General features: G+C 36.8%; 1 long non-coding RNA gene and 1 pseudogene across 1 annotated transcript; one reads left to right on the top strand and one right to left on the bottom strand.

The window, feature by feature from the left end:
• Positions 1 to 34,321: 34,321 nt before the first annotated feature.
• Positions 34,322 to 56,803, bottom strand: LOC140531624 (uncharacterized). The gene is made up of 4 exons (XR_011976390.1): positions 56,632 to 56,803; positions 37,901 to 38,123; positions 35,410 to 35,458; positions 34,322 to 35,248 (listed from the first exon to the last, which is right to left on the bottom strand). It is a non-coding gene; the product is annotated as an uncharacterized lncRNA (long non-coding RNA).
• Positions 56,804 to 61,873: 5,070 nt separating this feature from the next.
• Positions 61,874 to 62,902, top strand: LOC140531623 (protein FAM118A pseudogene; annotated as a pseudogene).
• The last annotated feature ends 9,187 nt before the right edge of the window (positions 62,903 to 72,089 follow it).

Below are 72,089 nucleotides of genomic sequence, written 5' to 3'. Positions count from 1 at the left end.
ATCTACTTTTCTATAACTCAGAGAAATCAAAGGCATATTGATGGTGTTGTTGCTACCATGTCTAGCTGTGAATAACTGAGTCATTTTCCTGGTATAAGACAACTTTGTGGCCTGAAATGTTAGGCCAAAATCCTCCATGGACAATGTCATATTTAAACGCCAATCATTTCTTAGAACATTTCAAGTTCATTTACTTGATGTTCTACAATAAACATCTTTGTAGAGCAATCTAGCATGAAATTTGTGGAAAGGATGTGTCATACTATAAGCTGAGTATCAAAATAAGTTTCCCTTGGAGTTATTAGGTTGCTAATTCCCCTTAGATAATTAGTTACTGTACATGGTTTAGACTTCTTGAAAATGGTGAGGTGACTCAAATGACCTTGACAGATCCCATTTACCTATAACTGGTTAAAAGAGAGACAGTGACTTGGTTTCTACTCAGAAGTGTTTATTATTTTATTTTACAAAAATATTGCCAAGAGACTATCGCTTATTTTCTAAAAAAGAAAAAAAAACCTATCATTATTATGGTCAAATTTAAGGTAACTAGCTAGTAAATGGTACCTGATGTTTTTTTTAACTACTTAGGTCACGAACAGAAATGAATGCAAGAGTTCTTACTTATTTACAAATCAATGAACATATTGTGTAACCCAGCAAACTTCTTGAGGGCAAGAGCTGTCTTTTTTTATTTCATATCACCAGGACGTAACACAATGCCTAGAACACAGTAGGTGTGTAGCAAGTGCTTGTTGATGAATGCTTTCATTCATTACTTAAAACATAGAGTCAAGATAACAAGGAAGAGTAAAAAAGTAGAGAGAATTTGCATGAAGGGGGACACAATGCTGCCTTCTTGACAAAGAAAAAGGATAAGAAAACTCTCCTTTCAGAAAGATAAGAAAACTATACTGTTTCCATCAGGTGGATTTTGTTTAATTTCAATACCTCAAGGTTATGATTTCTTTTCTATTTTCATTTTTCAGTTGCTTCACTGCTGCATATCACACTCCTATTACTTAATAGATAGTTTTTTGACAGCAACTACGACTGAAGACTTGGTCAACTATGACCAATGTGATGACAAACGTCTCCAAATTTAATTGGATTGGTCTTTAAATAACAGACATACTGTCTATTACTGGATAATTCAAAACCTTTGTTTTTGGTATATATGGTAAGACCATCCAACACTTGCACTCCAGTGCCACAGCAATCCTAAATTTAGCATCACCTCCATATCAAAATGAAGCCCCTTTAGTGCAGGTTCAATTAAAAACATGTGAAAAATATATCTACAGTTCTAAGGTACATTGCAGCATTGGATAACATTCACAACTGACACAGTAGTCTAACATATGACTGTAAACAGTCCAGAAATTTTTTATTGCTCTTTTTGTTTTAGCAAAGGCATTTGGTCAACCTAGTGTCCAAGATTCAGGATCAGAAAACAATGTTTAGATATTCAAATAACTATACATACTAGCCAAGTCAAAAAATCACTTATTAAATACCTACTCTGTATGCTAAGTAAGCACTGGTGATATAAACCAGTAAGCACTGGTTCTTTAGGAGCTCATTGTCTAATGGAAATATACAAGCAACCGACTATAGACAAAATATACATGGGATCAACTAGAGAAGAGACAGGAAACAAGCATTTATTAAATGCCTGCTATGTGCCAGGCATTGCTAAATGTCTTACAAACATCACTTTATTTAATAATGATCAAATAATAATAAATGGGAAAAGCTCTTTTGAGAAAGTGAAACTTGAAGGAAACTAGGAAAGTCAGAAGTTAGAGATAAGGAGGCTGAAAATTCCAGACATGAGGAAAAGCCAGTGTAAATGCCCAGAGCAAAGGATGGAGTATTACAGGTGAAGAACAGCCAAAAAGAAAGCTAATAATTGCCATTGGTATAGTACTTTAAAAATTGTAAAGTATGGGGTGGAGCCAAGATGGTGGAGTAAAAAGACACACATACGCTAGCTCCGAACCCACAGCCCATAAAATATCTGTGAAAAAAGAACTCCCAACAAATTCTGGAGCAGCAGAAGCCACAGAACGGCAGAGCAGATGAGATTTCTCTTCCAGAGACGCTGAAAACCTCTTGCAAAAGTCCCTTCATGCTGTGGACCAGGAGCCAAGCCCAGCTCCGAGAGGAGCAGATCCAAGTAGGCTTCAGGGAAAGAATCTCCAGCAGCCGTGCAGGTCCCTCCACCCACGGGTGAAAAGGGTGAGTGAGAGGGTCTCTTTGGCGGGTCAAGAGGGGAGTGGGGTGCCCCCCTAACTCAGGGCTCCTTGGGAGGCAGTAGTGGAGGTGGGAGCACACTGGGGCTCCCCAAGCAGGCAGGAGCCTGGATCCATTGTTGAAGGTCTCTGCATAAACCCCCTGAGGGAACTGAGTCCCGTGAGGAGGCCTGCCCCCACCTGAGCACCTGAACTTAATCTCACACTGAACAGCAGCCCCACCCCCACCGAAGCCCTGAGGCTGGGAAGCAGCATTTGAATCTCAGACCCCAAGCACTGGCTGGGTGGATCTGGAGGCAAAGTGGGTGTGAAGAGAATACTCAGATATCAAGTCACTGGCTGGAAAAATGCCCAGAAAAGGGAAAAAAATAAGACTATAGAAGGTTACTTTCTTGGTGAACAGGCATTTCCTCCCTTCCTTTCTGATGAGGAAGAACAATGCTTACCATCAGGGAAAGACACAGAAGTCAAGGCTTCTGTATCCCAGTCCACCCAATGGGCTCAGGCCATGGAAGAGCTCAAAAAGGATTCTGAAAATCAAGTTAGAGAGGTGGAGGAAAAACTGGGAAGAGAAATGAGAGACATGCAAGCAAAGTATGAAAAACAAATAAACACCCTGCTAAAGGAGACCCAAAAAAATGCTGAAGAAAATAACACCTTGAAAAATAGGCTAACTCAATTGGCAAAAGAGGTTCAAAAAGCCAATGAGGAGAAGAATGCTTTCAAAAGCAGAATTAGCCAAATAGAAAAGGAGGTTCAAAAGCTCACTGAAGAAAATAGTTCTTTCAAAATTAGAATGGAACAGATAGAGGCTAATGACTTTACAAGAAACCAAGAAATCACAAAACAAAACCAAAAGAATGAAAAAATGTAAGATAATGTGAAATATCTCATTGGAAAAACAACTGACCTGGAGAATAGATCCAGGAGAGACAATTTAAAAATTATGGGACTACCTGAAAGCCATGATGAGAAAAAGAGCCTAGACATCATCTTTCATGAAATATCAAGGAAAACTGCCCTGAGATTCTAGAACCAGAGGGCAAAATATGTATTCAGGGAATCCACAGATCACCACCTGAAAGACATCCAAAAAGAGAAACTCCTAGGAACATTGTGGCCAAATTCCAGAGTTCCCAGGTCAAGGAGAAAATATTGCAAGCAGCTAGAAAGAAACAATTCAAGTATTGTGGAAATACAATCAGGATAACACAAGATCTAGCAGCTTCTACATTAAGGGATCAAAGGGCATGGAATAGGATATTCCAGAAGTCAAAGGAACTAGGACTAAAACCAAGAATCACCTACCCAGCAAAACTGAGTATAATACTTCAGAGGAAAAATTGGTCCTTCAATGAAATAGAGGATTTTCAAGCATTCTTGATGAAAAGACCAGAGCTGAAAAGAAAATTTGACTTTCAAACACAAGAATGAAGAGAAGCATGAAAAGGTAAACAGCAAGGAGAAGTCATAAGGAACTTATAAAAGGTGAACTGTTTACATTCCTACATGGAAAGACAATATTTGTAACTCTTGAAACATTTCAGTATCTGGGAACTGGGTGGGATTACACACACACACACATGCACATGCACACGCACACACACATAGAGACAGAGTGCGCAGAGTGAATTGAAGGGGATGGAATCATATCTTAAAAAAATGAAATCAAGCAGTGAGAGAGAAATATATGGGAGGAGAAAGGGAGAAATGGAGTGGGGCAAATTATCTCTCATAAAAGAAGCAAGCAAAAGACTTATTAGAGGAGGAATAAAGAGGGGAGGTGAGAGTAAAACATGAAGTTTACTCTCATCACATTCCACTAAAGGAAGGAATAAAATGCACACTCATTTTGGTATGAAAACCTATCTTACAACACAGGAAAGTGGGGGAGAAGGGGATAAACAGGGTAGGGGGGATGATGGAAGGGAGGGCATGGGAAGGAGGGAGCAATTTGAGGTCAACACTCATGGGGAGGGACAGGATCAAAAGAGAGAATAGAAGTAATTGGGGGCAGGATAGGATGGAGGGAAATATAGTTAGTCTTACACAATAGGACTATTATGGAAGTCATTTGCAAAACTACACAGATTTGGCCTATATTGAATTGCTTGCCTTCCAAAGGGAGGGGCTGGGGAGGGAGGGAGGAAAAGAAGTTGGAACTCTAAGTTGTAGGAACAACTGTCGAGTATTGTTCTTGCCACTAGGAAATAAGAAATACAGGTAAAGGGGTATAGAAAGTTATTTGGCCCTACAGGACAGAGGAGAGGATGGAGACAAGGGCAGAGAGGGATGATAGAGAAGAGAGCAGATTGGTGATGGGGGCAATTAGAATGCTCGGTGTTTTGGGGTGGGGGAGGGGACAAGGAGGGAGAAAATTTGGAACCAAAAATTCTGTGAAAATGAATGCTAAAAGTTAAATAAATAAATTTTAAAAATTGTAAAGTGTAATACATGATCGTCCTCAAATCTAATAAGGATCCTCTTTACTTAGAGAGATGCAAGATTCTTGGCTCAGCAAGAAAGCAGATAAGATTCAGTTTTATTCAGATGACAACAATCCAAAGAGCTTCTACAATGCCCTGAAGACTATTTATGGGCCAGAGATTTGGGGTACATCTCAACTACTCCATTGCTAATGGAGTCACACTGATCAGTGATAAGGATATGACTCTGGAGAGATGGGCTGAACACTTCCAAAGCATTTTCAACAGACTGTCATCAATCAATGTTGAATCAATTGATCATTTACTTTTGGTTGGAGTCTATTCATCTCTAGTTGAAGTTTCAACAGAAGAAGAGACTTTTGTGGCAAAGCACCTGAGGCTGATTCCATTCCAGCAGAGATCTGCAAGGAGGGAGCAGGCAGGGGTGGGAGGGAGTCCACTAGTCACACAAAAGCTGACTTAAATCTTCTGTATTATATGACAAGAGGAGGTTTTTCCCCAGGAGATCAAGGATGCCTCGAATTTTCCTTTTCAATAAAGGAAATAGATTGTCCTCTGACAATCACAGGGAAGTGTCTCTCTCTAAGCATTGCTGGTAAGATTCTTACCAGAATCCTCCTTAATTAGCTGATGTTTCACCTGAAAGATGATCATCTACCCAAAAACCAATGAGGCATCAATAAGGATTGAGGAACAATCAACATGATGTTTGCTGAATGACAACTCCAAAGGAAATTCCAGGAGCAGAACAGATCTGTATACAACATTCATCAATCTGATCAAAACCTTTGATACTGTCAGTCACAAGGACTTATGGAAGATCATGGCACAATTTAGTTGCCTGGAGATGTTCATCAGCATAGTACATCAGTGTCAGGGGCAACTAGGTGGTGCAGTGGATAGAGCACCAGTACAGAAGTCAGGAGTACCTGAGGTCAAATCTCACCTCAGACACTTGACACTCATTAGCTGTGTGACCTTGGGCAAGTCACTTAACCCCAACTGCCTCATCCTGGTTCATCTCCAGTTATCCTGATGAATATCTGGTCACTGGATTCAGATGGCTCTGGAGGAGAAGTGAGGCTGGTGACCTACACAGCCCTCCCTCACTCAAAAAAAAAAAAGCAAAGTCAAGTGAAAGTCATGTCATTATTTCTCTGATGGTATGGTCTTCTTCAGCAATGAAGGACCAAAACACACACACACACACACACACACACACACACACATCAGTGTCAAGAGGGTATGTTTGCATGGGTTCTGGATAATGGATGATGTTCTCACACTTTCCCAGTCACCAACGGAGTGAAACAAGGCTGTGTGCTTGCTCCCATGCTTTTTAACACGATGTTTACAACCATGTTGTCAAATATCTTCGATGAAGATGAAAACAGCATCAAAGTCTGTCAGCTACCACACTGATGATAAAGTTTTTAACTTGATAAAGCTACAAGTCTAGACTAGAGTAAAAAGAGAGCTGGTACATGACTTTTTGTTCACAGAGAATTGCGCACTAAAATGTAGCCTCTGAGGCTGACATAAAACAAAGTATGGATCTATTCTCTGGTGCTTGTGCTAATTTGGGCCTGATAACTAACACCAAATAAAAACAGGTTCTCTACCAGTCAGCACTACACTGTCAATACATGGAACCATTGGTTAGAGCAAATGGAGAAATTCTGAATGCTGTGGATATGTTCACTTACCTTGACAGTATACTTGCCAGGGATGTACAGACAGATGATGAGTTTGGTGCAAACACTGCCAGAGATAGCTCAGCATTTGGGAGGCTCCAAAGTAAAGTGTAGGAGAGAAGAGGTATTAGGCTGCCTATCAAACTGAAGGTCTACAGAACTGTTGAGTTGACTTCATTGTTGTATCGTTGAAACATGGACATGTATACCAGTGACATGCCAGGAAACTGAATCACTCGCATTTGAATTGTCTTAGGAAGATTCTGAAAATCACCTGGCAAGATAAGGTACCTAACATGGCTGTCCTTCCTCAAGATGAACTGCCAAACTTTGAAATGGTATTGTAGAGAGCACAACTCTGATGGCCACATTACTTGAATGGCAAATGTACATTTGCCTAAAAGACTATTTTACAGAGAACTCACACAGAGGTCATTAGAAGCCACACAAGGATATCTTCAAGTTACCTCTGAAGAACTTTGGTATCAATTGTGAGATATGTGAGGCACAGAGATCATCCAGTATGGCATGCCCTCATCAGAGAAGGTGCTGTATTCTATTAGCAAAGCAGAAATTCAGTCGCTCAAAAGAGATGTGAGATGGGCATATCTAGATCTCTCCACTCCAAATGTCCATATGGACTATTTGTCAGCAGGGCAGGGTGTGATGTCTTGGGACATCAAGGCTAAAGGGACAGTACTACATGTTGTGTGGGCCTTTTCTCACACTCTTAGGCAACCAGGAAGCCACATCAATAGACCAGTCTACCAGGCAATTTGCATCTAAGAAGGCATAGTTTGATCCTTAGCCTCTTTAGTCAATCAAGTCTCAGAGAAAATTTTGTCATATTTCAGGTGAAAATTGGCCTAGTTAAAGATGTAGAATGAGAGGGGAACTACAGTCAGTTGTCCACACACTCTCTAAAAGGGTTACTGTTAAGACATCACACAAATGTGAGTAATGATTATTTAAACACACAATGAACAAGAAAGGATGTTGAAATACATGATTACACAATATTATTTCCTCACAGGACAGGATGATGAAAGGTTTGTTTAATTGTATTTGGAATATTTCTCTAATCCTCAGAAAAAAGTCCCTACTTGAAGTGTTCCTGGGCAAGTCTCCAATGTTCTTTTTTCTTCTTGCCTCTATCTTAAGTTTATTTGCTTTTCTCTATTATCATTTTCTGGTTTAATATGCAGGGAATTTAGGGCTGCAAGGCTCATAAAAGATGCTTCCCACAGTCAATGTATGCTTATAAATAATATTAAGGCAGCAGAAAATTGGAAACTATTGTCATTTATGCCCCGTTTTTCTTTACATGAAGCTTCTATCTGTGTCTCTTCACAGATGTCATTTCAATTTTAACTTCTCCAAATAAATTCAAATTTTAATTTTCCATGAGTATTGATCCCAAGTGACATTAGTCCAGCATCTTCTGCATGCCAGATGCTCAATCTATTGCAGCAGCTCTCACTGAGTGAAGTCAGAGCCACAGAAGATGAAAGGAAGTCTCTGCAGCTAGTCAAACAATTGAAAATTTCCAAAGAAAAGCACAATTGCACAGGCAGGAGCTCTGTTCATTCTTTGAACTAATGATGGCAGTTCCTTTTTCAAGCTGGACAAAATACTGTTGATTATACTTTCATAACTGGTGTCTTTGAGGGCTTGGAACATTTTTGTCCTAAAATGTAGTTTGATTTTTGGTCCCAGACATTGGAAAAATATTACTGGGTCACCCTGGGGCCTTCCCAAATTGCCCCATTGCTACTGTCGTGCTTTTTTTTAATGTGTTTTCTATCTTAAAGCAATTTCCTACCGCCATAAATACTAATACACCTGAGGCTGAGTATCACTTTCATAATCTCACACAACACAGAACTCATCTCACTGAGGCAGGCCTGATTGCCCTGGAGCAATCAGAATGGTTTGACATGTCATTTGGGGAGGGTGAAGTAAAAAAAAGAAAAAAAACCCAGAGTCCTGATCACTGATTAAAGAGTCCCCAGCATTCTTTCCCTGAGTGGCTTGGCCCCAGGAGGGAAAAACTTTACTTTACGAGTCCAAAATGAAAAAGGTGAAAAAAATGTAAATGACAAACAATTTATCCTACTATTTTTTGCTGTATTCCCCACTACATTTGTTCCTCTTGGACATTCTGAACCAGAGTCTAAGAAATTGGCATCTATTTAGAATAACAGAGGTAAAAAGCCATTTCTTTCAACTTTAAATAGACCTTGTAAAAATGTTAGGTCTAATAATTAATGAAAATATCTTGTTTCCTTCTCAAGTAGAAGCATATCCAGTAATTCTCATATAGATAACACATTTTTAGACATTTGAGTACAGTGTTCGGGGAAGAATAATCAGTCTGGAGTCAGAATATCTAGATTCAGATATTAATCATGGTACTAATTAGCTGTGTGATGTTGAGCAAATCAGATGGATATTTTCATCTATTAAGTGGTAATAGTAAAAACTCTTGACTTGTGAGGAACCAATGAGATTTTCCATGTACTCCATGATTCTCATTACTATGTAGCACAAAGGGAGATCATGAAAATATTTAAAATGATCTGTTAATAATAACAAATTAATAAATAAAATATATTGTGTTTTAAGTTTTCAAAGCTCTTTACAAGTGTTATCTCATTTTGTCCCCACAATACCCTGAAAGGTAGGTACTATTTTTATCTCCATTTTAAAAGTGAGGAAAATGAGGCAGACGTAGGTTAAGTGATTTGTGAATGTTTCCAAATGAAATTCAAATTATTGTCTTCTTCCTGCTCAGTTCTTAGACCACTCCTTCTTCAATGCTTTTCTTAAATAGATCCAATGATAGAATAGCTCAATGAACTAGCCATACAAATAAATGTCATAATCTGAATAATATTCATCTGCTTGTTTTTTTCTATGTGGATTACTAAGTCTATCTCCTTTGAGTAGCTAGAGTTCCTTTATTGTCTTAAGACTTATGAACCATAATAGCTAGTATTTATAACTACTTTAAGATCTATAAAACATTTAACATATATTAATTCATTTGATCATCACAGCACTCCTATGAAGTATTTTATAGATGAGAAAACTGAAGCTCAGAACGTTTCAAGTGACTTGCCTATAGTCATATAACTATTAAAAAATGCAACTTTGATCCCTGACCCTCCTGATTCCAAATCCATTCCTCACCAACTTAACTCACATGAAGCAAACACAGGTACTTGCAGCAGAAACAGCTGGAGAACTTCACTATGAACAGTGATTTTTCTTTCATTTAGACTTCATATTTGGTCATATTCCATGATAGCTACATGCAACTTTAGCTTAAGTCTCAGCCTCTTGAACCACTCAAGTCCTAGGAAAAGTTTCATTACCTTTAAGGAAAAGTTAGGCATGTCCATGTTGCAGGATGAAAAGGGAACACTGGTTAATAATCGTCCATTCATACTATCTAAAGGTTAATGTAAGAAAAATGCTTTGTCAACCATAATACATCATACAAATGTATCATACAAAAGTCCATCTAATTTACGATGAGCAAGACAGTTTGTTGAAATAAATAATTATGCAATACTACTTACTCCCAGGGAAGTATGCCTCACTTAATATTGACAAGCAAAAGATAACTGGAAAAAGAAAGAAAAGTAAACTCATTGATTCTGGTTATTGACATTTTTCAAGAAGTTTAATAGACGTAATTGCCACAATAAGTACAAAAGAGTCTAGAATGTGCCTGCATCAGAAAACATTTTATTTTCTTGACAAGGGAAGAAACATGAGAACCAAAGGTAATATCCTTTATATTGTATAGTTCTTCATACAAACTCATTCACTGAAGAGAAAGATAATGAAAGGTTACAAACAATACTATCTCTCCAAAATATGAAAGTCAATAAAGAGGAGGATGACACTGTGGAAAAATTTGGAATGATAAACTTGGATGTCAGATTATCACAGAAGCTATTATAATCAATCAATCCACAAAAAAAATATTATTAAGCATTTGCTAAGTGCTAGACATTCTTCTTGGTGCTAGCAATACAAAGATAAAAATGAAACATCCCCTGCTTTCCAGGATATTACACTCATAAGAATAAAACTATGCAAATTGAATTGAATTATAATATATCAGCCAGAGTTTCTATCATTATCAAATGAAATTAAATAGAAAACTAATTATTGCAGGTTTCTAAGGCATCTGCTAAGGATTTCCAGTCTTAAAACAGCTAAATTTTATACAATTCATACAATATACATTATACAATTCATGATAAGTAGGGGAATTTTATAAACACACAAATCTATCAGTTTTTGCACCAGTTTTTACCAGTAATGGTCATAAAATTGAGAGACCATTTGAAGTTTCAGACTTTGTTTGAAAGTAATGCTATGAAGAGTTACCAGCTGCTTCACCTCCTGCACCCTGTCATAGTAAGACCATATCTGGAGCATTGTATGCAGTTATAGGTATGTGTATGTATACACATGTCTATACGTATATACTTTGTCTATACATATGTGTATATATACATATATAATTTGATTGTAATCTTAGCCAAGTTAAAGTCATTATCTTGGTTTGATCAGACCAGATATTAAAAGGGGAAGGGGAATCTTCTTATCTCGGATTGACTTTTGCTGATATAACTTTGTAAATATAATTTAGCTGTAGTCAATTTTAAAAGTAATCAAAAATTTTTGTTATAAGATTTTTTAGTAAGAAGGTATCCTAAACTTTCCAAATAGTTATGTTTTAGCCTCTTTGAGATATTTGTTAATCACATCTTTTCATTCTCAATTTGACCATTGATAGAAACAGAAGAATCAAAAAAAGTGGGACCACCGCTCCCTCTTTCTTTTGAGATATTATTGCTTTGAAAAGTAAAGAGAAAATAAGAAATATTTTATATGATAATGTTTGCTTTAAGAGAAAACAGTTCCAAGAAAATTTCAATAGTTGGAATCAGTTTTAGAAGATATTTACAATATTTAGTAGTATACATATGTTTGTATTGGGTATATGTATGTGTGTATAAGTAGACTTTTATTTGGAGAAGAGTGTAAATAAAGTTTTGTACTCAGATCATTTAAGCACTTCTTTTTTCACATTCTTTTTTTAACATGACTCTCAAAGAAGCAAAAATTATATAAAGCAGGGCTTTTGCTACTTAGCTATTTCCTTTGTGATACATAATATAAAACCTTCTTTTTCTTTTGTTTCCCTAGTATATTGTTCAGAGGATGACTGTTGAATATTTTTTAATTATTTTAAGCCAGCTCTAAAAATAGAAGGCAATAACTTTGGGTTATCTTGTCATGTCCAAATGATTATCTATAGCAAGTTAATCTCTTTCGCTCTCTCTTTCGTTTTGCTGATGCAATGATCTGTGTGTTTTCCCTTGAGTTAACCTTCCTCTAATGTGACTAACATATGATTTACTGCTAGAGATAATTATAAATATTAAGAGAGTTATTGTATATAATGTCCTAAAGATGAATACTGCGTGTTATTTCAACTGTGTTTGAAACAGAAGACAAATCAATCTGAGCCTGTTTTTTTTTTTTATATTTGAAAGTGTAATTTTAATATCAAACAATGGAACAAAGGAGTTTAGAAAAAAGAATTACCAAAAAATGCCCTCCAAATTAAGAATAAAACTATAGAAGAGACAAGCACTCCACACTTTGAAAGAATGTTTTTAGTCATAAGAATTTAGTATCCTTAAAAGATATCCTTACCAAGTAATTAAAGCAGTTGACAGTTTCAGAAATGCAAATTATTAATTTTTTTATCCCTTATTATTTTCCACTGTTGTCTCCAAAGTTACGACCTTTTTAGCATCAAATCCAATAGCTTTCTTTTTCAGCCTCATTTTCCTCATCCTCTCTGAAGACTTTGACCCTGTCGTTCATTCTCTCCTCATCGATACTCTCTTTTCTCTGGGTTTTCAGGACACCGCTTTCTCTTACTTCTCCTTTTCTGATCTAACTCCATCTCCTTTGCTGGATCTTCATCTAGATCATGATTTCTAATTACAAGTGCTCCTCAAAGTTCTGTCCTGGGCCTTCTTCTTGTCTCCCTTTGTACCACTTCACTTGGTGATCTTACCAACTCCCATGGATTTAATATCCTCTCCATACTGATACTTTTCCAATCTACCTATTCTGCCCCAAACTCTGTGCTAATCTCCAATCTCTAATTGCCTTTTAGACATGTCAACCTGGATGTCCAGCAGACATTTTAAACTCAATGTGTCCAAAACAGAACTCATTATCTTCCCCCCCACCCTAAATACTCCCCATATCCTACCTTCCCATTACTATAAAGGGCAAATATAAAGGGTTCAAAACCCAAATGTCATCCTAGACTCCTCACTGTCTCACTCTCCATATACAAACCGTTGCCAAGACCTATCAATGTCACCAGTATTTCTAGAATACTACTTCTTCACTGCCCCTATTGTGGTACAAGTCTTCATCACCTCACACTTCATCCTCTACAATAGCCTGTTAATGGCCTTATATCTCTGTCAACTTCAATCTATCCTCCATTCAGCCAACTAAGTTATTTTGCTATAGCACAATTCTAACCATATCCTCTCAACCCCCACTCACTCAATTAAAGTGGTTTCCTATTGCCTCCAAGATCAAATACAAAATTTTCTGGCATTCATGGCCCTTCCTAACCTCTCACCCTTCAACCTTTCAAGTCTTCTTACACTTTATTTCCTGCCGTTGTCTCTTTGATCCAGTGACATTGGTCTCCTTGCAGCTCAATAGACAAGACTTCATCCATCTTTTGACTACAGACATTTTCTCTGTCTGTCTCTTATGTCTGGAATGTTCTCTCTCCCTCCTCATCTCTGTCTACTAGCTTACCTGACTTCATTTAAATTCCAAATATAATCCCATCTTCTACAGGAACTCTTTCAATTCATCTTAATTTTAGTCCCTTCTCTTTCAACCATTTGTTATTTATCTGGTATACAGCTTATTTGTTCATAGTTGTTTGCTTGTTGTCTCTCTCATTAGATTGCAAGCTCCTTGAAAGCAGAGCTATCTTTTGCTTCATTTTGTATTACAATACTTAACATAAATACTTAACATAGTGCCTGGAACATAGTAGGTGGTTGATAAATATTTTTTGACTGACAAACTAAAAGACCAGTACAATAAATATAACCTATGTCTTTAAAACAGTCAGCAGGCAATTTTCAAAGTGAAATCAAAGGCCCTTTCCTATGGTTGCTTATAGACCTTAAATTACATATACTATCTATTAGGCAGTTTCAAAAACATTTTCTATGGGAACAATAAAAATTAAAGGACTGTCAGGTGAAAATCAAATGACATTCAAAAAATATCTTTATGCTGAACAGAAATTCTTGATCCTAATAATATAACAATTAGAAAATTGGTTTTGGATTTTAGAGTGTCAGATTAATTTGAAAGGTATGTGGATTTTATAAATTTATGAAAAATTTCCCTCTATTTGCAAAAGGTAATCTTGGTCATTTAGACTAAAGCTTAAATTAAAAAGTTGTGTGAATGAGTGTCAGGCCTAGAGGCCTGTGTGGGCTACCCGAGTCTTCTTACCTCACCTCCGAGGTCTTCGGTTGGCCAAAACCGGATGCTCATATGAGAGAAAGGACGTTCCAGAGTCGAAACAGGGTTGAGCTTTATTTCAGGGTCTAGTTACAAGTGCAGGGGGGTCTTCCTTAGGAGGAAGAGGGGGAGATTTCCTAAGGAGGCTAAGATCTTAAGGGATTGGAAGTAGAAGTACAAGTGGGGAGAGAGGGGGAGGGGAGAGAGGAAAGAAGAGAAGCGGAGCCTACTGTCCTCTTGGCTCCTCACATGCTAAGAGAGCTTTCAGGCTTCCTCAATCCTACTTAACCTTCAGCCGCACAGTTTGCATCTCAATACTGTGCTGTTAGATAACTAGGTGTGCTCCAATCCGGGACAATCTCGAGGGCGGGGAGATCTCTCTCCCATCACGTTTCTCACGGGAAGAGGCGGAATTACTCGAGATAGCTCGGTTCACCTCGATTCCCTGCCATTTCCTGGGAGGGTCTCGTGAGAGCTCTAAGATTTAGAAGCTCCCACCTTTACCCGCCCAAGACTGTCCACACGGAATTGAGCTTCCAATCCCAACAAATGAGGACTTAGAATACCACTATTTGTAAAGAGGTTACTTACAACATATATCAGTATTCAATTTAGTGATTTGCCCCCTGTAAACCAGAATACTCTTAAAATTATTACGCTTTTATCACTGTCTTTCTTATTTTCTTGTGATAATTTTTCAAGTTATGTTTCCTTCTCCCTTTTATTTCCCCCTTTCTTCCCCTTCTCCCAGACCCCACTAACAACAGTCTTAATATACCTAGCTTTCAGAAGTATTTCAGACAAAATCCCAGGTACATAATCACTAGGTTATATCTGTCTAGAGTCTGAAATACAAACATTTCTGTACATTTATATAATACATACAATCTAATGTGAGGATTGTATTGCATTCAACTCAGCATATATCTAGAATAAAAAAATGTGTATTCAATTACTGTGATACATTAATGTGGAAAAAAATGAAGCAAACCATTTTATCCAATACAAATTAAGCACAGTCCATTATATATGACTGAAAGACATTATTGACTTTAATTTTTACTTCCTTAATAGGCTGCCTTGAACTTTAAACAGAGAAAAGTTGTCTATATTAAATGTTCATCTAAAACATTAAGATGTGAGAACCTTAATATTAACATGTAACCCTTTAATAGTTCAAAACACCTCCATATTTCTGACTTTGAGAATTACTCAATTTGTATTAAAGAAATATTATGTTACTTAATATCAAATTAAATGGTATTATTACATATAAAATATAGAGAGCCCTTACTGAAATTTTTTCTCTATTTCTGACTGATCCAGAACTTTCCATAATTTGACAAAGTAAATTAGAAAAAAAATAGCATAACCTAACTGTATGAAGATTTTTAGAGCTTGTTTTAATTCTATTTCAGTGTAATTTGGTTCTTTGGGAGATTTTTAATTTAAAATAACTATTTTTTATTTGCTGTATTTTTTGGAATTAGATTAAGAAAACAGATAAAAGAAACATGTTGCATATTGTAGTTTGAAATAAAGTATCGCTATCATACCCTTAACCCTCATTCTATTTCTAATATCAGAAATACATCAACAGAGGATAGTAAGTGATAGTGTTGAGGTCTTGTGGATCTTTGGAGTAACTTAAACCTGAGGTAATTTCTGGAGCTTCCACATGTGAGAAGGGGTACCTGTTGATGTGTTTATGATATTCTCTGAAAGATCCCCTGGGCTTTGGAGGTAAATTGTCTTATAGAGATCTACTCATGGGAAGGAGGCTTAGCTTAAGCCCTTGTAAGAACTGTTATGAAGGAATGAATTGAGAAGGTGGTGCTGGTAAGGTATGAAAATATTGTAATTGCTTTGTCAAATTTTGTTCTCCTGAAGACAGAAGCTAGGGGCAGGAGCCCCTGGAGCCTGTCAGGCAGGAGCAGGGTGAGCTTGGAATGGAGCAGTCCCCTCTCCCATGAGGAATAATGGCGATGAGGAGCAGGAGTGGAGAGCTACCTGCCTCTGTGTGAACTCAGGAGGAAGCCAGGTGCTGCCCATGGGACTTGGAAGTCAGCCTCATGTCAAGAAGAAAGGACCTTACCTGGACACTTTGGATTGAGAAGATTGTAACTTACTGTGACCCAAGGGTGGATGGTGTGATATTTTCTGCTACCCCCTAAAGATGTGTTGTGCTAAGGAAGAACCTGGCCTGGGACCCCCTGATTTGGGGAATGCAATGATATATGCTGTGTTTATAAGGTTTATTTCTGAATAAGTAGAGTGTTCATTATACATTGTGGTTAGATCCTTAAAATTATTCGGAGCAGCAGCCCTCAGGTGTGCTGCCATGATTGAAGTTACAACACTACACCCTAGTAAATTAGAGCTAAGATGACTCAGGTGTCCTGAAGAGAAAACCCTAACAGTGAGTAGCCTGAAGCAGTGCCCAGCAAAAACTATATGTCCAGAAGCCAACAAAGCAACAATTGGGAGTGACTATGTACTCAACAGTCACTATGAGACCAATGGGACTCAGCAGAGCAATGTACCTGATGGAAACTAAAAAAGACCAATACACTAACATGTTAGGGAATACTAACCATAAAACCAGCAAGGCCAAGAGAGCTATATGCTGAAGTACTTTCGTTGTTGTTCAGTCATTTTCAGTCATGTCTGACTCTTCATGACACCATTTGGAGTTTTCTGGGCAAAGATAGTGGAGAGGTTTGTCATTTCCTTCAACTTACTTTACAGATAAGGAAATTGAGGTAAAAAGAGTTAAGGGACTTGCCCAGGGTCACACAACTAGTGTGTGGGGTCAGATTTGAACTCAGAAAGAGAAGTCTTCTCAACTCCAGGTTCATCACTCTGTCTACTGCACTACCTAGGTGCTAATAGTCACTAATAAATTAGTTGGAATCACTGGCCACATGATAGAAACCATATATAATGGAATCAATTTAGTATCACTAAAAGACTCCAGTAGAGGTACATATTGCCCCCTCCTTATATGTGTACTAGCCATGAATGTTACTTGTGACTGATTTTCATGCATGATCCCTACAAGTATTTATCAGGCATATTGATGGTAGGTGTGCTGATGGGCACTTGTGCCCTTGATTTATTGAGGCAGTGGTCTTTTGTAAATTTCCTTACTATTCTATTTCATTATATCTCTTTTGAACTAATTAAATCCACAAGATCACTAGAGAAAAAAAAGGAAACACATCAACAGAGAATGGTAAGTGATGGTGTTGAGATCTTGTGGATCTGTGCAGTAACTTAAAGCTAAGATAGTTTCTGGAGTCTCCACATGTGAGAGGGGGTACCTAGCTGCCCCCAAAGAGTTCTTTGATGGCAATCATGAGTTAGGTCTTTGACCATAGAAGAGAAACTTGTTTGAAAATTGATTGAAACTTTATAACATAAAGCTGACCATTTCTCCTTGCTATCTCCTTAAAATCCTACCTTTTCACCTAGAAACATATGGAAGTACTTATTTTCAAGTATTCCAATATAAAATTATTAATGCAGTCTTGATAGGGATAAACCCCAGCAAAAATTCACCAGCTGAAAACATTTGAAAAGTCTGTCTGACTATACCAAATACAAAGTCATATTCAGAATAGTAAATATTATTTGGCATTTGGGGCAGGGCAGGAAAGAACGACAAAAACAGGAGAGAAATAGGATGACTTTGCTGATACCCTTTGATTCTTTATTGTTTCAAATTTATTTTACATATCACCTGATTTTGCATAGTTATTTGAGAATAAGGTTCTATTTGTCTTCTTTATATCCCCAGGGCTTAGTACAATACTTGAAGCATAGTAGAAACTGAATAAATGTTAATTGACTGCCTAAATGAGAATTATGGGTGGGCTTTATCACATCAAGGAGTCAGCCCTAATTACAAATACATGGATGCTTTTGAAACTACAGTTTAATGATTCAAGCCACAATGATTCATGGAACAATAATTTTCAGAATCCAGCTCCATCTACCAGCTATACTTTTATCTGATTACTTTAAAAAAAGGCAATATTTTTGGAAGGGTGATGGATCATAGCATTCACAAAACCAAAAGACCTTAGCTAAAGCAGCTTCTGATAAAATATACTTAAGCCCTATGATAGGATTCTTTTATTAATAGAACCATTTGTACACAAAGCTTTACACACTAGGTAAACACCCAACAGAGACTCATAAATCCCACTTAATGTTTTTACACGTTAAAGTTTGATTTCATCGCTCAGAAAATGATAGTCATCTATCTATAACCTCTGTGTATGTATCTAATGTCACTACTAAATAGTATTAAATGACAGTCTAACTAACTTGCCCATGGTCATGCTACATGGAATCATTTCAGCATACACACAAACTTATTACAAAAAAAAAAATGAGGTGCTTATTTTAGAATTATTGAGGTAACTTGATCAGCATAGATAAGTAAAGAATTCACCAATATGTATTCAGTGACTCAGGTTCACAGCTTCCGAGTCATCCTTGACTCATCCTGCTCTATCTTAATATCTGCTCAGCTGCCAAGTTGTGTTCCTTCAACTTCCACAATGTTTCTGACACCTGTCTCTTTCTCTCTCTTCATATAGTCAATGCCCTAGTTTGGCCCTCAGCACCTTTTAACTGGACCACTGAAATAACCCCTAATTGGTCTCCCTGCTTCTAAGGTCTCCCCTCTTTCAATCTATCTTCCTCCCAGCTGCCAAAATAATTTTCCTAAAGAACAGACCTAACTATTTTATGTCCTTACACTTTGAATCTTCAGCGGCTTCCTATTGCTTCTACAATAAAATATCGACTCATCAGTATGGCCGGGGTCACACAGGTAGTAAGTGTCTGAGGCCAAATTTGAAAACTCTTTTCAGTCTAACTAGCCTACTTTTCTAGGTATTTTATATTCCTCCATTCACATACTCTTAACTGGCTCACTTTCCACTCCCGGAACTCAATATTCCTTTTGATACCATGCTTTCACAATGGCAACCTTGTATGCCCAGAAAGAGAAAGGGAAGAAGACATGCTCATGCTCTGTGCCAGTCAGAGTGCTAAGTGCTTTATCTCATTATCTCCTTTCATTCTCCTAACAATCCTGAGACAGAGGTGTTATTTCATCCCTGGTTTACAGTTAAGGAAACTGAGGCATGCAGAAGTGACTTGAATAGGGTAACACAGCTAATAAAGTGTCAGGCTGCATTTGAACTCAAGTATTCCTGATGCCATGTCCAGTGCTCTATCTACTGCTTCACGTAGCCACCAGAATGCACTATCTCCTTATTTCTGCCTCTTAAAATTCCCAGTTTTCTTTAAGGGTCTGTTCAGATACTTTCTTTGGGAAGATTTTTCTGTCTCTCTAGTTCAGGGATTTTTAACCTGGAGCGTGTGAATTTGTTTTTGTTTTGTTTTGTTTTTGGTTTGTTTTTGGTTTTTTTTGTCAATTAGGGTTAAGGGATTTGACCAGGGTCACACAGCTAGTAAGTGTCTGAGGTTAAATTTGAATGCAGGTCTTCCTGACTTCAAGGCTGGTGCTTTATCCACTGCATGACCCAGTTGCCCCAAATTTGTTTTTTTTAATATTTTGATAAGTGAATTTCAATATAATTCTTTGTGAGTCTGTATGTTTTATTTAATACCCTTAGAAACTTTATTCTGAGAAGGGCACCATAAGTTTGCCAAGACTACAAAGATGGCCATGACACATTCAAAAAAGCCTTAAACATCCCTGAATTAGCTACAAATGCTCTTTCCTTCCTCAAGTTAATATTGGGGAGGGAGTGAGGAACCAGGGATGTAAAAGTTTGACTATTGTATCCCACGAGAGAATTGAAGCTTTTGAGGACAATGAATATTTTTGTTTCATGTCACAAAGACCTAACACAAAGCTTTATACACAGCAGTTATTTAAGAATTACTCATTGATTTAAATTTAACTGAATTTCATCAAATAAGACATAGGATAGAAAAGGGAGAAGGACTGGCTCTGGTTCAGATACACTTCCCTTCGCTGACCTGAACTTGTTTTCTTTAAATTACATTCTTATCTCTCCAGCCACTTCTCACTTTCCTTTGCTAGATCCATCTCCCACACAATAACAGTGTGCTCTACTCCAAAGCTCTATCCTGGTCTCTTTTATCCTTTCTCCAAACTGTCATTCTACCACCTCTATGCAAATCACTTCCAAATCTATTTATCTAGCACTAATGTATTTCCAGAACTCCTGTTCTGTATCACCAAGAGCTTATTGCATGTCAACACCTGGATGTGCCATGCATACCTCAAATTTAACATGACCCAAATGTTAATTTGCTCAATGTATTCCTTTTTAAACCCTTCCCACTTCAAACTAATAAATACATATTTATCCATTATCCTCCCCTTTCCTTCAGGCTCGTTTAGCCACTGAGTTGACAAATACTGCTGCATCAGTTCAGATAGATCTTTACCTGTTTCTTTGTATTCATCATGTTTGTCATTTCTTAAGCATAAAAATAATACACTACACTCATATGCCATAATTTAGCCTTTCTTCAATATAAGATCATCCCCTTTCTATGTCTTTGGTACCATAAAAAGTGATTCTATAAATATCTTGGTGCATTGGAAGTCACTTTCTTTCAATGACATTCTAGTACTAGAATTTCTAAGTTGAAGTGTATAGGACATTTTAACTACTTTATTTGTGTTATTGCAAATTACTTTGGAGAATGGTTGCACTAATTCACAGTATTAATTGTGATCATGCAAAACCTTTTCAATTTCATATGGTCAAAATCTCCACCACTTAAATCCATCCATTTCTCTTCATTAACATAAGTAATTTCCCAGTTCAGGCTCTCATCCTCTTCTCCAATGGCTTTCCAATTTGTCTTCTGGATTCCATTCTCTCCCCTCTCCAATAAACTCTTCCCACAGCTACCAAATTAGTGTTCTCAAAATGCAAGTTAGACCACGTTAATATCATGCTCAAAAATATTCATTGACTCCCTATTAACTCCAGGACAAAATAGTGAAATAGTCAGTATAGTATATAAAACTTTTCATAAGATGAAAATCTTTTACATTGCTTCATGTTCTCTCCTTTCTCAATCATATGTTCCAGCCAAACTGGCCCCTACCTAACCATGGAACATGATATTCTGTCTTTTCTCCATCTCTTTTCCCAAGTAACTCTCCATATCTGGGACATACCATCTTCTCACTTCTAACTTTTCAAATTAAAAATTGCATTCATCAACTCAAGAATCACCCTATTATGACTCAAGAATCAGTCCTATATGAATCTCCCAGTTTTAGATGTTATCTCTTCTAATTATCTTGTATTTATTCACTTATCAGTATACATGATGTATCTGCCCCAAATAGTTAAGCCCATTGAATACAGAGACTGTTTCATTTCTATATTTGTATACCTACTGAATATTATAGTGGCTTTCACATAGCATTTTAAATATTTTTCTTTAACCGCATTGAACTAAATTTTTTAGTCCTATTCATTTCAAATGTTACTCATCCTCACATGTCCTGAATTGAGAAACCCATAAATTACTTTATCATAAGGAAGTAAGCATGTCAGTTCAGAGCACTTCAAGTTTTCCCAACCTTGGTTGACCAAAATTCAGCAAGTACAAAGTTAACTGAACCTAAATTCTGAAAGAAGGCATTTTCCTGATTCAAAGGGTCTTTTGAAACCGACTTCTCAAGATGGGTGATCTTGTGGATCTAACACAAGGAAGCAAATTTTATTTCAGTTTCCCATTAAGACTTGGTGAGATGGAGCTCCTGACTAGAATATGATTCCAGCAGGGTAAATCTAGCATAAGTGAGAAAGAAGTTGAACATTTAATGTTATGTGTGTGTGCATGTATATACATGTGTATGTGTGTGTGTGTGTGTGTGTGTGTATATATATAATGGGTGTGCATATATATGTATGTATATATATATATGTATATATAAGCACGTTTACCTATATAAATACCCACACTCACATACAAAGATATGAGGAAATCTAGGAACCTGAGGGAGGAAATATACAGGAGAATATCAGAGTGAGAAGAAAAGTACAAACGAAAAAAATTACATTGTTTGGGATACCGAAGATGAAAGGTACATATTCTGATGTGCACCCTAAATGTAAGGACAGCAGATTTCAAGGAGGGACATAAAATTATGCTAATCTAGCATCCTGCAGGGGAAATCATACCAAGAGCAATGGGAAACTCTCCAAGATGAAATTTTGAAAGCAAAAGTAAAAATTATTCCATATAGGAAGAAAAGAGAGCTTCCTCAAAAAATCAAAGTGACCACACAAGGAACTCATTAATCAACTCAAATTTTTATAAGACATATATAGAAGATAACAATAGTGGCAGAAGTAGCAGGTAAATGAGAAAAAGCCTTCATCTTCTAAGAGAATCAGGATTGCCAAAGGTTAAAATGACCTGAAAACAACAATGAATGTAAAAGATAACACAGAGTCTTTATCCTATTACTAGTTGGGTGACAATCAAAAAAAAAATCACTTAACTTTTCTGAATGTCTATTTTCCAATGTGTGTGTGTGTGTGTGTGTGTGTGTGTGTGTGTGTGTGTGTGTGCATGCGTGCGTGAGAGAGAGAGAGAGAGAGAGAGAGAGATTATAAAAATGATGATGACACAGTGGAGGACAGCTAGGTGGTACAGTGGATAGAGCTCTGGCCCTGGAGTCTGGAGGACCTGAGTACAAATCTAGCCTCAAACTAGCTGTGTGACTAGTGTCCTGGGCAAGTCACTTAACCGTATTTCCCTCAGTTCCCTTATCTTCATGAGTAAAGTAAGCTGGAGAAGGCAATGGCAAGCCACTGCAGTATCTTCGCTAAGAAAACCCCAAATGGGATCACAAAGAGTCAGAGACAACTGAAATGACTCAACAACAACAAATAATAGAGTGGTCTACTGGTAGATGTTTAACAATTGACTCTCAAGAAAGAATAAAAGATATATGTGTGTATATATATATATATATATATATATACACATATATATATATATACATATGCACAACACAAACAAATAGTAAATCAAGACCAATTTCTGAGATGCAAATGCTGACGCTGAAAATTTAGCAATAAACTCTAGCAAGTGAGTGCAAGCTGGCCCTAGCAAACTTCTACTACTTTATTATATTATATATAATAGTTTATATATTATATTATATATTATCGTAAGGATCAAAATAGATTTACTGAAGAGAATCAGTCACAGTCTGACAAAAAAATAATACTTCAGTTTGAATTCCACCATTCCAATGTGTGGCCAACACAAAGTAGAAAGCAATTGCAGACCCACCTCTGAGAGAGAATCTCTTTTTTTTTTTTTTTGAGAGGAGAGAGGGAGAAGGGAGGTAGAGAAGAACTTATCTTTCCTGTCCTACCTTTACTGTATGAGGATCTTGTCAACTTGTAGAGATCAAAATATTTGAATTTCTTATCTGTATCTTTGCCAGGTCTCTTTATGGCACTTATATTGAGAAATGAGGAAAAAGTATACACACTGAAGAAAGATACCTTCAGGACTCTATAAGTAACCTAGTAGAAAGATATATCATTCCTGAGGGGAGTTTTCTAAGGGTTCCATGAAGGGGAAAAGAAAAATTTCATCAAAAGGAATTTCAGGAACTATGAGTCATCCCCTTGCCATATACTCTAACCCTGAGTCATCTTACACCTAAATACTTATAGGAGAGTGTGCTGTCCCAAGTTCAGGGGAGTGGATGTTTTGTACCAACTAGCCTTACTGTACCAGATTAGCAAATATCCTTTTATAAAAGCTCATTAAGTCTAGTTGGCTTATTTATGTGATCTAATAATCCCTAAAAGGAGCATATTGATCTTGGGAGCTAGAGAACTGAAAAAATATTCTCAACCCTTCAGGGTTCACCGTATAAAATCCTGAGGCAAAGGCATATCAGATGTCTTCTGAAGGCCCAAATTTAGGTTGAGTGATTGTTGAGATAGTGGCTCCAGGACCTGGGCTACACAAAGAATAAAATTCCTGAAGAAACTGATTTATTATCCCAATTTAATAATGTTTTTTGGTTAGTTCATTTGATAAGTCTAGTAGAAAATTTACAAATCACTAACCAGGGGGCAAACATTATTAGCTTTCTAGAAACAATCATTCATTACTTGTCTCCATCCAGGGTTGGGAATTTTATACTAGATTAGAAGCAATAATTTACTTCCCAAGCTTAATTTGTCTTTCCATATCACTCAACATGAATCTTATCATACATATGATCCAAACAGAGGTATTTTTTTTTACAAGAAGGTTAATAAGGAGTAAGGGTAGCTCCAATTTAATGACTAACCATCTGAAGTTTAAAAAAATTTATTGAATAGTTAACATTATCTTGTGGGAGTCATTTTTACTTCTAACTATGTATCAACATATTTTAGACAGGATTAAACCTATCTTGGGAGTCTTTACTATCTTGGGACTGACTACCCTCTCTCTTGATTTGATATATTATGGAAAAACACATAAGCAATCCAGGTAAAGTAATTAAGACATTTCACATAGAAAGCAAATGAAATCTCCCAAAGATCTAGTAAGTTTAAAAATTTGTATAAGCAATTTATTTTCTCAATACAGGAAAGAAAGAGATTGGGAAGGGTAATAATAGATCTCAATGGGAAGTGTGGGGCTCTCCTGTTAGGAATAACTTACACGGATTTCGAGAAACGCTAACCAGCTATATGACTTCAGCAAAGGGTTTCATATAAGCGCAAACCTTTAATGAGAACTGATGAGTTGTTTCATTCAACTTTTATTAATATAGTTCATATTTCTATGGCACATCATATTTTTTTTCTAAAGTGGTCTCCTCACAAATATAGCATGAGGTAAATAATGTAATTTTACAAGTGAGGAAACTAAGACTCCAAAAACATAAAACATAGGCAAATTTTCTAAGATTCCATGTGTCATGTCAAAACTGGACTCAAACTTTAGGCTACTGACTTCAAGTGTAGTGGTCTCTTATACCACAGTCTCTCTAAAACATTGCATTCAGTTTCCAAAGGCCTGAGCACTTAACAGATGTATAGTCACCAACAAGTCATTTGACCACTTTGGACCTCTGCTTTCTTATTCCATATTCATACTATGCAGTTCTCCAGGCTATCCTGAAGAAGTCACAAATTGCGGGTTCAGATCTTGCCTTTGCTTTCTGTGTGGTCTTGGATAAATCTTGTTTTCCTCAGTTTACTCATTTACAAAATGGGGGAGGGGAGGGGATTAAATTGTGTCTAAGGTACCTTCTGGTTCTCAATTCTATGATCCTATGATGTTATCGTAGCCGCTTCCTCTGTTATTTAGGGAACTGACATGTATTAGGGAAGGGATCCTGATGGGCAGGATAAAAATCATTATTGTTGGAGGTTGCAACTGCTTTGGGAAATGAGAATTTCTGTCTCTTTCATTCCTGGAGGAGGGAGACAGTGGAAATATCTCAAGAAGGGAGGAATGAAAAACATCCTTAGAAGACTGATTCAGTGTGGTTTGACTGAGGTGGGCAAAGGTCCTGGGGATAAGCATCACCACTACCACTGCTTTCGGTGCCAAGAACGGGACATGGGGGAGAGAGGAGAGGGCAAAGGATCAAGCTAAAGCATGCAGAAGTCTCATGGACGAAGTGCAGGAAAGACGACAGCTGTTTCTGTTTGTCAAAACTAATAATGTTTATTATTGCCTTTGACCCTTTCTGTCCTCCCACTTCCCAGGAAGATCAAGTATTCCAAAGCTTATCTCTGTTTCTGTAAAGTTTATATTTTATACTGTGGTTGTTCACCGAATTTCCATATGTTTGTGTTAAGATAAAATTGTGATTAACCAAAGCACTAATGGCTTGTATGTACTTTGTTTGTATAAAGGCAGTAGAGTGAGGAGTTTTGAGTGGAAAGAGAAAAAATCTCTTTTCTAAATTGTTGGTTGAACTGTCTGGAGTTGGTTGAACCAAAGATATTGTATTAATAAGTATTATTATAACTTACCACAAGCAGGGAATATATTAAGGCACATGAATCCGGACCAACATGGATTTCTCTTGACACAATTAAGCTAAACCATAGTGTTAAGGCAAAGAGAGTTATTAAGTACAATGTGAAAGTCTCCGTCCTTAACGTGCTCTCATTCCACAAATTTACTTCTTTTTGTCATGGACCTCTTTGGTAGTCTAGTGAAGCCTACAGAAATTTCTCAGAAAAAAAAAAGTGCTTTTAAGTGCATAATATGATTACAAAAATAGCAATGATATTGGTACAGTCATTAAAATATTTAAAAAAAAAAAGTTCATGAACTCCAGGCTAAGAACCCCTATACTAGGGGAATAAAATATGTTCACAGATAAGTTATTGCAATTTATATACAAAATAAATGAATGTTCTTTCTGGGGGAATCAGGAAAGGGCTCTTGAAGGAACTTTTGAATTTAGCTTGGATTTTGCCCATGCAGACTGATTGGGAATTTGAAACCACACAGCTGCTAGAGAGGATGGCTGATAGACTTACGTGATTTATTTTCCAGAGAGAATGAAAGAAGATTTTTTGTAAGAAACTACAAAAATAAGTGAGCAAGTTAAGATGGACAACCATTTTTTCCTCTCTCTTGGAAAGTAGCACATTACGGGTTTGAAAGAAAAGTCATGCCCCAGAAGTTGAGTGATTTGCCCAGGAAGTTCTATTCACATTAGTTGTTCAAGCATGGGCAGAAGATTAGTCCCTAGCCTCAGGAGTTATTGACAACATAGTCTGCCTTGCTTGACAATAGCACCTGGTGGCTATACTATATAAAAAGAAATAATAGCTAGAGGGTCTTGCCTTTTTACAGCTTCTACAATAAGACAGATAAATCTGATGCTGTTAGAGAAAAACTATTATCACCCCAAAAAGAGTATATGAGTTTGAAAGTGAAAAGCGCCAACGTTATATACAAGCATCCCATATATAACATGGGGGAGTGAAGGCAGGTAATGAAAGATGCAAGTTTTAAAAGCTTAGAAACATTTAGAAGAGATCATTTAGTCCAGGGAACAGCAAACTACACCCCAGCTGCCAAATCCATTTGCCTAGTTTTGTTCTCCTAGAGCTAGGAATATTTTCTAATTTTTAAATATAATAAAACAACTTTAAAATGTAAAATCCATTCTAAGCTGAGGTTCCACAAAAACAGTCTACTGGACAGCTATCATCTGACCATCTTAGAAATGATGAGAATGAGATGCTCAGTGAGTTGTACAAGATCACGCAACATTTGAATCTAGGCCAAATCCAGTATGCTTCCCACTATCCATAGTATCTCCTTTTTTCTACAACCTAAGTAGATCTTTCTTTTTAAAAATCTGAAGGTTAAGCAGTACAGTAAGGAATGATCTTTGTCATATCAAGTGTATGCAAAAATTCCCAGAGCTGTATTAAGTAAGTAAATCTCAAGAAAGAACTAACCTGCTGCTTTAAAAAAAAAAAAAAACTTTTTCCTACCTGTTAATAGCACTCATTTCATTCATATGTTCAGGAAAAATTCTTGGGAAAAGGAGATCCTTATAAAACAAGAAAAAGAATATTTCTTGAAATGTCATATTCAAATTATAAAGCTCCAAAAAAAACCCACTCCCATTTTCAAACTTAGAATTTTGCCTCTGCCCTTCTAAGTCATAAATTGAAAAGAATCGTATTGAAAATACAGTTTTACTTAAACTATGCCAAATCATGAGTATTCAAAACTCTAAAAGTAATCTTTCTTTTACAGATGCTGGTAATAATGTAAGCAAATAGAGTAATTGTGTTTGCATTCTGTGTCCTTTCCCCAATCATTACTGAATAATGTCACCACACTCAAGGCATTTGGTTTAAGATTGTGCTCCACTTTCATCTCAAAAGGTAATGTGAAAAACAGTGAAGAATTTTGTACTGAAGTACGCAACATACCACTTTGTCTCCTATTCATACTAAATCCTTAAAGGAGACAGAATAGGGACTAACCCTGTGATTTTGCTAGTCATATAAGAAGATCACAATGAATAATTCTTCTACCACAGTAGAGGATGGCATTTCTGCAGCTTATAGGCTTGAAGAGCTGTCTGAGGGTTAAAGTTAAATGATTTGCCTAATGTCACACAGTCAGTGATATTAAAGGCAAGACATTAATGCACATTTCTACTGCCATTATTATTGTCATTACAAAAAAAGGCACAAAAAGTAAAGTCCAATTTCTTGTATTTACCCTTGCCCCTACCATGAGCTATTTGATTTTTGCTATTATGAGCCCTGATGTCTATATCTACCTTTCTTTCCTCAAGCAATTTTAAAAGGGTCAGAAATAAACATCTAATGCAAAGCAGTTCCACACGGTCTGACAAACAGTCTGTAGAAATCTACTAAATGTAAGCAGCTTGCTTTCCATAATGAGGATGATGATAATATAAAGCAAAAGGTCTATATGAGTCAAGCTTAGATTCTTTGAGAATTCATGGCAGTAAAATATGCACAAAATTCATTTATAAGCATCTAGATATTTATAACCTAAGAATAGCCACAAATATTTTCCCAATACTCATTATTAACCATTAGTCATATCTAAGAACATACAGTTATATAAAACAGGCTTTAAAAAGCCATTACTGTAAACATATTGACGTCCCCAGAGGTACACATGGGACTTTTTTACTTTCCTCTACAGACTTCCAATATTGCCCCTAGCATTAGACACAAAAACTCATACACCATTTCCTAGGCTTTCTTATTCACAGAGAAGAATAAATGGAAGAAAATGTTCCTTTCTTAAATGGAAAAAAAGAACAGGAAATTGAACATTATTTTCATTAAATGTAATAGTCACATAGATCACAGCACTGAATTTCCTTGAACTGAATTGCCTTCTTTTTCATAATGGACTTTCTCTTATTTCTATGATATTCACGTAAAATATACTTTCTTGTGGCTGAAATAGCTACCACCGTGATTACTAACATTATGAATGGCAGGCAATGAAGTGGTCTTCATTTTTCAATAATCTACTGGGTGATAGAATAAAATGATAGTGCTAGATACATACTAGGCATTTAAATGCTTGTTGAATGAAATGGGATCGTAGAATCCCATAGTTGAGAAAGGCTTGAGAAATCATTGAGTCCAAACTTAAACCGATATGTGTATCCTACCATGACATCTCTGACAGGTCACCATTAATTCTCTACTTGAATAGATCTAGTAATCAAGAAATCGCTCCTTCAGAAGGCAAACTTGTTGCATTTTCAACAAATTCAATTCTTACCTCCCTGTGATTTCTAAACATCAGAACTATTCTGCCATGGAGGAAACCTAATCCATTTTCAATATGACAACCCTCAAAAGAGCATATTTCTTGATACAGACACAACTGAACCATGCCCTCTAAAAAAATCCACTGCACGACATAAAACATGGTTAGTTGGGGCAGAAGTGCTTATCTTTCCTCCCTAAAACCAACTTCAAAAAGAATTACATACTAGTTTAGATTTATACGTTAAAATAGTACACAAGTTCCTACTATTTCAAAAAAGTGACTCCCAGAGGCAAAGGCAGGCTCTTTGAGAAACAGGCACTTCAGGTGACTATGATACTATTAAATACGTTAACAATTTTCTCCCTTTCTCTCAACAGATGATCCTACCTACTGTTTTACTAAAAATACAGAAACAATAAGGCATAAACTTTATTATCTTCTCTCCACTTCTAACAATCTCTATTTTAACATGTATTTTCTCTCTCATCTCTCTTGCCTCTTATGAAAAGGCAGCCCTTCCCTTTCCAGGGTTAACCCATCCACCTAGTTCTTTAATCTCATAGCTTCCTATCCCTTTGAGGATTGTGCTTGATCATTTATCCTCATGTATTTTTCTCCAATAATTTTAATTGATTGATTGATTCTTTACATTTTATCTACAACTGATTGATTCCCACTGATTGATTACTAATATTTTATCTACAAATATTCTCAGACTTCCCATTTCTTTAAAAACAAACATCTTTACTGAACTCTGCAATCTTCTCTATCTAGTAACATCTGTGTTTTCCTCTTTTCACTCCAAACATCAGGATAAATAGTGTACACATACTACCTCAACTTTCTCACTACTTACCCTCCCTTTAAAACCATGGAATTTGTCTCTTGTCCTTTCCATTCTACTGAAACTGCTCTTTTAGTGGTCACCACTGACCACTCAAAGTCCTACCATATTCATTTTTTTTCAGTAGTTTTTTGATTGTGCTCAAATTGTGACCCCATTTTGAGTTTTCTTGGCAAAAATATTGGAGTGGTTTGTCATTTCCTTCTCCAGATCATTTTCCTTCTCCTGGAACTGAGGCAAACTGGATTAAATGACTTGTCCGGGGTCACACAGCTAATAAGTGTCTCAAGCCATTTAACTCAAGAAGATGAGTCTTCCTGATTTAGGCCCAGAACTCTATGTACTATACCACCTAGCTTCCCCACCACATTCACTGCCCAAATTCATTTGTTTTTCAATCTCCCCACTTTACACGAGTTGTTTGTAATCCCTAGAATGCATTTCCATCTTAACTCTGGCTCTTAGAATCACTAATTTGGCCAAGTTCAATAGTATGTGTCAAAGACAGAACATGAACCTAGGGCTTCCTGTCTGGTCAGCTATTATACCACACTGCCTGTGTGGACTCTGTTAATCTATAGAATTGTACACTGTTCCAGTATTTAACCTTTGTACTAGAGCAATATTATCAAAATGACTAAACATATAAACAAGTGACAAAAGATTTTATTAAAACCCAAACTACTTTGATCAAAAAGTTGTCAACTTCATTATCCAGCTGATTATTCTCTGTCATCACTATCTGGTTAAGATCTATTAAAACTTTCCCTAAGGCCATGTTTAACACAACCTTGTTTACAGATCATTCCGTATCTCATGCAAGTTCATCACATTTCCTCACAGGTAAATGATTAAGCAGTGTCTACAGCCAATGAAACAAGTGTAATCTAAAGCTTGTTCACAAGTTCCCTAAGATTATAAATTGGCAAACTGAGACCATATTGAATTCCAGGCAGAGTGAAAAGCTTGGTTCCATTTCCACTTCACTCAACATTTTAGCACGATATTCACCATCAACCATAATATCATTTGGCACTTTGAAGAACAGGTCTATTATCAGTAACATGTGAAAATTTTTTTCTACTACCAATGAATATTTGTAAAAGCTTAGTCATTATACTAATGGAAAATTTCTTACAATAATAAAAGAAAAAGTGGGTTTTGGAAAGAAAAATCATCTCAAAAAAAACAATAGCATTTGTAAAATATTTCTTTAACCTGACAAAAAAGAAAATTTGAATATGGAAATACTAAGAGTCATAGTTTATGATTTTAATCATTTTTGTGAGTCAAACTAAGAATCAGATGAAATAAAGAGTTGCTTACTCGATTTAAGTAGGATAAAGGAGCTTATGAAGTGACATCTCTGTTTTCTCTGTAGTTTTTTTTTTTTTTTAGGATATCACCTTAAACATAATTCATTATTTGGGGTTTAAACCATAAATAAGCAGCATTTTGCATGTAATAAATGTGCATATATTTCATATTTTAAGCTTTATGACTCCTAATTTAGTGAACTATAACATCAATTAGCAAGTGTTTGTTAAACACCCACTATGGGCCAGGCACTGAGTTTACCTGGGGACACCAGTAGAAAGAATGAAAATTTCTTACTGCCAATGATGTTTTATATTCATTTGCTGAATATGATTTACTAATTACCTGTTTAGTGTCCTATAGAATGAAACATCAATATGTTTTGATACATTACAGAAATAGGCTTAGATGAAAAAGAACCATATCATCAAAAATGGGATATAGTAGTATGTATATGCATATACATGGTACAATGGTACATGAATGGCACAGTGTATAGAGCACTGAACCTGGAGTTAGGATGACCTGAGTTCAAATATGGCCTTGGGAACTTGCTACCTGTCTGACATTGAAGAAATCACTTAATCTCTATTTGCCTTAATTTCCTCAATAGAATACCTTTGCTGGGTTGTTGTGAGAATCAAGTGAGATAATGTTTGTAAAATACTTAGCACAGAACTGGCTCATAGCAGGCTCTCTATAAATACTTATTCCTTTCCCATATAAAGTATTTCCTCCAAAGAGGGCAAAAGCTATCTCTTCTAGTGTTTCAGCCCTTGGTACCTCCTTCATGCCTTATTTGGAGATCTCTAAGCTCTTGACCCTTGGAAGTGGAATTCATTTTTTGTCTTTTCCATCATGTTTTCCGGATATTTTCACTGCAGTGGATTATATCAGTCGGGTCTTTCATGGCTTTTTTAAAAAATCAACTCTTCCATCAATGCCGTCAAAGTAGATCTAAGTGGGACATGTGTTCATAATATGTATCCAGAAATAGCAACCTTATTCTTATTTTACTTGTATTCCTTCTCTGCTTCTCCCTGCAATTCACTTGAAGTCATATCAACACAATATTTCTGCTCTCTTTATAGAAAAAAATTCAAGTCTGACTCAAAAGTTTTTTTTCTTTGGGGGAGGGGGGTGTATGGTTTTGATTTACATGTCCAAATCATTGTTCTTTTATTTAATTATTGGAATTATTTTTAAAGGGGCAGGGGGATACTTAAAGCAATATGCATTAATTCTGAATTAACCAGAATATGTTTTACTTTATAATAGACTATATATGTATATATGTCTGCTTGTGTGTGTATGTGTGTGTGTGTGTTTGTGTGTATGTGTCTGTAGAGAAAGAGAGGGAGGGAGGGAGAGGGAGAGAGAGAGAGAGAGACAGAGAGAGACAGAGAGAGACAGAGAGAGACAGAGACAGAGAGACAGAGAGAGAGAGAGACAGAGAGAGAGAGTTTAAGGCAAAACAGATAAACAGATTTTGGCTAATTCCAAGTTAATTCATATTGTTTCCAAGTATTCTCCTTTCTAAAAATTCCCTTGAGTAAATAAAACAGCAGTGATTGAGACATATAAATCACAGCCACTGGGGGAAAAGCATTTCATTTTCTATAAAAAAGCAAGAAGGTTGTGTTGATATGACTTACACCAATTTACAAGGAGAGGCAGAGGAGAAATAAAAGAAATGTAAGAATACAGTTGCTGTTGCTATATGTAGATTATGAAAGCAATTCCCACTTAGTGTCCACTTTCATGGCATTGATGGAAGAGCTGATTTTTTTCTTTAATCAAGGATAAAGGAAATCTTGAAATATTCTTCCTTCAGAAACTATTCACTTTTTATTTTTGTACCCCTAGAATTTAGCACAGTACTTGATACATAATATGTGCTTAATAAATGCTTTTTCATTCATTCATTTGATCACTTGTTCAGTCATTCATTCAACAAACATACCCATAGAGTGACAAAATAAGATACATCTCTCAAACCTCACCTCAATGCCATTCTACTACTATCTATCCATCTCCCTTGTAGAAAGTCCACTCAGTCTTTGTTGTTGTATTTATTTATTTTGACTCAACTTCCATTTCTGTTAATAATTCATTATCTTGTGTCTTTTGGTCATATAATCCATCTAATGTTTTCCCAGTTTGATTGATTTTAGCCTACTCACAAGGTACTTTTGCCCAGTACTTACATTTGTATGAGAATAATGTACCTGATAATATCCTCCTTCCCCCCTTCTCTCTCCAACTCTTACTCTCCAAACTGTAATATCAATAGGAGACAGGAACTGGCTCAAAAATAATCCAGTAACAGGCTGATCCTGGTCCTATCCAGAAGAAGGCCTGTGACAACAGTCCACAAGCCAAGGTGATTCACTAAGTAGATTGTTGGACATAGACTCAGAGAGGCTTGAGTTCAAATCCTGCCTCAGATATTTGCTAGTTACATGACCCTGGGCAAGTCATTTAACCTTTCTCAGCCTCAGTTCCTCATTTGTAAAATGGGGATAATAGGAACTACCTCAAAGGATTGAAGTGAGGACCAGATGAAATACAAAGTTACTTGCAAAATATTAAAGTGCTATATAAATGAGATGATGATGATGTCTCACACATCTATAAATTGAGGCTAGAAAAATAGATTCAGGAGAAATATAGTTTGATCAGTTCAGTTCATGGAAAACAAAAAGCAAAACCCTAGAGTTAAGATAATGTAAGTGTAACAACTGAATAGTAGTTTATGTAGAAGTAATTTAAAATAAGTTTAATATCCTATTGTTGGTGCTGACGGTAAAGAATGAATGATAAGAACATTTCAGTTTATGAAATTGTTAGCCTTTCGTCTTTTTTCATTTTACCCCAAATTGAATGTTTTCTCTGTACCATTAAATCTCTTTTTGAAATACCTATGATTAGTGAGCAGGAAGACTAAAAAGAGAAGAAACTATGTTGAGTTGATAAGGACCTTGCAAATGGGTAAATCATGGAAAGTGGCATCGGTGAAAGTCCAGAAAAAAGCACTGGACTGGAATGAAAATGAGACAATATCAAAAACGTGAGGTATGAAAGACACATAGCAATAGGTTACCACTCTTCAGCTCCTGGCTTTCTAGAAAATCCATAATGTGACATTTTGTAGTGGAAATAAACTTGGACATAGAGTCTGAAAAGACCTGAGTTCAAATCCTACCACCACTTATTGTGTGACCATGATGTGAAGACGACAGTTGTACTCAATAATGATGTATTCATGCCTTGAATTTTTGTCTTCTGCAGCTGGATCCCAGAGACAAAGCAATTCACAATGCTGATGTCACAAATTTCTCCTAACTCCCTTCCTTTTCTTGAGGTACTATGGGCAAGACTATCCCCAGAGATGTCTTGAAAGCACTGCCATTATTTTTCTATCTGGCTTTCCTTTGACTCCAAATGACTTGAATTCAAGATGGCTGAATCGCATTTCTTCTTGTTTATTGACAAAGCCAGCAATGTACCTGGGAACCAGAAATCTGGGACTAAAGGTGATGTATGATTGTTGCTGATATGGAGATTGTTGTAACCTCATCCATTAATTTAAAGGACCACTAACACCTGTACCTGCTTTTCTTTCCAATACACCTCATTTTATTCCACAGCCACTAAGTCTTTTGTGTAAGTCATGTCCTTTTCCCCTTTAATTGAAACCCAAGATCTGATCAGCAGAGTCCTAGAGTTGTCAAGTCCCTTAACATCTATGAGTCTCAGTTTCCTCATCTGTAAAATAGAGAGAATAATACTTATAGTACTTGTTTTACTATGTTTTTGTGAGAATAAAATCAAATTAGTGTAACGGTCTTAGAAAATTTTTAAATGCCATATGAATGCCAATAATTATTTTTAAAGCTAAATAAAAGAACAAAAATTCTGAAATATACCTTATTATCATGTTTGAAAGCCATATGGAATGGAGGTTTTGCCTTCTTTCTATTAAAAAAAAGGAGCAGCATAAATAGCAATCATCTTATACTTACCCATAGAAGTTCTGTTGGTTTCTATGTGTTTGCCTATTGCTAATTTGAAGATTCATATTGAGAGATAATAGATATGCCATTTCTAGAACTTGTTTGTTGGTAAAATACCAGAAAATACAGCATTTACCATTCATACTAATAGATAACAATAGTTCAGTAAAGAAATGAGAAGTAATGAAACTCAAAATAAATAATTTACTATACTTCCATCCTCCGCTTATGTCCTATTCTGATGGCTCATCATGGTGTGAAGATGACCTTGAGTTCTCAAAGGCAATACTAGCAGAGCTCAAGCTCTGTCAGGTTCTACCTCAATGCAAAGGTTTTAAGTACTGACCCAGTGATGGACAACATCTGTTATTAAAGGTCCTGCCTTACTTCATACAAAGAAGTACATTCCAAGATTCACTTTAGGGTATTGAATTTTACAGACACAATTTTCCATCCATTAAGACCATCTTCTAAGCCCTAGAGAGGCTAAGATTTATCTGCCTGGGTGGAGGGAGCACACACACCAATAAAATCCCTTTGAAGTATTATACTGTCATGTGCCACATACACACATTAACAAATAAAATACGACTTTATGTGATAATTATCCTTTTCCTCTCAGCCAGCCCCCATTCTCCTTTTACTCTATTTTCTAGTTCTGCTAATGCACAGACTCATTTACCCCTCAGTCATGTCTGTATGGCAGCCCTTCCAGCTGTTTGCTCTTACACACTAAGTCTGTTATCATGGTGCCACACTATACTTCTAACACAAGGTCTGTTTCACAGAATCATTTCCAAAAGTATTCCATTGGAGTTTTATAACTACATATTGCAATGGCTTCTATTTGTTCATCTGTACTGCAATACTAACTTGTTGAATGTATGCTGGCACCTGAAATTAGCTGTCAATTGCTTTGGGACCACATAATCCTATTTTACCTCAATATAATAACAAACTGTGGGTATGTGCATAAATATATATATATATGCATATATGTCTATGTGTGTATGTGCATGTGTGTGTGTGTGTGTGTGTGTGTGTGTGTGTGTGTGTGTAACCTAATGGGTCAGGCATCATGCATTTTCTGTTGGCTTCACAATACTTCACCATGGAACTGTCAAGTTCTGTTCTATTTGGATCAATAGGAGATTACCAAGATTTCAAAATACATACATACATGTGTACTTACAGAGAAAAGTCATGGCATTAAAAAATACTTCAATTTTGATAATAAACACCAAGAGGAAATGAACAGTAGTTACCATTTAGATGAATTTAAAGCAGAAAGTCTAGGTTTTCCTTACATTTATTTGTAAAAATATTTTTTCAAACAGGGTAAATAAATAGCAATCAAGCTTTCATGGACCATATTAAGTATTTCAGGAACATAAATATTTAAAACTAGGATCTTATATTCCTTATCTATACATAGCAAACTCCATGGAACTTAGTACTTCATAAATACTTACTGACCATTGACTATCTTAGATACCGCATTTCAATAACCACAATAAATACAATAACCATTAAAGTTTTTTTAGTCACATCTGAAAAGGCATCACCTGTTCATTCAGATATAAGTAAACCTCACTTAAATCAGTACTTAGGACAGTGCTTTACACATAGTAGGTGTTTAATCTGAATATATTTCTTCTCTTGACTTTTATGGCACTACTTTCTCCTAGTTCTATTCCTATTATCTGACCATTCCTTTCTTGTCTCCTTTGCTATTATGATAAAGATTTATAAAGTGTTTATTGTATTCTGTACACTGTTCTAGATTCTGGGTATGCAAATAGGAAAAAGAAAGACAGTTCTTCACTTCAAGCAGCTTATAATCTAATGGAAGAAGTTAATATACAAAAGGAAACTGAAAGAGGAGTAAGAGTACCATCATGCAAGGGGGCACAATGAAGACGATGGGTGAGTTGAAACCAAGCAGAGAAGCTGGTGGCAAATGAAGGAATAGCTGGGATATTGAGCCCTTTATAATGGAAGGCTATGGGAGGAGTTTTTTCTCTTTGCCCAACAGCCAAAGAGGCAGAAGCAATTGTCCCTTATCACATATATCATGCCCTCTGGTGGTGAGCATACACAAAAGTTCCACCTTAAGACATCTTCTCTTAACTCTCTACTCTTTATCTTTACCTTTTTACCACTTTATCTCTCTCTTTTTGTTTTATTTATAGGGTGTATGGGGTGCTTAAGGAGGACTAGAACCCCAGTTGTGAGAATTGCTGAGCCCTTTGCAGAGCTGCTCATCTATCTTTTTTTGTCCACCTGCCACCCAACTTTCACCTGTGGCTCCAAGCGACTGTAGCATTAGCAGGAGCCACACTCCAGTAAAGGCATCTCAGCCTATGGGATAAATCAAGTTGAGGTTAACCTACAGGACTCAAACCTGTTGGGGAATTATGGGGTTGTCTGCTCCAAGCATGTGAAGACTTTCCCAGTAGAAGGGGTAGACAAGAGTAATTTGTTCCAATGTCCATGAAAGCTTCTCAAATAGGCAAAGTAGAGTACTTAGGGCTTGTTCAAACATCAAAGATGCAAAGGTCATTCACTACATCCCAGATCAACAGAGATCATCTTGAATTTTGGCTTCTCACTGGACTTCAATGACTCTGGAAAAGAGAGTGAGACTGAAGATTTTATGCAACTCTACCTCACTAAAATCCAATTCATGCTCAAATCAAATCACCCCATGATGTCATTGGCCCTCTTCAAAAAGGAAGGACAATAAGCATCTCTCTCTCCTCTCTCTCTCTCTCTCTCTCTCTCTCTCTCTCTCTCTCTCTCTCTCTCTCTCTCTCATTTGTCTCTTGTTCTGTCTCTGTCTCTCACTTCATCAAATCTCCTTGATTTAACTGTCATAGCTAAGCAAGCATTTGCAAGACTATGTCTCTAATACCAATCTTTTCCATGTCTCCCAGCCTCACACAACTAAACAACTATTGGACATTTTAGTTATTGAATGCTCTGGAGAAGTGTCAGACTCAACATTTCTAAAGCTAAACTCATTATCTTTCTCCAACAACACTCCACTCTACCAAACCAATATTTTTTGTCAAAGGCAATAACTATCCATCTAGTGTGACAGAATTATAATCTTGGGATTATCCTTGATGCCTCCATCTCCTTCACTCCACACATCCAGTGAGCTCTAAAATCTTTTTCTGTTAAATTATTTTATTTGTTTTCAGTGTTCTACAATCACTTCCACATATCTTAAATCCATATCTTAAATTTTTCCCTTCCCTCCCTCTTTTTCTCCTTTCCTCCCCCCCTCCCTGAGATGGCATACAATTCTATATAGGTTCTACACATACATTCCTACTAAATACATTTTCACTTTAGTCATGTTGCATAAAATAATTAAAATAAATAGGAGAAACCATAAAATAAAACAAAACATAATATAAAAGAAAATGGTCTGCTTCATTCTGCGATCCAAATCCATAGTTATTTCTCTGCATGTGGAAGGCATTTTGCCTCAAAAGTCCGTTGGAAATTTTTTAAGTCCTTGCATTGCAATGAAGTACCAAGTCAGCCAGAAAAATTCCTTGCACACTGTGGTTGTTGCTGTGTACAGAGTTCTCCTGGTTGTGCTCCTTTCACTTAGCATCAATTTATATAAGTCTTTCCAGGCCTCTCTGAAGTCTCCCTTTTCATCATTTCTTATAGCACAATAGTATTTCATTGCTTTAATATACCACAGCTTGTTCAACCATTCTCCAATTGATGGATATCCCCTTGTTTTCCAGTTTGGGGCCACCACAAAGAGAGCTTCTATAAATGTTTTGGCACATGTGGGACCCTTTCCCATTTCTGTAATCTGTTTGGGATACAGTCCCAGAAGTGATATTGCTGGGTCAAAGGGTATGCAAATTTTTGTGGCCCTTTGGGCATAGTTCCAAATTGTTCTCCAGAATGGTTGGATCAGCTCACAGCTCCACCAACAATGAATTACTGTTTCGACTCACCCGCATCTCCTCCAATATTTATCATCTTCTTGTTTTGTCATGTTAGCCAATCTGATAGGTGTGATGTGGTACCTCAGAGTTGTTTTGATTAGCATCTCTCTAATCAATAGTGATTCGGAGCATTTTTCATATGACTATAGATAGCTTTAATTTCTTCCTCTGAAAACTGCCTGTTCATATCCCTTGACCATTTATCAACTGGGGAATGACTTGTATTCTTGAACATTTGACTCAGTTCTTTATGTATTTTAGAAATGAGGCCTTTAACACAGACACTAGTTGCAAAAAATCTTTGCCAGTTTTCTGCTTCCCTCCTAACCTTGGTTGAATTGGGTTTGTTTGCACAAAAACTTTTCAATTTAATGTAATCAAAATTGTCCATTTTGCACTTCATAATGTTCTCTATCTCTTATTTGGTCAAAAATTTCTTCATTCTCCATAAATCTGACAAATACAGTATTCCTTGCTCCCCTAATTTGTTTATAGTATCAATCTTTATGCGTAGATCATGTATCCATTTGGATTTTGTTCTTGTGTAGGGTGTCAGGCATTGGTCTATGCCCAGTTTTCACCACCCTCTTGTCTAGTTTTCCCAGCAATTTTTGTCAAACAGTGAATTCTTATCCCCGAAGCTGGGGTCCTTGGGTTTATCAAATAGTAGATTGCTATATTCATTAACTACTGTGTCTTGAGTACCTAAACTATTCCACTAATCTATCCCCCTTTTTCTTAGCCAGTACTAAGTGATTTTGATGACTGCTGCTCTATAATACAATTTGAGATCTGGTAGGGCTAGGCTACTTTCCCTAGCATTTCTTTTCATTAGTTCCTTTGATATTCTGGACCTTTTGTTCTTCCAGATGAATTTTGATATTATTATTTCTAGCTCAAGGAAATAATTATCTGGTAGTTTGATTGGTATGGCACTGAATAAGTAAATTAATTTAGGTAAAATTGTCATTTTTATTATATTAGTTTGGCCTACCCATGAGCAACTGATGTTTTTCCTCTTATTTAGATCTGAGTTTACTTTTGTGAAAAGTGTTTTGAAATTGTCTTCACATAGTCCCTAGGTTTGTTTTGACAGGTAGACTTCCAGATGTTTTATAGTATCTACTGTAGCTTTAAATGGGATTTCTCTATCTCTTGCTGTTGGGCTTTGTTATTAATATATCAAAATGCAGATAGTTTATGTGGGTTTATTTTGTAATCTGCAACTTTGCCAAAGTTGTTTGTTATTTCAAGTAGTTTTTTACTTGATTCTCTGGGATTCTCTGAGTATATCATCCTATCATCTGCAAAGAGTGATAACTCAGTTTCTTCTTTGACTATTCTAATTCCTTCAATTTCTTTTCCTTCTCTTATTGCTACAGCTAGCATTTCTAATATCATATTGAATAACAGTGTTGGTAATAAACTTCCTTGTTTCACCCCTGATCTTACTGGAAATGCATCTAGCTTGTCCCCATTGCATATAATGCTTCATGATGGTTTTAGGTAGTTTTATTATTTTATGAAAAGTTTATTATTTTTACAAAAAGTTCCATTTATTCCTATGCTCACCAGTGTTTTCTAAAGGAACAGATATTGTATTTTGTCAAAAGTTTTTTCTGCATCTATTGAAACAATTATGTGGTTTCTGTTAGTTTTGTTGCTGTTTCCTAATATTGAACCAATCCTGCATTGCTCATATAAATCCTACCTAAACATAACGTATTATTCTTGTGATAAGTTGCTGTATTCTTTTTGCTAATATCTTATTTAAAATTTTTACACCTATGTTAATTAGAGAAATTGGTCTACAATTTTCTTTCTCTGTTTTGGCTTTTCCTGGTTTAGGTATCAGAACTGTATTTTTATCATGAAAAGAATTTAGTAGGGCTCCTTCTTCCCCAGTTTTCCCAAATAGTCTATATAGTATTGGAATTAACTATTCTTTAAACGTTTGATAGAATTCACTTGTAAATCCATCCAGCCCTGGAGACGTTTTCCTAGGGAGTTCATTGATGGCTTGTTCACTTTATTTTTCTGATATGGAGCTATTTAAGTATTCAATTCCCTCTTCTGTTCGTCTGGGCAATTTATGTTTTGTTTTGTTTTGTTTTTTAATAATCACGTGTCTCATTTAGATTGTCAAACTTGTGGGCATATAGTTGAGCAGAGTAATTTCTAATTATTATTTTAATTTCCTTCTCATTGGAGGTTACTTCACCCTTTTCATTTTTGATATTGGTAATTTGGTTTTCTTTTTTTAATCAAATTGAACAAAGGTTTATTAATTTTATTTTTTTTCATAAAACCAACTCAGTTTTATTTATTAGTTCAATAGTTTTCTTCATTTCAATGAGCTCTCAAATCTTAAAATTTCTACAATAACATCTCTCACATTCAAACTCATATGTGCTCACATAGCTACTAATTTAGCTCAGGCTCTTATCACCTCCTCTATATTATCACAAACACTTGCTGACCACTCTCCCTGCTTCAAGATTCTCCCCATTCCAGTTCATTGTGTACACTTGTCAAAGTGATTTTTCTTAAAGGCAAATATGACCATGTCACTCCTCTACTCAATCAACTCAAGGAATTCCCTATTATCACTCATATAAAAAATTCTGTAATTAGTTTTCACAACCTGACCCCAAGCATATTGTATTTTTCTAACTTCATTGAACTTTGCACCTAGCACATTCTCCAACCCAACCAATTTAACCTTTTCTCTTTTCCTCATAGCTTTCCAGCACTCGATCTCGTGGCTTCATATCTTTGTACTGACCATGTCACAGAATTCACTTCCACTGCTTCTCAGACTCATTGTATGCCCTTCTCCCTTTAAAACAGAGCTCAAGATCCACCTTTTATAGGAAGCCTTTCCTGATCTTTTCCAAACTGCTAATGTTTTCCATATTAATCTTCATGGCCTTTAATGAGTTTGTATTTATTATATCTACATTAGTTCTGTTTATAGATATGTTTGTGATTGTTTTCTCTCTCATCCAAGTGAAAACATTTCATGAATAGGGATTGATTTATTCATTACATTTGTATCCCTGGCACCTTGCACAGTAGTTGGCACATAGCAAAAAGTTAAAATTCTTGCTTATTATTGATTGGTTGATCTATCTAATTGAATTATTAGGATAAATTGCAGTCTCATTTTTTTGTGTCAAAATATTTAAAACTCAATTTCTGAAAATAATAACTATATAAATAACCCATCAACCAAACAAATCTTCAGTTTACTGGTTTAAGGTAGTCTAAATCCCAAAGGAATGCCAGTTATGGAAAGCATGCCCATATTCAGATATGAATGCTGAAATTACTGTGCTTACCTTGGTAAACCTATGTCGCTGTTAAACCATGTGTATACTACAAAATTACCTTTTTTTTCTTTTTATTTTTATTTATTTATTTATTTATTTATTTATTTTTGCAGATGTGACTGAGAGGATTGAAATGTCATTTATTTCCATCCTGGCTATGGACACAATTCATATCTTAGAATTTACCCAACTCAAGTATATGACTGTGATCAGGATGTTGGCAATATTATGCATTCTATCATGTTCCAGATGTGTGTAGCTGAGTACAGCAGGAGATTGTCATATCTCGTTTTCTGTTATTTCTGTGCCAAAAAATAACAATGTAATATATATATATATATATGTGTGTGTGTGTGTGTGTGTGTGTGTGTGTGTGTGTATATATATATATATGCATATATATATATACATACATACATACATACTCTACATACCTAAAAATTATGAAATGAAAAATTCGTATCATATTCATTTTATCCCTTTCTCATAGATAATATGAAATCTATACAAAATTTCTTGTACATTTTGCAGCTAATAGAAGAGGGGATCTGGAAAAATGGAAAAACATCAACATAGTTTATGTCTAAAAACTAAAAAGTAGTTGTTCTACAAAAGGAAAGGTAGAATTTGGTTGACATATTGTCTTTTCCCTGAGACAAGGTTTATAAAGGTATACTAGAATCAGATACTCCTAGAGATAATGGGAACTTCAAAGGTCATTTAGTTCAACTCCTTACCTTACAGAGAAATCCTCCCTTTACTTGAAGACCTCTGGCAAGGAAGTATTAATATCCAATAAGGTAATTCATTTCATTTGCAGATAGAGCTGATTTGGAGGATGCCTTTCCTTATATGAAGGCAAATTTTTCCTTCCTATGTCTTCCAATAATAAGTACTAATTCTCCTCTCTAGAACCAAGCAACATACGCATAAATCTTTATATACATGAGAGATTTTTATGTAAAAATATGTCTACATTAAGCCTTCTCTTATTTATATTAAATATCTATTCCTCTTTTAATAGATGCTATTTTTGAGTCTCCTTATGATTCTGATTTCCTTCTTCCAGCACTCCATCACTATCAATCTTCCTCAAAAATGTGGTGACCAAAATGGAGCATAATTCTCCAAATGTGGTCTGCCCAAGCAAAAATCCAATGGCACTGTCACTTACATCACTGGGCACTCTACTTCTATGTATCTAGCCCGTGGATAAACATTCCTTTGTGCTCAGAATCAGCATGAAGTCAAACAACCAAGTTGAATTAGAGCATGAATTTCAGTAAAGTGATACTTCTAAATTTCATGAATCCAGAAACCCTTTGGGTAACATCTTAGAGAAGGTCATATTCTCTCTTCCAAATGTTGAACTAGAATTTATATATAAAATCAAATATCTTTTCACCTTTATGACATAAGATCCATTTTTCTCATTTTTTAAATTAATAATTCAATTTTCAAAAAGGATGAATTATTTTCCCTAAATCCTTGGAATATACACAACTGGATTAGTTTTACAAAGTTGAAATTTAAAAAAAGAGAAAGTCTTCCAAAATCGTTCAGACAAAAAAACTTTAAGTTGTAAAAAGAATAAGTAGAACTGCATGTTGTAACAATCTACCAATCAATCAACCCACTGAAATGAGTGTAATAAAAGATAAATGTGGTGATTCAAAAAAGTTTTTAAGCTCCACTTTAAAAATAGACCCTAAGTCTTTCAAATAAAACATCTCTCAAGTTCTTGTTAAAAAGCTCTGCCATAAGTCAGCTGTTCTCTGTGCAATTATACTAGCCCTGAAACTCATTTCACTGGAAATGGACATGAGTGGTAAAGGAAATTAAGATCTTATCTCCATTTCTACCCTAGCTGACCTGCCTTTGAACTTTCTTCAAAGTCTGGATATGGGAAAGGAAGTAATTATGAAGCCTAAGACATGGATGGAGACTGTAGCATATATAATTTTTACAATATTTCCTCCCAGACCTGACAACAAAAACTTTCAGACATAGCAAAATCTATTTAGCATGCAAAGGTCATGTTGATATATTTTCACTCATGTCTTGCTTTATGTGCTTGGTAGCAAATGTTAGTGAGGTTATTGAATTTTTTCCCATCTCTTAGATCAGTTATAACATGAGAACAGATAATCTCCATTTTTATTGGTGTCTATATCACCAAGATTTTATTTCATCACCTAATGAAGAGATCAATCATTCATTTAAAAAATACTTCAACTTCTAATCCACTTTAGTCCTTTTTCTAGGCAGTCTCTTCAAACATCAAGTGAAAGAAAAGGAAAAGGGAATCTCTTGCCATTATGCTAAAGGACAGTAAAAATTTGCCTTCTTATCATTTTTTTAGAGTGACAGAAAAAAAACAGCTCCTGCTCAAAGTCATGGCAATACAACTGCACCAATACAGGTTAAAGAAATATTGGATCTATTCCTGTCTATGTGCCTAAAAGAACACTGAGAGAAGAGTTCTGCATTACATCCCAATGTCACCAAGAAATATTTTTCTCAGGACAGTTGTCATAAAGGTCAATTCTAATATCTTTCCCATGCATGGACATTATTTGGCAGCATTTAAAATGCTGGTGATTACATCAAGCATCAAAACAGAAGGTCTCCTAAATAATATAAACAGAAACCTCAAAATGTTCTGCCTGGCAACCTACATAGGGAAAAAAGTCATTAAATGAAAGATTCATATTGTTTAGACCACAATACACAGCTTGATGAGCATCTTATTGAGTTAACCTATCAGTAGAAACACGTAGTGATATTCTGCAGCTTTCCTATCAAAAGAGCCAATTATAAAATTTTCAATGTGAGCCTGTCTCAGAAGGAAACCACTACAAATAAGGACTTGATTTATTATTTTGGTGATTGTCTAGACTTAAGAAAATGAAGAAAATTTTAATAATTAAGATTAAATTTAAAAGTCTATTTTCTTGCTTTCTCAGCAGTTGTTAAACATTTACCAGCACACTCCTGAATGCCTGTACTTTGTACATTTGCCCATTATGGCTGAAAATGCACTAGAATTTAAATTGAATAGAACTTAATAAAAAGTCCTTTAAATACAAGGACTGTTTCATCTATGCCTTTGCATTTCTCAGATACTAGCATAGTGCCTCACTCATAGTAGACATTGAAGAAATGCTTGTTGAACTGAATAGGAGTAGTGAGATTAATTGCATTTAGACTTATATTTTTTTTAAAAAAATTAGCGCCTACGGGGTTGTGTGAAGTTCAAATAACATACATAAAGCATTTTGAAGACTTTTAAGTGTTAATAGTAGTGATGATAATGATGATGGTGATAATTTAGGAAACAAAAATATTTTCAGAGATCCTAAACTTAACACTAATCTATCTTTTAAAGATCAATAGTCTTCCAGCACATGCAGCAAAATGACTGCAAAGCCATAAAGGAGTAGACGCTCTAAAGGGTCAAAATTTTATGTGACCCAAAGATCACCACCATCCTAATTGATGCACATAGGCTACAGTTCTTTACCAGTGGTGATTTGGGAAGAGAAATGATATAAACGACATTATCATGGACAGGTATGACTCAAAAAATGATTTAACTATGGTCATGGAGAGGGAGGCAATATCATTTTGGGGTTGTAAGGAATCAATTCCCAATATTATCTGAAAGAGGTAAGAATACTGAAAGTTTGGCAAGGGGAAAGGAGGATATGAACCTTAGTACTATCCCAAGATTTCTAACCCAGAAAATATCAGTAATTCCTAACCTCTGTGTCTACTACCGATTTTGTATTGATACTTCAATACTTTGATATCTCAATAGAATTGATCAATGTGGGTATGCCCTACAATGGTGGCAATCACAACCCATCCACACTTTATTATCTTGTGCAGTTCTTTTCCATATCCTCCTATGAATCCTCCACAAGGATGTCATTTAAAGAAGGAGGAGATTAACTCTAGATCTCCTTAGATTACACAAGCATCAATAGAACCTATGGGTTATTTGTTATCCTTCACTTTGATTGCATAACCAGGTAATTTCCTTTTCCAGTCATGAAGCTCCTTCATGATATCTTTTGTACCATTTCTTTTATGCAGTTCTTTTTTGGCAATGTGCTATAGACTACCCCCAACATCATCTACGATGATGCCATAGAGCATCACCAAAAGAATTTGGTACTTAAAAGATGAGTCATTGGTTTAGGGTAAAGATCATTAAAATCATAGCAGAGTTTCCCAAATAAAATCCAGTCTGCTCAATTCCTCTATTCTATTATAGACCAGGTTCATTGTCCATCCACAGGGTCTAACCTAATATGTTTATACTGTGGTTTATTCTTCTAACTACACAGCAAACTACATACTATTTCCTGTGGGCAATAGTCATTCTTTGTCTATTTATGTTTTCTTGTGTGCACTGAGGGATAGAAAGGAAAAGGTATTAGACCTGAGATTCCTTTTGTATAAGGAACATTAAGATAAGTACGTTCATGCTACTGATTCAAGTTGGTGTCTTCCCTGCAACTTGTAGTCTTAGAGAGGTAACTAAAACATTGCACATATCCCAAGCTCATTTGAGTGCCTATGGATCTCATTTAAGAGGTTCTTCATTGTTCTGGAACTTGATGTAATCAGCAAAATATCATCAACCAAGAGTTGATCTGGGGGACCTCATTATCTATAAGGAATTCCTCTTCTACTTGAACTCTGCTCTACAATTCTCTATGGCAGAGGAAAACACGTTATATAAGCATGCATCTTCTGCTTTTTACCCCCCATTGGTATTAATAATCAGTGGCTCTTGAAAGTAATCTCTATTCATTCATCTTTAAGTCAATCTTTTATAATTTTTACATAGGCATGGGAGTTTTCTTTTAGGAGAAGAGACTAAGACAGAGATTTTCTTCTACCAGATCAAACACTTCAACATGCAACAATAATATTCAACAACAATAAGCACACGTGGCATAGTTTTGTGTGACTTTAGTGGAAAAATTATATCAGTTATCATATGTAAGAGGGTCCGTGCTTGGTCCTAGAAAGTGAACTTAGGAACAATTGTTTATAGTTTACAAAGAAACAATTTTAGGATTGATTTCTTAATTATTAGAGCTACCTCAAAATAGAATGAGCTTCCTTAAGAAGTAGTACCCTCCTCACTCTGTCTTCAAACCTTTCCACAAATTATGTAACTACAAAGATATGATCTGCTATATAATTTTTGAAAATCTATTCATTTATCTCTGAAGCAAACTAAGGCAGTTCAATTCCTGAACTCAAGAACTATTGATATCTTAAAAATTCTGGAACCTAGGAATGCTCAACGTAAGGCTATCCAGGAGCTAACACCAAAGGCTTGAACTATGCATTCTCAGGATTGCTATTTTCTAACATGCTCTGAAAAAGAAACAGAAAAGCAGTGTAAGGGAATATGAATCTTGCAGTTCTCCCCTCTTGGATCTGTCTTAACCCTCTGAGGTTAGTGAATAATACACTATGTGGTTCTGTCAGGCTCCAATTTCTTCTCCTGTTAAGAGGTAGGGGAGAGGAGAAAGAAATCTCTCACCTGAACTTTTGTAAAAGTCCAAGTTTGGAAAAGTTTGAAAAGGAAAAAGGAAAAGCTGTCAGACTATTTCATAACTTGCTCATATAAACAGAAGGTTTGGCTCTTCCACCAAAAATTCATCCTCTTCAACCTCTGTCATCCAGGAACAGCAGAACCAGCAAAAAGATGGAGTCAAACAATTTTTGAACCAAAGAAACTTAGAACACCATCAGGAAAGGTCTGTCTTACTCAGGTAAAAGGGAAGTACAAACCAGGACAGGAAGCATCCCAGTAAACCAGCAGCGAGTCCCAACATAGGAAATCAGTAGGAGATCCTGAGCCCCAGCGCAGTAGAGATGGCAAATGTCAGCATCAAGAACCCCCATGTGCATCAGCATAGCCAGGGGAATGATAACTCCAGCTCTGATAACCACCACATGTCCCACTAAAGTCCTAGGTAAATAGGCAACCTCCAGCAGACAGAACTCCACATGTAGCCCCTGGCAAAATTGTTATGGTGACAGGGAAGATCAAGACATCAACTCAGAAAAAGACCACAATGTCAAAACACCTTTGGGGAAAACCCCAAAGAAAAATGGAAAGTGGTCACAACCCTAGAAAGAACTCATGGAAGAGCTCAAAAAGGAGTTCAAAAATCATAAAAGAGAGGTAGAAGAAAAATTGGGAAAAGAAATGAAAGTGATGCAAGAGAACTATGACAGAAGAGTCAACAACTTGGAAAAAGAGAACAACTACTTAAAAATAGAACTGGCCAAACTGAAAAGGAGATACAAAAATCCACTGAAGAAAACAGCTTCTTAAAAAGTACAATTGACCAAGCACAAAAGAAAGTAAAACAACTCCTTAAAAGTTAGAATCAGCCAATTGGAAGTTATTGACTCTATGAGACATCAAGAATCAAACAAATTTAAAAGAATGAAAAAATTGAAAAAAATGTAAAATACCTCAAGGGAAAAACAACTGACCCAGAAAATAGATCCAAGAGAGAAAATGCCGGAATCATTGGACTACCTGAAAGTCATAGTCAAAAGGAGGGCTTGGAGAGTATTTTTCAAGAAATTTTCAAGAAAAAGTGCCCTGATGTCCTAGAACCAAAGGACAAAATAAGCATTGAAAGAATCCACTGACTGCCCTAGGAAAGAAATCAAAAAGAAACATTCCAAAGAACACTATAGCAAAATTTCAGAACTATCACACCAAGGAAAAAATCCAGCAAGTCGTCAGAAAGAAACAATTCATAAATCAGGGAGCCACAATCAGGATTACACACGCCTTAGCAACTGTGACATTAAAAAATCTGAAGGTCATAGAACATGATATTCCAGAAGATAAAAGAACTAGGACTACAACCAAGAATCACTTTCCCTGTGAAATTAAGCATAATATTTCAAGTGAAAAAATGGTCATACAATGAAATAGAAGGATTTCAAGTTTTCATAAGACCAGAATTGAAGCAAAAAAATTGATCCCTGTATCAAATCCCAAGAGAAGTCTAAAAAGGTAAAAAGGGAGTGGAAAGCATAAGGGATTCAATGGAGTTGAACAGTTTACATCCATACATGGAAAGATAATACTTATAGTTCTTAAAATTTTAACAAATTGCACAGCAAGAAAGAATATACATAGAAAGTACAGGTATAAAGTGAATCTGAGGGAATGACATAAACAAAACTAAGGGATGAGAAAGACGAGTACACCAATATAATAAAAATGAGAATTCTGTATAAACTAATTTACTTATTCAGTGCCATGCCAATAAAACTACTAAAAAATGATTTGACAAGGTTAGAAAAAATAATAACAAAACTCATGTGGAATAACAACAGGTCAATATTTCAAGGGAATTAATAAAAAATACAAAGGAAGGTGTCCTAACAATACCAGATCTCAAATGATATTATAAAGTAGTAATCATCAAAATCATCTGCCACTGAGTAAGAAGCAGAGTGGTGGATCACTAGAATAAATTAGCTACACAAAACATGGTACTAAATTACCATAGAATCCTAGTATTTGATAGAGTCAAAGACCACATTCTTTGGGATAAAAACCCACTATTTGAGAAAAACTGCTGGGAAAACTAGAAAACAATAGGACACAAACTAGGCACAGACTAACATCTCACACTGCATAACAAGTTAAGGTTAAAATGAGTACACGATTTAGGCATAATGGGTGACACCAGAGGCAAACCAGAAGAGCAAGAAAAGTCTACCTGTCTATGGAAAAGGAAAGAATTCATGACCAAACAAGAGATAGAGAACATTATGAAATACAAAATAGATAATTTTGATTATATTTTTTAAAAAAAGCTTTTGTGCAAACAAAACAAATGCAACCAAGATTAGAAAGAAAACACTGGGAAGCAATCTTTGCAGGAAATTTCCCTGATAAATGCCTCATTTCTCAAATATGTAGAGAATTGAGTCAATCTCATAAGAATACAAGCCATTCCTCAATTGATAAATGGTCAAAGGATATGAAAAGGCAATTTTCAGATCAAGAAATCAAAACTGTCAATAGGTATGTGAAGAAATGCTCTTAATTAATTTAGATTAGAAAAATGCAAATTAAAACAACTCTGAAACAAATTAAAACATTTCACACCTATCAGATTGACTAATATTACAAAAAAAGGAAAATGCTAAATGTTAGCAAAGATGTGGACAAACTGGGATACTAATGTATCGCTGATGGAGTTGTGAACTGATCCAACCATTCTGGAGAGCCATTTGAAACTATGCTCAAAGGGAAATCAAACAGTATAGGTCCTTTGTTCCAGCAATACCACTACTAGGTCTGTATACCAAAGATATCATTTTTTAAAAAAAGGGAAAAGGGCCTACATGTGCAAAAAATATTTATAGTAGCCCTTTTTATGGTGGAAAATATTGGAAATTGTGAGGATGCCCATCAATTGAGGAATGGTTGAACAAGTTGTGGTATATAAATGTAATGGAATGCTACTGTGCAATGAGAATTGATGAACAGCCAGATTTCAGAAAAACCTGGAAAGACTTGTATGAACTGACACAAAGTCAAATGAGCAGAACCAGGAAAACATTAAACACAGAGTCAGGAACACTGTGTGATGATCAACTATGAATGACTCTGCTCATTACAATGATTACAATACAATAATCCAAGACAAGTACAAATGACTCATAAAGGAAAATGCTAGCCACATCCAGATGAAGAATGGATGGATTCTGAATGCAGATGAAAGTATAATTTTTTTACTTACTTCATTCCTTTTCATGTTTTTTTTTTCATTTTGATCTGTTTCTTTTTTCACAACTGTGACTAATGTAGAACTGTGTTTTACATGGTACCACATATAAAATCTGTACCAAATTGCTTGCGATTTTTGGAAGAGGGATGGGTAGGGGGAGTGGAAAAAAACTGGAATTCAAAATCTTGTAAAAATGAATCCTAAAGGTGGCAGCTATGTGGTGCAGTGGAAAAAGCACCAGCCCTGGAGTCAGGAGAACCTGAGTTCAAATCCAGCCTCAGACACTTGACAAGATTAGCTGAGTGAAGCTGGATAAGTCACTTAACCCCAATTACCTCACCAAAAAAAGTTTAAAAATGAATGCTAAAAATTGTCTTCATAAAAAATATTTGTTGGTGACAAGATAGATAAATGGATAGATGGATTCCAGGAGATTAGTCTGTTATCTCCTAGATCATAAGAAATGAGTACACACCTTGTTAAGGATTTTCAAATGGATGGGTCATAAAAGGATGTGTTACTTCTTTCAAAACCTGTTCTTGTGATAAACAACCTAGTTCTCCTCACCTGAGACAGGCTTTTTTCTTGTGTTGTGAGTGCTATCTTCTTTATCCATTGAATATTCAAAGAACTTGAGAAGGTTCTCCAATATATTTGAGTCTGGAGTCAATAACACCTGCTGTCAAATCCATCCTCAGAAACTTACTAGTTTTATGACCCTGGGCAAGTCACTTAACCCTGTTTGCCTCAGTTTCTTCTTCTATAAAATAAGCCGGAGAAGGAAAGGGCAAACTATTCTAGAATCTTTTCTAAGAAAACCCAAAATGGAATCACAAAGAGTCAGTCACGAGTGAGACAGTTGAAAAACTACGACAACAGTTATAAGAATCTGATAGGATGATAAGATGTGGATGGGCTGTTATCTGAGGTACCCATATTAATAACATCAAAGATCTACAAAGTCACAGAGGTACCAACATCTTTAAAATATGAAGGGAATTTTTCCTATGCTCTCAGAATGAGAAAGCCTAGAGTATCATCTTACAATACTCAAGTTTGACAACAAAAAAGATCTACTTGTCAGAGTTATAAATGCCCAGTGCCAGCAATCACCCTTTTCTAAGTTCAGCTGCTACATTTCAGGCAGACAATAATAAAACATATTTTCACAGTTTATTTTTCAGTTTTTACTCACTCGGTGTATTTTATTTCACACACACACACACACACACACACACACACACCCTTCCCCTCTTTCTAACTTACCTGTTATTATTGAGAATATGTCATCCTCTTTGTCATCTAGACTCATAACTTAGATGTCATCCTCAACTCCTCATTCTTTCTCATTCTAGATATCCAATCTGTTACCAAGTCCTTTTGACTTATGCATTCCTAACATCTCTCCCATATGTCTTTTCCTCTCCTCTGATACTGCCATCACCCTGGTGCATGCTCTCATCACCTCTCACCTGAACTATTGTAATAGTATTTCCATCACAAATCTCTCTCCACTCCATTCAATCCTCAGTGATCTTTCTAAAAAACAAATCTTACCATGTTGCCTTCTATTCAATAAGTTCTAATGACTCCCTATTATCTCTAGAATCAAATATGAAATCCTGTATTCATCATTCAATGTTCTTCATAATCTGCCCCTTCTACTTTTCCAGTCTTTTTACACCTTACACTACACTACACTACACATACACACACACACACACACACATACACACACACACACACACACACACACACACTGTAATCTAGGATCCAGTGAACTCTGGACATTTTCCTTGACTGTCCTCCATTCTTCAAATGCTCTCCCTTCTCTATGCTTCCTGGCTTCTTTAAAGTCTTAGATAAAATCCCATCTTCTAAAGCAAGTCTTTCTTAAACCCCCTTAATTCTAGTCTCTTCCCTCTGTTAACCAGCTTACCCTGTGTAGTTTGTTTGTACATACTTTTTTTCATGGTGTCTCTGCCATTAGGCTGTGACTTCCATGAAAGTAAAAACTGTCTTTTGCTTTTCATTGTATCTCTAGTTTTAACAAAGTGCATGGAACATTGTAGAGACTTAATGTTTATTGACTGACTGACTAACTGACTAAGAGACAAACCAGGAATGAACTAGAAAAATACACACATCTGTGAATATCCCCACACACCACATTGGACCAAGGACAAATGCCACAGGGAAAATCATCTGGTGTTTCCCACTCTCTACTTCTCCCTTCCTCAGAATTCACTTTACTTCTCACCAAATGTGTTAATACCATGTATGTTGTTCTCTGCCTACCACTAAACCACATCAATAGCAACACTCCTCTACTCTGACACTCCTCAAAAGTCCAAAAAAAGTTCTAGGACCATCAACTTCTACTCACTTCAGCTGTTTCCTTTATGAAAGTGATATAGGAAGCTCTTCCCTACACTGAACACAGAAAGTTCTTTTCTCTCTTACTCTAAGGGTATCCAACTTCATTTCCTGCTGTATGGTAGCCTCAGAATTGAATGTCAGCAACACAGAATTGTGTAGAAAGCAAAGCCAGCATTAGGTATTAGAACATCTGAACAATAGTCAATAATGTAGAAGTCACAACCATACAGTGCCTATTTCTAAGTACCAGGACTAACAATAGGAATGGACAACTTGGAGAGTGTTCAGAGGGAGACATGCAGATTAATGTATTGAAAAAAGTTTATTGGAATGGTTACCAACAGGGACAGAGTCAAGATGATGGAGTGAAAGTAGTATTTTTGCCTTAGCTCATCCACAAGCAAGAGAAAGTCACAATGAATTTCGTTTTCCATTTCAAGAAAGCTAAGGAAGATAAAAAGGTCTGCCAACCCATGGGTGGGAAACAGGAATGCAGAACAGGGACACCAGCTTGGCAGAGGGAGGTAACAACAACCAGGCAATGTATCAGTAAGCACCCCAACATACACAGATGGACCTGCTACCACAGCTTCTTTGATCTCCTTCTCAAAAGGAAAGGCAACCTTTGAGGGATTTAAAAATCACTTTAATCAAGCACAGGCAGTTCAGGGGGAAAAGTCAGAACCCTGAACTACAGAGAAATAAAAAATCAACAGATATGCTTCCAAAATGTCTGACCATTAACATACATACATCTTTATCAGAGAGGTAACATCTGGGTTTTTCAAAGAGGGGAGAAGGGGAGAGGTCCTGAGCGGCTTCCCAGAGTCCTGACCAAAGAGACACTTCTAGTCACTAAGCCCTACAGTAAAACCTCACCCTCAAAGTATTTATACACTTTTCAGAGTCAGAGGGTATAGCCCTCTAACCCAGTACCTCAATAGAAAAAACAACAGGTACATGGGATACTCCTACAAAACAACTCCCCTAATCAAGCTTCCCTCAATGGGATGGCCCATCAATGCCTGGGGAAGACCTTTAATCACATTATTCATCAGAGAAACTTTTAATAAAGCAAAAACAACAAAAGATCCTAATTTTATTGCCATCACAGGGGATCATTCCAGTGCCCAGAGATGATAAGGGGACTAGCCCACCAGGGCAAGAAACACTTGGACAGAAAGGGATACCAGGGGATCCTTCATCTAGTATTGGGAACAGCAATGGATGCCAACTGGCTGCTCTGTCACCCATTACCCAGTCCTGTATTACAGTTCTAGGGTGAAAAAGAGTAGGAGGGAGGGGAAAAAGATTCTATCTGCGTAAGGAGCAAGAAACAAGTTCCAGAAGCATATCTGTGTGGCTCTAAATCCAAGAACAGAGTAGCAATTCAGTTCTATCCTTTATCCTCACCTATCAACCAGTAATGGAATAAATCATGAGAGGAGAACAAAATCAAAGGAAGTCAGAAGTTCAGTCACTCTGAACTTAAAGGACTTTACAGCAGACTAACGATGAAAAAGTTCAGGAAAAAAGTCTATGTGAATTCAACCACACTCAAGCAACAGACCCAGACCTGGGTCAGGAATTTTCAGAGCTCAGACCAGGAGGGCAATGAACATATGTTTCCTTAAATCACATTGGAAGCACCAAAACCTTTATGGCCTCTGACTTGAGTTGTGAAAGCAGAACATAAGACACAAATGTAGGTCAGACCTTCTCCCATCCCCCAAGAAGGGAGCAGAGCCATAAAATCAAGAAGTACACTAGAAAAATGAACAAACAAAAATAAAGAATTCAACCATAAAAAGCTGCTATAGTAACAGGGAATTTCAAGATATTAGCACAGGAGAATATAATAACTTCAAAACAACTGCAAGCAATGCCTAAAAGAAAACAAAATATTGAACATAAGCCCAACAAGAATTCCTAGAAAGGTTAAAGAAAAGGAGAAAAAATCCAATAAGAGCAGTAGAGGAGAAACTGAGGAGAGAAATTAGACTTAAACAAGAACATTTTGAAAGAAGAAGGAACAGCTTAGCAAAAGAGATTAAAAAAAATATTGAAGAAAAAACTCCTTAAAAATTAGAATTGGCCAAGAGGAAGTTAATGACTCCGCTCCATAATGAAACTAAGAAACAATAAAAACAAAGTTGAAAACTGAAAAATAGAAGAAAATGTGAAATATTTCATATGAAAAGCAACTGAGCTGAAAAATGGATCAAGGATAGATAATTTAAGAATCAATAGCCTATCTGAAATTCATCAACAACAACAAAAAAAACCTAGACATCATATTTCAAGAAATCATAAAAGAAGACTTTCCAGATATCTTAGAACCAGAGAGCAAAGTGGAAATTAAAAGAATCCACCAGTCACATCCTAAAAGAAACACTAAAATGGGGGCAGAGCCAAGATGGCGGAGTAGAAAGACACACATCTGTGGGCTATCCCCACACAGCCCATAAAATACATGTAGACAGGGACTCTCAACAAATTCTGGAGCAGCAGAAGTGGAGAACAACAGAGTGGAGGAGATTTCCAGCCCAGGGTGACCTGAAAGGCCCACGGGAAATGTCTGTTGCACTAGATATGGAGCGGAGCTCAGCCCAGCCTTGGCCGCACAGCACACCTCTGAGAGGAGGATACCTTGGGGGCAGAATCTCCAGTCACAGTAGCAGCAGTTCGCTGATCCCTCAAGCCACAGGGGCCAAAGGTCAGTGACAGGATTTCTTCAGCTGGCCAGGAAGGGAGAAGGACATTCCATAGCTCCAGTCTTAGGCAGTGGCCACAGAGGCCACATAGGGCAGGTGGCAGCAGTTCCCACAGCAGTCCCTAGAGCAGCCCACATCCATTGTTGGATCATAAAACCCCTGGGGGCACTGAGCAGCCCATTCTTACCTCAGCCCTGTGTAGAGGCCCTGAGGCAACTGATCTTTATCTCACACTGAATGGTGGCCCTGCCCGTGCAGCTTATCTGAATCTCAGCCCCCAGTGCTGGCTTGGTGGAACTGGAGGCCAGGTGGCTGTGGTTAGGAAACTGCTAAGATTCTGGGCACAAAAATCTCTTCCTACTCCCAGACCAGTGTACATGCTTGACTGTGCCACCTTGGAGGAATTGAGATCTTACAAATTCCCAGAGTATACCCAACTCTTGACAAAGGACCCAAAAGTCAAGTAACTGGTTGGGAAAATGCCCAAAAAAGGGGAAAAAAATAAGACTATAGAAGGTTACTTTCTTGGTGAACAGATATCTTCTCCCATCCTTTCAGTTGAGGAAGAACAATGCTTACCACCAAGGAAAGACATAACAGTCAAGGCTTCTGTATCCCACACATCCAAAATAAATATTCAATGGTCTCAGATCATGGAAGAGCCCAAAAAGGATTTTGAAAATCAAGTAAGAGAGGTGTAGGAAAAACTGGGAAGAGAAATGAGAGAGATGAAAGAAAAGCATGAAAAACGGGTCAACACCTTGTTAAAGGAGACCCAAAAAAATGCTGAAGAAAATAATACTTTTAAAAATAGCCTAACTCAATTGGCAAAAGAGGTTCAAAAAGCCAATGAAGGAAAGAATGCTTTAAAAAGCAGAATTAGCCAAATGGAAAAGGAGATTCAAAAGCTCACTGAATAAAATGGTTCTTTAAAAATTAGAATGGAACAGATGGAGGCTAATGACTTTATGAAAAACCAAGAAATCACAAAACAAAACCAAAAGAATGAAAAAATGGAAGATAATGTGAAATATCTCATTGGAAAAACAACTGACCTGGAGAATAGATCCAGGAGAGACAATTTAAAAATTATGGGACTACCTGAAAGCCATGATGAGAAAAAGAGCCTAGACATCATCTTTCATGAAATATCAAGGAAAACTGCCCTGAGATTCTAGAACCAGAGGGCAAAATATGTATTCAACCCAAACGAACCCTAACCCAAACGAATTCTAACTAATCACCACCTGAAAGACATCCAAAAAGAGAAACTCCTAGGAACATTGTGGCCAAATTCCAGAGTTCCCAGGTCAAGGAGAAAATATTGCAAGCAGCTAGAAAGAAACAATTCAAGTATTGTGGAAATACAATCAGGATAACACAAGATCTAGCAGCTTCTACATTAAGGGATTGAAGGGCATGGAATAGGATATTCCAGAAGTCAAAGGAACTAGGACTAAAACAAGAATCACCTACCCAGCAAAACTGAGTATAATACTTCAGGGGAAAAATTGGTCCTTCAATGAAATAGAGGATTTTCAAGCATTCTTGATGAAAAGACCAGAGCTGAAAAGAAAATTTGGCTTCCAAACACAAGAATGAAAAGGAACATGAAAAGGTAAACAGGAAAGAGAAATCATAAGGGACTTACTAAAATTGAACTGTTTACATTCCTACATGGAAAGACAATATTTGTAACTCTTGAAACTTTTTTCAGTATCTGGGTAGTTGGTGGGATTACACAGAGAGAGACAGAGACAGAGACAGAGAGCACAGAGTAAGTCAAATAGGATGGGATCATATCTTAAAAAATGAAATTAAGGAGTGAGAGAGAAATATATTGGGAGGAGAAAGGGAGAAATGGAATGGGGCAAATTATCTTTCATAAAAGAGGCAACTTAAAGACTTTTCAGTGGAGGGAAAAAGGGGGAAGGCAAGAAAAAAACATGAAGCTTACTCTCATCACATTAAACCAAAGAAAGGAATAAAATGCACACTCATTTTGGTATGAAAACCTATCTTACAATACAGGAAAGTGAGGGAGAATGGAATAAGCAGGGTAGGGAGAATGATGGAAGGGAGGGCAATGGGAGGAGGGAGCAATTAGGAGTCAACACTCTTGGGGAAAGACAGGGTCAAAAGAGAGAATAGAAGAAATGGGGGGCAGGATAGGATGGAGGGAAATATAGTTAGTCTTACACAATATGACTATTAAGGAAGTCATTTGCAAAACTACATAGATATGGCCTATATTGAATTGCTTGCCTTCCCAATGGGGAGGGGTGGGGAGGGAGAGAGGAAGAAAAGTTGGAACTCAAAGTTTTAGGAATAACTGTTGAGTATTGTTCTTACATACAACTAGGAAATGAGAAATACAGGTAATGGGGTATAGAAATTTATCTTGCCCTACAGGATAAAAGGGAAGATGGGGATAAGGGAAGGGAGGGATGTTAGAAGGGAGGGCAGATTGGTGATAGGGGCAATTAGAATGCTTGGCATTTGGGGTTGGAGGGAGGGGAGAAATGGGGAGAAAATTTGGAACCCAAAATTTTGTGGAAATGAATGTTGCAAACTTAAATAAATAAATATTAAAAAGTACACAGAGAAAACAAATAAATATGCATTTTATATAGTAACAAAAAAGAAAAGAAAAGAAATACTAAAATGGAAACTCCTAGAAATATTGTAGTAAAAATCTACAACTGCAAGACAAGGAGAAAATACTGCAAGCAGCTAGAAAGAAAATGGTCAAATATTATAGCCATGGTTAGGATCACACAGGATTTAGTAACTACCACTTTAAAGAAACAGAGGATTTGTAATAGGAATGCATACAAATTAAATAGCATAAACAAGGCTAGAAACAGTGACTAAGAAATGTGAAAGCTTATAAAGGAGAATGGTGACCTTTGGTCCAACGTTTATATCAACAGAAAAACAAGAGAAAATTAATACAAACATTAACAATATATACTATTTCATTGGAAAGATCGTAAATTTTTGTCAATACTCATTAACTGATGCCCAAAGGTCAATCTCTTCCTAGATTATGGGAAATGGATGGAAGGGGAGATAGGATTTTCAAGCTAAAGTATCATGTTTCTACTGTTTCTTTCCGAACCTAATCTTGCCATAAAATCTTAGAACATAATTGTTAAATAAACAGTCATGGATGCCAGAAGATAAAAGACCTGAAGCAAGTTTATAAAAATTGACACTATTTAGAGAAAGCAAAGACTAAGGAGAAATGTGAAAGATAATAGAGGAAAATGATAACCAGTTTTTCACCATCTTTCACTGATAACAAAGAAGAGAAAATAGATACAAACATCAGCAATTTTATTATTTCACCCAAGGGTTTTAAAATCTTTGACAATTCAATATTTGATTTAAGATATTTCTATATCTTTCTACTTAGTATCCTAACAAGATTTTGCCATCTGGTATATAGTGTTATATGTGATTTTATAGCTAGAGGGAAGCATGAGAGAGGCAGAGTGACAGAGAGTAATAATATAGAGCTAGATGATAGATACATAGATAAACAATAAATACAAAAAGTTTAAAAGAGGAAAAGGGGGAGCTAGGAAACTGAATCAAAGTAAATATGATGACAAGAAATATGATGATGAACTTTTTCATTTAATAATATTTTGCTACATGAAATATACATGTATTTAAAAAGAAACATGTATTGTTTTGCCTTATTTTTTAAGTTTTGGTTGATGAACCACTATTAATCATGACCTTTTGAAATTCCAAGTAATGTATCTATTGCTGTTTAATTTGGGGAAGTCAAGATGTGCTGTTGAGAGACAAATTGTCCTAAGTCACTTATGATCCTGGGCTTGCATTCTCTGTTGTCCTGGAAATTGGCTCTGTTTCAAATCCTTTTCTTTTAATTTCCTATAACTTCAGACAAATTCTATGAGTGTTCATATGAGTCATCAAGCCATAAGATATCAGATAGTCCCATTCACATTTCCACATTGTCCTCACTCACCCACTCTTATGGCAGAAATTAACATTATCTAACATTACTTGATCATTTCAGTGGTTCCTCTGGGAGATGCCACTTTTCTCCATTTGATTCTTCCCTTTCTGATCATTCCCTTATTAATCTAGTGCTAGTACCATCTAAACTCCCCCATATGATTTTGTAGAGATGATTGTAACCCTGGGCATAAATACTAGACAAAAGAACAGTCATGAAAACCAGAGTCATTCCATTAGCGATCCTCTGGAGATTTATCTTTTAATTAACAATAGGCAAGAAACAATTTTTTATGACATTTTGTTGGGGATCCTATAACTTAAACATACGATAAACATAAGAGCTGATGACACAATGAACTTCTTTTAATTCTTATCAGACTTTCCCCTCTCCTACTTCCTTTTAAATGGAGGGACATAGCAAAATGATATAGTCAGGGATCATATGATATGGTGAAAAGAGAGCTGCATTGGAGCCAGGTTCAAATAATAATTCTGCTGGTTACTATTTGTTGGACTTTGGATAAGTCGCTTAATCTCTCTGACTCTCAGTTTCTACATCTCTGTAAAATGAACGGGTCACACTAGATAGTTTCCCAACTCTAAATCTATCATCTTGTGAACCTACTTATGATGGTTTCCAGCTCTGAATCCTATAATCTTAAAGTAAATAACATTAGTTCAGTCAGTGACTACTGAATTTCAGAACAGATCATATTAAAGAAAGAAAAAAAAGTTATTTCTCAACCTGTCAGATTGAGTGACTACAGTGGGTGTGTATGTGTGTGCGTGTGTGTGTGTGTGTGTGTGTTTGTGTGTGTCCACGTTGCCTCACTGGGTCCTGAATCAGTTTTTACAGACTGTTTTCTAGTCTACCCCTTCCCACCAGGGCTGTGAGTTTACCATCAGCTCCTAGAAGCCTAGGCCAACATAAAATCATTTTCTTGCACTCTAACTGGAATCTTGTTTCCTCTAAAGTGCATAATTATAATAACATTAATAATAATAATAATTAATAATAACTAGCTTTTGCATGGCACTTTACGATTTGCAAATATCCCCTGACCAGGGAAGGTGGCAGATGTGGGGCCTGGATCACCAACCCCAGGAGGAGGAAGAGAAGGAGCGGTGACTGAGGGGGCCCTGCCTGGGGCACCGCAACATCCCATCCCCCGAATTTGCAGATGGATTCAGCAGAAAAGATAACCAGTAGAAGTGAACAGCAATCCGTTAAGTTTTTTAAGTCTGGTACAGAAGCAGCCCCATGACCTCTTACTGGTCGTTGGGCTGGGCATCAGCGCCACTGTGGCCCCTGGTATCTGAGCCCTCTTCTCCTGGAGGAACTGCTTTGAAGTCGCCCTGGAAGCGGCCGAGCATGCGAGAGACTTGGCGGAATTCCGCGAGATAGTGATGAAAGATTGAGATCTGCTGGTGGTTGCTCATGACCTGATGCGGATGATGTCATTAGGCATGGGGGACACCAAGCCAACTTCTTCCAGGATTGTTTAATGGAAGTCTTTGACAACTGGGAGTGCTGCAGTCCATCCTCAGCCCCATGGAGTGGGGCACCACAATCCTCACCACCAACTAGGACAACCTGCTGGACATCTTTGGTCAGCCCCAGAATAAGCCAATGAAATCCTTACATCTGAAAGATAAAACCAAGATCCTCCAGTGGGCCAGAGGACAAAGGAAGCATGGCATTCTTCCTATTCATGGCTTATACACAGGTTCCTGCAGAATGGTTTTGGATCTTTCAGGATATATAGATGTGACCCAGGACCCAGAAGTCTTGGAAGTGCTGCAGAACTTGTACCCGACCAAGTCTTTCCTGTTTGTGGATTGCGGGGAGATATTGTGGGATCAGATGTTCCAGGCCCTGTTTCTGTACTCTGTGCACGATAAGGTCGATCTGGAGCATTTCATGGTGGGGCTCAAGGAGAACGAAGACCATTGCTTCAAGCACCAGGCCGACATGCTCCTGCACGGCTTTAAGGTCATGTCCTACGGGGATTGCTTTGACGACTTTCTCTAGTATATGCAAGACCTCTCTGCCCAGATCTGCAAACAGCAAAGCCCAGAGGTTGACTCAGTGGATAGAGCAACACTCTTAGGCAACACCTGTCAGAGCTGTGCCAAGAGGAAGATGGAAGAGGATCCATGTTCCCAAAAGAATTCAATAGTTGGATCCAGATGATTCTGGAGACTCTTGAGATACCAGAGACTCCCGAGATTTGATCCTGGAAAACTACTTTAGGCAACCAGTGTGGGCCCCAGGACCCCAACTCAGACACTGACACCTGAGGGAAGCACCTGGTGGGACGTGGCCCAGGGTGAGACGGGATGAGGCCTCTGTGCACAGAACTAGGGAAGGGATTCACATTTTTACATTTCAGGTATACTTGGAAAGGACCTCGAACAACAACCTCAGGGATAAAGTCCAGTGCCGTCCTCCCTGTTTGTGAAGACCCTTTTTAAAGGGGGTGTGTGGGAAGATGAAAGAACTGCCTTGTGACCCCTACCCCAGTGCCAAAGGAAAAGGAAACTAAGGACCCTTCCCTTGGGGGGTGGCTGCCGAGGCACAGATGTGGCATCCAGCGGTTTATTTTGTGAACTAGTAAGAGAAGGGCTTGGGTCAGACCGCAATGAGGCAGGGAGGAGGGGGCTTCCATGGCAGCATCGGAGAGGCCCTGTGCCCCCCAGGGAACCCCAAAGGGATCCTCAGGATATCACACTTTTTTGTACCCCAAGCCTTGGCCCAGATGGCAGGATTGACTGAAGGAAGGGTCCTTGGGGCTTGGGTCAAGTGGCATAGGCAGAACTTTGCCAAGGGCCTGTGCCACTCTTAACTGGGCAGGTCTTGACTGGTATCTGGTAGTGCCCTGACCTTAGCTGGGGGGCACCTGGTGGGGAGCAGGTTGGGGGCTATCCACACCAACCTCTGCCCTCTCCTGCAAGTTACACTCCCCACTGGTAGTGAGGTTGCCTTCCTCCTTGCTGGGAGATGTGAAGGACCAAGCAAGGCTAGATCGAAGGGACCAGAGAGAAGCCAGACATGAAATCCAAGTCGTTTCTTTGGAGGCATGGGCCTCTCTCATGTCTCTGGTCAGTAAAATAAAGCCTGAATGAACTTGGTGTGGAAAAAAAAGATTTGCAAATATTACATCATTTGATTCTCACAACAGCTCTGGGAGGTAGACGCTATTGCTATTCTTATTTTATAGATGTGGAAACCTGACTTGAGAGAGGTTAAATGATGCCCAGAGTCACACAGCTAGTGTGTATCTGAGGTCAGATTTAAGCTAAGGTTTTCCTGACTACAGGTCCAGTGCTCTATCCAATGCACCACTTTGCTCTTTGATTACTTCAATAAATTCATTCTTCAAATTCCACCTGTTCAATAATACTGAAAAGTATACCTTTCTCTTCCTACAATCTGGAAAGCATGCCTCTCCTACCTGCTTCCCAAATCCGTGCTTCTCTTGAACAACATTTAGGCAAAAACTATGTCCCCAGCTACTTCCTCCTGTATCTCGTCTGTATTTTTTCACTCTAATTACCTTAGGCCCAATTCACTCTCTCTACTCATCCTCTAATCTCATAGTTTGTAATACATACTCTTCCTTTTCTTCATGATCATCTTGATATTTCTGTGTCTTCATTCATTCTTTTTCTATCCTCCTGTTACTAATGAAAAAAGTGACAGTGCTTCCAATCAAGGCTAAATATTTCATATCTTCATTCCATTCCTCCGATATCCTTTGTTAGTATTATGTAGTATAATTGAGAATCTGACAGTCAGAATTCAAATCCTGATTCTACCACTTCCTATCTATTTGACCTTGCATAAATCACTTCAATTTTCTGTTTCTCAGTTTATTCATCATAAAATGATTGTTACTAGATGTCTCCTAAGATTAAATTTTATAGAATGGATCTTGAAGGGGAGATTAAAAAGATTATAAAAAGTGAGTATAAATTAAATCTTCTAAAATAATTAGCCTGTCTGAATATTACCTACCAACAAAACCCATTAAGGAGAAATAGAAAAACAAAGTTATTTCAAAATAATTACAAAGTATATAAAATATCTACAATTTCACCTACCGAGACAGGAATTATAGGAATACAATTAAAAACCATTATTTAAAGAAATAAATGTAGATAAAACAAGTGGAGAGATAATAATTGCTTAAATGGTCAGGCTTGTCAATGAAATAAAAAGGGCAACGTTAAGTACATTTATCACTGCATCACTCTGTGCTGTATCACTCAAACTGCCAAAGGGTTGCTTTTTAGAACTAGAAAAATAAATAGCAAATTCATCTAGAGGTGCAAAAATTCAAGCATATCAAAGAAAGAAAATGAAAAAAAGTGAGAAAAGAAAAGAGCCTGCCTGTACCAAATCTCAAAATATACAACAAACCAGTAATTATCCAAACAATTTGGTAGTTGTTAAAAGAAAAATTAATCAGTGGGACAGATTAATTGTACATGATCCAAATGCAATCACACACAGTTGCTCACTGTTCAAAAAACCCAAGGACTCCAAATGCTGGTATAAGTTGGACAAAATCTGTTGGGAAAGCTGGAAAGCAGTCCAGCAAAAATTAAGTTTAAACCAGTGTTTCACAACACAAGCTACAATAAGCTCCACATAGATTCATGACCTAAATATAAAAGATCACATCATAAACAAACTAGAAGAGATGTAATGTTAAGGTAATTTAAATATCTTCCTTGCCTCTTAATAAGCCCATGTGACCTGCTTTGAGCTTTGGCCCAGCCCTCAGCTTGAGTCACATAGAGTCCATGGTGGAAAGAGCTTGCTGAATGAGTGGAGTAGGAAGTAAGAGTGAGGCAGAGCTTGGAGAGAGCAAGGCAGAGCTGTGTCAGAGCAGCTAGTTTGAGTGAGAGAGGGAGGAATTTTGCCTAGGGGAGTTTGTTTGTGGGGAGGTCTAACTGAGGGAGGGCTTAGGAATGGCAGTGCTCCCAGTATTGGTGGTGCGTGTGAACTTCTTTATTACTATAGTGGATTTGGCTTTGTAGTATCTGAATAAGTATCTTGGTTTCATATTTGATGGAGAGTCTATATTTTGGGAATTTACTCTGAAAATATGCATGCATATCCATAGTGGTTGCTCTGGGTATCACGTTGGCATTACAGGAGAAGACAAGGAGATACCTTGAATAACTATGGATAAAAGACATGTGTTGGATCAAACAAGGGATCAATAGGAGATTTTATCTCAAGAGGAAAAATGGAAAAATTTGATTACATCAAATTTAAAAATTTTGTGCAAATAAAATCAGTGAAGTTAGAAAGAGGAAGGGTACAATAAACTGGGGGTAAAATATTGCAACAATTTTTCCAAGGTACGATGTAGAGAATTGATTTTTAAATAATAATTTTAAATATACACACCCAGTAGATAAGTTGTCAAAGGATACGAACCAAAAATTCTCAAGGAATAAAGACAGTGTATCAACAACCATGAAAAGAGATGTTTCAAATCACTAATGAAAAATTTAAATCAAAACCATTCTGAAATTCCATCTCATACTCATAATATTTATAAAGATAACAAAAAAAGAAAATAATGATTGTTGGAAAGGATATGGGAAGTTAGGTACACGAATACGCTATAGGTTGAACTATAAATTAATCTAACCATTCTGGAAAGCAGGTATATGTATCCAGAAATATAAAAGAATCATAAGCACAACAATATTGTTAGAATACCTACTATTATAGCAAAGAATTGGATACAAAGTGGGTGCCCATCAACTAGAGGTCCAAATTATGATATATGAAAAAATATACTTTTAAACCATACAAAATGATGAAATGGATGGGTTCAGAGAAACTTGTAGGAACTTGGATGGACCTAGTGTCAAATGAAGTGAGTAGAACCTGGACAGTTTATATTAATGTCTATAACATTGTAAAGAAAAATATATGTGAAAGACATAAAAATCTATCAGTAATATAATAAACCATCACAACTTCAGAAGACTAGTGATGAGTGCTTTCTACTTCTTGGAATAAGACATATTTTCAAATATGATAGATGTGTGCACTTGCTTCACGTAATTATAATTACTAGTTGCAAGGAAAGGCTCTGAGTTTTGGGTAGGGGGGACAGAGGTTATGGAAACAGGGAAGGGAGTAGAAAGTGATGGCAATGTCAACAGAAAAAAAGACTATCAATGAAACATTTTTAAAAATACAAAAAATTGAATAAGAGAAAGTTCAGGATGGAACACAAAAAAGTAGGCAGTGTGGGAACTACTGTTTCAATTTTAATATATGCTTTTAAACCACACAATAACAATTTACAATGTCATAAACAATCCTTTTTTGTCGTTCTTTCTGCAAATTGTTTTTGCCCAAGTTTATAGCAAAATAAAAAGTCTAAATGAATTAAAAATAAACATGATCAAATGGGGAAAAAAATTATTCAGATTCCACGATGTGTACTATGTTATTTATTGGGCATTAATATTGCTAACTAGACCAGATACTCTGCCACTGAGCTTCTAACCTTTTTAATTCCCTAAATCCTACCCTGTAGCTCCTCTGTCCTTCTTAGTGAGTGACTCACATGGACCATTATATCTGAGCAGGGTCCATCCAAGCTTCACTTTACTTCCTGGAGATCTTCTGGCCAGTTGCCTTGCTGCCACTCTCATGCATCAGCCATCCATCACTATTTCCTGTCACTACAACCCTTTCAGTTCTGGAACCATGATCAAATCAATAATTCTACTGGTACTGGAAATTGTCAATTAACTCGCATCTACTCCATTCTCTGTAATTTTCTAAACCAGTCTGAACACCAATACCCTATTTGTGTCACATCTCCCTGTTGGAATATAAGTTTCATGAGTTCAGGAACTACGTTTACTTTTATATTTGTATTTCTACACTTAATAACAGTTTTTGCCACATAGTAAACATCTAATAATTTTATTTTCATTCTTTTCATTTATACTGGTTGTGTGAAGTAATATTCTAACTCCATGAAAAGTAAGCTAGTTTTGTTGTCATTGTTTTTCCTTAAAGGTATTGAAACCATCCTCAAAATTTAATTGGTTTAGAAAATTAAAGCCTGGAGCTGTTGACATTACTTCCTAGTTGCCTAAGAATCAAAATCACAAGAACCTTGAGCTTCTCCCTAATACATAGTTGGTAGACCATGAACTGTTTAGGGATTGGGGAGCTTTGCTTGCGTGAATCATCTCATGGTATCCTTACTTATTGAAAATCCTCCTCCTGCTATTTCTGATATCCCATTTTATGTTTTATTTTGCTCCAATATCAGACCTAAAGTACCAGGGACCTGAGTCAGGTCAGAAAACTTGGGGAAAATACAAAGAGAAACAAAACCTGGTTATTACTCCACAGACATCCCCCCTTGCAAAGGAAATAAAATCATTCCAATATCTGAATGACTTTTTTATGTAACAATGACATTCTCTTCTTAATATGTACACAGTACTTTAGCCTCTTTTTAGTAAAAGAATTTAGCAACTTGAAAAAGAGAAGACATAATGGGGGGAGGGGTGGGAATTAAATCTATCTTGAAGCATTTGAAGGGTTGATACATGGAAGAGAGATTAGATTTGTTTGTTTTGCCCCCTGAAAAGAGAAATAGCAAATCGCAGAAGTGAGGTCTAAGTAGTCTTTTATAGGTATAGTTAAATGACAGTGCCTTTCAAAAATCCTACCAAAATGTAAATTTTCAAGTCTATTAGAATAAAAGCTTCATCTGCATAAAAATGACAAAAGACATCACACTTTAATTGGCAGAAAAACGATAATGCAAAGGAGATGTGGACTAATTGGAGTTATCGCTTTGAATGGATGAAATTTACTGGTGTCATTTTAATTATTTCTATCCATTAATCCTGCAATCATCTATTTCTTTTTGCCACACATTACATAAAGAAGCACTCCTCACTGTAAAATGCTATAATTTTTCAAAAGCAAAAGTCCAGCAAAAACAAAAAAACAAAACAACTCAAATTAGATTAATATACCTCTGTGCCTGCCCCAGAGAGCCATAACCTCCCTTCTAAATTATAGATAAAGTAGGGAAGGAGAAGCAGGCAAGGGTGATATCACTAATAAACATTCTTGTTCCAGTTTTCATTCATGGAGTCACTTACAGTTCTGCTTATGGTAATTAATAAAGAAGTGTAAAATCCATAGTACAAGTCTTCCTATCTTTTTTATGTTTTTTCCTTACATTTAAATAACATTTTATTAGTTATAAACATATAAATACATATTTATTTACTTACTTACCTTTCATTTTTACCACAGAAAACCAGAGATCCAGAGCAGTTAACATTAAGGATGATCAAGGTGACTGGAAGCCAATTCTCTCCAATACTAGAAAATTGCTTTGTTTTGTTTTTTAATTCAAAAACTTTCCCTGGAGGGCCAACGAGGTCTAGTACAGTCATCCTAATACCTCGTCCCTGGGGCTAAACAAAGAAGTCCCAAGGGAAGCTCAGAAACTCCTGACACCCTACCAGAGAAAGATTAGCAGTTACAGCTCTAAGTCCCTTTCCCACATTTTTGATTTTCTACTGGCTGCCAAATCCCCAGGACAACATAAATTATCACCAATTCCCAGGTCCAAGTTTCTCGTTACCTTTCCCCATTGCTTCATCCTAACAGACACAGCTAAGAATTCTATAAGGAACTCACCAGACTTGATTTATTTGAGGGTGCCCCATTCCTTCTGGAGCACCAGTGGGATACATTCAATTCTACCTGAGTCTCAATGAACCTGACGTGTTTCCACCATCCTCTCTGACTGACCTTCATATTGTAAGTATATTGTAAGCTGTTCAATTAAATTGGCTTCCTTTACTGTCTTGTGTGATCCATGATTTCTTGTGTTGAATCTTTCTAAGTCTACATTAAGACAAAAAGTCAAATGGAGGCAGGAAGACTAGTGGGTGTGGAATGTTATGGGTGGCAGCATGGAACCACACTGAAGAGACTTGGGGGTTAAGGAGAGGGAGGGCCAGAGAGTTCAGCCCCTGCTAGCCCAGAGTCATAATATTGCTGGATATATCTATCTCCCCTACCACAGGGTCCCAAAAAGTAAGGCAAAGCAAAAAGTATCTATTAAACACTTTTTGAGTGACAAGCACTGTGCTAAATTCTGGGGACACAAAACAAAAAAGAAAAAGTCAGCCTCCGTCTTCAAGAGGAGCTGGGATTTTAATGGAGTAAGACAACACACAAGGGAACTGAAAATCTGACGGGAGGGAAGTATTCACATGACAGCATGGCATTAAAGCACAGAAAGTCAAAAGTAGAGACAGGAAGGAAATGAAGGTTACCTTGGCCTGAGATCCTCCCCAAAATGTAGATCTTGGAAGGAACTCACAAAGATGAAGGAGGCCAACACCAGAGGGGTGAAAAGCCTACAGGAACATAAGGATGATCCAAGGTAATGAGGCCCTGGACATCCTTCACCCTGGAGAAGAGTGGAGAAGCACAGTGAGATGGTTTCTAAAGTGTATTGCAAAGTCCGGTAAGTCAGAAGCAGAGCCAGAAGGGAAACAAACTAAGTGGGCACCAGTCCCTGGGCCAGTGGCCAGTTTCACTGGTAGTGTTTGAAGCGCAGGGAGAGGTGGTGAGATTTTGAGAAGTTTCTGGTGTACTGGTTGTACTGATAAGTCTGATAACCTTTGTACTCTTCTAGTGCTAGACTACCTCACTGGAGCCAGCCAAAGTCTACCTGGAATTCCAATTAAGTGTAGGAATATAGGAGAAGAAAGAGATGGAGACCTGGGTGTGTGATGAATAGTCTATGCAGCTCTAACAGGGGCTGGGGAGAGGTGGGAGTTCTCACTGTAAACCTTATAGCAACTAGGGACCTGGCAAAGATTCGAGGAGGGACTTTTTGGTGAGTGGATATCTCAGCTGTTCCTATTGATGCATGAGGCTGAACAGGGAACCTTGGACCTCTGAAGGGCCCTAAAGCTAACCCTGAGTCAGGGTCAGCTAGGGACTAGGCTTAGCCTGCTCTAGAGTCAAGAGATGGAGTTAAAACAGCTGGATATCATAGGGGGTCATAGGCAACACCTTGCTGATCACCCAGTCTATAGGCTGAGACCCCTGGCATTGTCTGGATGGCCTGGGATCACAAGAGGCCAGATTGAAGCAATAGCCAAAGAGGGGAGGCAGGTCAATTCAAGTACCAGTAAGGCATGGAAGGGTCTATAAGACCATGACAGCCCTACCAGGACACAGAGAACTCTACCTCCACCACCTCCCAACACCCAAACAGAACTTGGTTAAATATGCTCCTGGTGAAAGAAATTAAAGAAAAATTCATCTGCAGACTTCCTTATTTAACTGAAAAATTTCCCTAAGAACTCTGTCTTGCAGAGATCCTAGGAAAGAAACACTGGTGTAAATGGAGTGCCAAACCCAGACAGCCATGCTAGGTTCCAGTAGCAATACCAGCCTGAGTCTAGAAGCACATATCCTAAAGTCCAAGATTGCAGGAGCCAAGCCTGAGAGAGAGCTACCTCCAAGTGCTTAGAATGGGTCTGACAGGTCACTAGTGAATCAAGAAAAACCTTAGGCAAAAACCACCCTAAGCTATTCAGGTCCTGAACATGAGCAAAAACTGTGTGAAACATTGACAGTGTTATAATGAATGAAGTTTATAAAAATACAATAGATAGCACTAAAAATGTCTATTAAAAGGATAATAGCAATCACTTGGAGCCTCAGTTTCTTTAAAAACAATTCATAATTTATAACGGTCACCTTGATAATAATGTTAATTACTGTTGTTAAAGAAACTTCATCTTAGAATGAATGAGTTGTCCTTGGCCACAAAACTGGTAATATAGCCAGAGAAGAGTCAAAAAAAAAAAAGAGAGAGAGAGAAAGAAACAAGCAGAAAGAAGGGAAAAGACACAGAGACAGGAGAAGGGAAAAAGAAGAAACAGAGACAGAAGGAAACAAGCATTAGGAAGGGGAGATAGAAACAAAAAGATGGGATGTGAATGCATAAAGCAAAGGGAGAGAACAAGGATTTAAAGCCTGTGTTAAGGGTCAACCCAATTACTGACCTTTGACTGGAAGTCAGTCAATCAAACTTTATTCAGACCTAGTAATGGGGAAATAGGTAGAAGAAGGAGCTTCTTGAATGTAGAAAAAATTTCTATAAGTAGTTCTGACAGTTGGAAAAAACAATAATCATTGAAAGGCAGTACTATAAAGTACATTCATGGATATGATTCCCACATACATGAACTTTCCAGAATGTTCAGCACTGCAAGAAGAAATACTCTTAAGTATATAATGAACTGAACCTATACAGGCCTAACACGTATTTTAAGGTACCTGGGATTCATGCC

Source organism: Notamacropus eugenii, chromosome 3 (genome assembly GCF_028372415.1).
Source record: "Notamacropus eugenii isolate mMacEug1 chromosome 3, mMacEug1.pri_v2, whole genome shotgun sequence".
NCBI classification, from domain to species: domain Eukaryota; kingdom Metazoa; phylum Chordata; class Mammalia; order Diprotodontia; family Macropodidae; genus Notamacropus; species Notamacropus eugenii.
The sequence above is the reverse complement of the archived record's forward strand: the minus strand, read 5'-3'. Positions and strand labels throughout refer to the sequence as shown.